General features: G+C 48.8%; 3 protein-coding genes across 5 annotated transcripts in view; 2 read left to right on the top strand and 1 right to left on the bottom strand.

The window, feature by feature from the left end:
• Positions 1-20,710: 20,710 nt before the first annotated feature.
• On the top strand, positions 20,711-46,443 carry KEL (Kell metallo-endopeptidase (Kell blood group)). 3 transcript variants are annotated; one of them, XM_023541983.2, is made up of 19 exons: positions 20,711-21,890; positions 22,766-22,827; positions 23,076-23,217; positions 23,499-23,675; positions 25,482-25,606; positions 25,891-26,037; positions 29,968-30,030; positions 30,125-30,301; positions 30,536-30,684; positions 30,945-31,074; positions 40,329-40,439; positions 41,440-41,538; positions 41,775-41,852; positions 42,256-42,356; positions 42,522-42,632; positions 42,728-42,795; positions 43,201-43,370; positions 43,666-43,761; positions 44,825-46,443. In XM_023541983.2, the coding sequence occupies exons 1-19, from the start codon at positions 21,716-21,718 to the stop codon at positions 44,984-44,986; spliced, it is 2,343 nt and encodes a 780-aa protein (XP_023397751.2). In that variant the 5' UTR covers positions 20,711-21,715; the 3' UTR covers positions 44,987-46,443. The 3 variants fall into 3 exon arrangements, with proteins under 3 accessions (XP_023397751.2, XP_064145682.1, XP_023397753.2); XM_064289612.1 differs by lacking the exon at positions 25,891-26,037; XM_023541985.2 differs by lacking the exons at positions 20,711-21,890; positions 22,766-22,827 and having other exon boundaries at positions 23,104-23,258.
• Positions 45,544-46,636, bottom strand: LLCFC1 (LLLL and CFNLAS motif containing 1). Its single transcript, XM_064290354.1, is given in 2 exon segments — positions 45,544-45,976; positions 46,197-46,636. Coding segments are annotated over 2 exon segments (561 nt in total). The 5' UTR covers positions 46,338-46,636; the 3' UTR covers positions 45,544-45,556.
• A 4,264-nt stretch (positions 46,637-50,900) lies between these two features.
• TRPV5 (transient receptor potential cation channel subfamily V member 5) overlaps positions 50,901-70,375 on the top strand; it is a 27,095-nt gene continuing 7,620 nt past the window's right edge. The window contains exons 1-10 of the mRNA XM_064289613.1: positions 50,901-51,171; positions 52,340-52,437; positions 52,581-52,703; positions 53,029-53,166; positions 53,345-53,443; positions 53,524-53,702; positions 54,169-54,315; positions 55,762-55,974; positions 69,950-70,036; positions 70,148-70,224. Of these exons, the coding sequence (XP_064145683.1) occupies positions 51,044-51,171; positions 52,340-52,437; positions 52,581-52,703; positions 53,029-53,166; positions 53,345-53,443; positions 53,524-53,702; positions 54,169-54,315; positions 55,762-55,974; positions 69,950-70,036; positions 70,148-70,224 (1,289 nt within the window). The 5' untranslated portion in view covers positions 50,901-51,043. The remainder of the gene's footprint in view (positions 51,172-52,339; positions 52,438-52,580; positions 52,704-53,028; positions 53,167-53,344; positions 53,444-53,523; positions 53,703-54,168; positions 54,316-55,761; positions 55,975-69,949; positions 70,037-70,147; positions 70,225-70,375) is intronic.

Here is a 70,375-nt window from a genome sequence, read left to right on the forward strand (position 1 = left end):
GCAGACCCTTCCTCAGGACCCTCCATGCCTCCCTTTCTGATTCATGGAGCTCTGGGTTTTCTTCATGATTTCCATGATAGCCCATGCTATGGCCCCAATCTACACCCTCTCTACCCCGCAGCCCTCCTTCCCTGAACTCCTAGCCCAGCAGCCCCGTCGTGGTTCTGGCAGGTGCCCAAGCAACCAAGGCTGTCCTGGTCCATCCCTTTGCCTGTGGTGGGAACCGGGACAGAGCTGTGTGAGGACAACGAGAGGTCTGGCTCAGAACACACTCACTCCTCCTAACACTTAAGGAGCACAGTGAGTGGGTGATGGCAAAGGGTTTTCGTGCCTGCCCCCAGGAGGCTGCAGAGGTGGGGAGATGCAGGTACCTGCCCCTGTGCACCAGATGCAGAGCAAAAGACTGAGGCCCCATGGCCCCTGTCACTCTTGGAGGGTGAGACCCTGGAAGGTTGGCAGAGGCAAGTGCCAGCCTCTTTCCCCATCACAGAGCCTGCTCTCCAACCTGAGAGATGACCTGCTGGTTGTCACAGTGTAGTATTGGCAGGTTAGCGTCTCCTGGTGCGGGATCTTGTCACTGCGCTGCTCAGCCCCCACTAGGAGAGCCACCATGGAGCCAGTAAGTGTGCTGGGGTGTGGGAGTGCTGGGTATATGAGGCCCCCTGGGTGACAGGTCTGTATAATGACTATTTCAAAATCTGGGCACTTGGCTGGAACAGGATCGCTAACCCCGGTTTGAATCAAGCTCCATGTTGTTAATCTAACTCAGTTTAGGATCAACCTGAGTCTCCAAGTCTGCTTTTCTGAAAAGACAATTTAGCTTCCTGTAGAAGTTTAACTGCTTTTGACACAATAAGAGTGGGGGGTCAAGAATGTTTTTGAAGATCATTTCTGAAAGCCTGTGTTGAGAAATGGAAACCCTGGTGGCTCAGTAGTTAAGAGCTACAGCTGCTAACCAAAAGTTTGGCAGTTGGAATCCACCAGGCACTCCTTGGAAACCTTATGGGGCAGTTCTACTCTCTCCTATAGCGTCCCTACGAGTTAGAATAGACTCGATGGTTTTGTATTGAGAAATAGATTAACTTGTGATTGTCTTTTGACTCCTCTGTAACCCCGATTACCAAGTACAATAATCACCTCTTATAACAAGGGAAAGGTCCAAGACCTCAGTGGGTGCCTGAAACCATGAATATACATACATATATAGACACACACACTATGTTTTGTCCTATACATACATACCTATGATAAAGTTTAATTTATAAATTAAGCACAGTAAGAGATTAACAACAATAACTAATAAAACAATTATAACATTGTCGTTGTTCTGACTCATAGCGACCCTTTGTATAGCAGAACCAAACACTGCCCGGTCCTGTGCCATTCTCACAATCGTTGTTATGCTTGAGCCCATCGTTGCAGCCACTGTGTCAACTCATCTCACTGAGGGCCTTCCTCATTTTCGATGACCCTCTACTTTAACAAGCATGATGTCCTTCTCCAGGGACTGGTCCCTCCTAATAACGTGTCCAAAGCATATGAGTAGAAGTCTCACCATCCTTACTTTTAAGGAGCACTCTGGCTGTAATTCTTCCAAGATAGATTTGTTCATTCTTCTGAAAGTCCATGGTATATTGGATATTCTTCACCAACACCACAATTCAAAGCCATCGATTCTTCTTTAGTCTTCCTTATTCATTATCCAGCTTTCACATGCATATGAGGCTGGGGTCTGGCACACCTTAGTCCTTAAAGTGACATCTGTGCTTTTTAACACTTTGAAGAGATCTTTTGCAGCAGATTTGCCCAATGCAAAGCATCTTTTGATTTCTTGACTGCTGCTTCCATGAGCATTGATTGTGGATCCAAGCAAAATGGAAGCCTTGACAACTCAATATTTACTCTGCTTAACATGAAGTTGCTTACTGGTCCAGTTGTCAGGATTTTTGTTTTCTTTATGTTGAGATGTAATCCATACTGAAGGCTGTGGCCTTTGATCTTCATCAGTAAGTGCTTCAAGTCCTCTTCACTTTCAGCAAGCAAGGTTATGTCTTCTGCGTATAACAGGTCATTAATGAGTCCTTGTAACATACACTATAATAAAAGTTATGTGATTGACAGAGTGGGACAGCATGAGATTTCATCATGATATGTACTGATTTAACATTTTTGGACCACAGTTAACCGTGGGTAACTGAAACCTCACAAAGTGAAAACTTAGGTAAGTGGAGAGCTACTGTATGTCAAAATAGAAGCTGCTGATGTTAAGAAAAATTGTGGCTAAACAATCGCCTTGTGACTGGAGTCATGTGCCCATCTTGAGACCATAGTCACTCGTCCCTTCCTCATTGTACGTTCCCCTTTCTATTTGCCCCTTCCCCACTGTACAGCATAAAGGTCATGCCTCTTGCCCAATGAGTTGGAACACTGTGATCTATCAGCCTGTGTTGCCCTGCTCCAGTGGTTTACCACCTCTATCAGTAACCTCTCTGCTTTCACTCTTAACGGAGCCAGGTTCTTTGCTTCCTTGACATGTCTTTGCCCTAGAATTTGGTGGTCCAAGAGCTCTGTCCCACAGAAGAAAGGAAGGAGAGAAGGGTCTCCCAGAAATAAAGATTCCATGAGCAGAGTCTGAGAGCAGACCCTCCCCACCCCCCTGACAGCTGAGATAAAACAAGGGGGCAGCCGTTTCCCCAGTGTGATAAGGACTTCACCCGGATGCAAGAGTGTGTGTGTGTGCCTGGGGAGAGACACATCCCTTCTCCAAGATGGCAAGGAGGCTGCTGCAGGTGGGAGTCCACCTCCTGGGGAAGAACCAGGAAGATTCCAGGAGAAAGAGCTTGATGGAGCCAGAGGGACAGCAGGGAGACAGGCAGACAGCTCACTGACAGACAGCAGGCAGACAGACAACAGACACACAGCAAGGGCCCTGCAGAAAGTTATTCCCTTTGGGGTCAGGTACCTAAAGTGAGGGGTGGAGATACTGTCAGTGGGATGGACGTGTGGGAGATTGGGGACAGGGGTCTTGGGTGGGGGCTGTGGTTGATGTTGGTGTAGAGGCTATGGGTGACGTTGAAGTATGGGCTGTAGGTGACATTGGGGTAGGGGCTGTGGGTGGGCTGGAGACTGTGGGTGATGTTGGCATAGGGGCTATGGGTGATGTTGGGGTGTGGGATGTAGGTGATGTTGGGGTGGGGGCTGTGGGTGATGTTGGGGTGGAGGCTGTGGATGCTGTTGGTATAGGGGCTGTGGGTGATGTTAGGAAGGGGGTTGTGGGTGAAGTGGGGGCGCAGGCTGTGCCCCCTCTGGAACTGAAGAATGTGAGTTTTGGGTGAAGAAGAAAGGAGGGAGGTGATGAGAGGGTGTAATGGTGCAGGCTGGGGGAAGTTCATTTTAAAGTCTGCCTGGGATCACTGCACAGGGGAAAATAGATGGGGGGTGGGGTCAGGAAGAGATGTCAAAATGGCCTGATACTGCCCCCTTTAATGTGCCCTCTCCTGAGCAGATTTCTCTCCCCGCTCCCTCACCTCAGTTCTGGAGATGAAGACGACCCATGGGGTTGAGTCTGGCCTTGGGATGGGGTCATCCCAGGAGGTGAGTAACCCCCCACACATGCTGGGGCTGGAGTAGAGCCATGCTGTCACCTCTATCTCTGCCAGCCCACAACCCCCACCCTCTAACTGCCTGCTGGCCCTCACTCATCCCTGTCTCCTTGTCCCCCAGGGGCCCAGAGGGTGGGCTCACAGGGACAAGAAGCAGCATCTCTGTACAGAGACCTTCAAGCTCCTTTACTCATGCTTTCCCCCTCTGTCCCCGCATTGTGTCCCCTCTTCTCTCCACAGAGGTCTCTTGAGGAGGGGCCACCCACAGCAAGGAGCCGCCCACGGACCCTGGCCTGGAGGGTGCTGATGACACTCCTACTTCTTGGCCCGCTGCTTGGCTCTTCTGTGCTTTTGGTCTATGTCTTCCAGAGCTGTGGCCCTTGTAAGCATGGTCCCTAGACCTTCCATCAATCATGCACTCAGGTCCGTGGAGGCATTAGCCCCTACCATTCCTTGATCCTCCCATTTCTTGAAGATGCTGCAAGGCCTCTTGAATCCCAACTCCTTATGCTCCAAATCCTACCTGGCCACATGGCCACCATCAGGCACTTCCTGGCATGGCCCCCACACCCTCAGCCCCTCACCTGGCTCCTGGGTGTGCCCGCACCTCTTTCTCTCTTCTACCTCACCTGTGCACTTCCTCTCCACAGACTCCTGCGAGACCCCTGCATGTCTGGACCTCCTGACTCAGTACCTAGCCTCAGGAAACACCAGCATGGCCCCCTGCTCTGACTTCTTCAGCTTTGCCTGTGGGAAGGCCAAAAGGACCAGCAATTCTTCTCAGGCTCTTGCAGAGGAGAACAAGGGCCGACTCCGGAGAATTCTGGGTGAGGACATCAGGGAGAAAGAGGTGACTCTGAGCCTAGAACTGTCAGGACTGCCCCAACCTGTGTAGTGTGGACAGCTGACTCCCACCCTACTCCTCAGAGAAGCAAAACAACTGCCTGGTTTGCTTCTCTGATTGCTTTGTTCCCTTTACCTCAGGGGCCTCCCCTCATCCATCTCTTTTTTCTTCACCTTTTCTTTACCAAATCCCAGTCTCTTACCTCTTCCATTCTCTCCAAGTTCTCCCTTTTACCCCCTGAGACAATATCCCAGCTCTACCTTCTCTGTCTCTCCACCAAGCTTTCGACTGCTATCTTATGCCTGCTGTCTTCCCCCACCTGCACTCCTCAACACCTCTTGCACTTTCTTTTCTCCATCATGCTCATTTTCTGGCCTTCAGATTCTCCTTGGCTTCTGAGGTTCCCTTGTCAACCTCATCCTCTTCCTCCCACCACCCCACAGCTCATCACTCTTGCAATTACCTCCTACCTTCCCACTTGGAATGAGGCATGCAAGCTGATCTGGAAGAGATGAGGTGGATGCTGGTGGGATGGAAGAAGTGGGGTGAAAGGTGATGGCGGGATTGGTTGTTTGGTTGGAGGTGCTGATGGATAAAGGAAAAAATATAGGCACAAAGAATATGCTGGAAAAAGAGGAGAATCAAGTTACAAACCTTGGCAGTAAAGCAGATTCATATAGATGGCAGCTCTAGAGGAGAGGAGAGGGCAGGGGAGGGGAGGAGAGGAGAGGAGTAAGCAGAGATCAAGGGAGTATGTAAAAGGCAAATCAAACTTACAAGAATTTTTAAATGAAGCCCTTGCATTAAAGAACCAACAACATCAGGTAACAACCTTAATCTAGGACACAGGACAGCATCAGCCAGATACCAACCTCGGTGATGAAGTCTTAAGGATAAAACAAAGCTAAAAGATTTGCAACAGTGAACCGGAGATGTCAATCTGTAAATGACAACAATGTCGAAAAATAAAAGACGGAATACAGTGTGGAGGTATAGAAATTTCAAACAGAGAGAAAGTCAAGGTGATATTAATAAAAGACTGGTTTAAATTTAGGAAGGTAGGGATACATTTCAAGGTAACCACAGATAAAGTTAGCAAACCTAATTAGCAAAATAAAGAAGAAAAACATAAAGTCTCAATAGGCACAAAATCTACAAAAACGGAGGAAATGAAGAGAAAATCCACAAACAAAAGGAACTCAGCACAGGAGAGTAAGAGGAACAAAGAAAGTGTCAGCATCACAAAGAAAAAAAAAAAAAAGCACTACAAAATGACAACAATAAACTCATTGATAATCACACTGAAAGTGAATGGCTTAAAGGTACCCATAAAGAGACAGAGAGTGAAAGAACGGGCAAAAAACAGAATCCGTTAATATGTTGTCTACAAGAGCCGCACCACATTAAAAACATAAATATTTTAAAAATCAAAGGAAAAAAAATATGTAGAGCAAACACAACCAAAAAAGAGCAGAAGTGGCAGTAGTAATCTCAGATAAAATACACTTTAAGACAAAATCCATCATAAAAGACAAGGAAGGACATTAGATAATGATTAAAGGGACAATCCACCCTGAGGACATAATCATAATAAATATCTACACACCCAATGACAGGGCATCAAATTATATAAAACAAGCTCTAGCAGCACTGAAATGAGAAATTCTCAGTTCCTCAATAACGGTAGGAGACTTCAACACACCCCTCTCAGTCAAGGACAGAACATCTGGAAAGAAACTCAACAAAGACACAGAAGATCTAAAGGACACGTCAACCAGCTTGACCTCATAGACATATACAGAACGCTCCACCCAAAAGCAGCAAAGTACACATTCTTTTCCAATGCACAAGGGACATTCTGCAGAGTAGATCACATCTTAGGCCACAAAACAACCCTAAACATAACACAAAACATTGAAATAATACAAAGCATCTTCTCTGATGACAACTTCATAAAAGTAGAAATTAATAAAAAGAAGAGCAAGAAAAAAAAACTGCATAACACCTTGCTTAAAAACCACTGGGTAATAATCAGAGATGGATTTAAAAAATTCCTGGAATCAAATGAAAATGAAAACACATCATGCCAAAATCTATGGAAGAAATGAAAGGCACTGCTCAAAAGTCAATTTATAGTAATAGAAGCACACATCAAAAAAGAAGAAAGAGACAAAATCAAAAGGCTAGCTTTACAACTCAAACAAATAGAGAACAGCTACAAGAAGAAAGGAAATAATAAAGATCAGAGCAAAAATTTACAACAGAGATGAATCTGGAGGGCATCATCCTGAGCGAAATAAGTTAATCACAAAAGGACCAGTACTGTAAAAGTCCATGAAAAGGTTAACACCACCCAAAATCAGTACAAGGCATTCTCAAATGCACATGGAACATTCTGCAAGAGAAACCGAATGTCAGGCCACAAAACAAGCCTCAATAAATTTAAAAAGATTAAAATCATATAAAGTATCTTCTCAGACCCAAATGACTAAAACTAGAAGTCAGCAACTGAAGAAAAAGTAAAGTATTCACAAATATGTGGAAATTAAGCAGCACACTATTAAACAACCAATGAATCAAAGAAGACAGCACACATACACACACACAAACTTATGGAATGGATTAAAAACAATGTTCAGAGGGATATTTATAGAAGTAAATGCCTACATTCAAGAAATCGAACGATGCATTGCATTGGGCAAGTCGCTGGAAAAGACCTCTTTAAAGTGCTAAAAAGCAAATACAATGTCACTTTAATGACTAAGGTGTGCCTGACCCGAGGCATGGTTTTTTCAATCACCTCATATGCATGTGAAAGCTGGACAATGAATAAGGAAGACCAAAGAAGAATTGATGCCTTTGAATTATGGTGTTGGAGAAGAATATCGAGTATACCATAGACTGCCAAAAAAAGGAACAAATCTGTCTTGGAAGAAGTACAGCCAGAATGCTCATTAAAAGCAAGAATTGCAGAACTTGGTCTCACATGCTTTGGACATGTTATCAGGAGGGATCAGTACCTGGAGGAAGACATCATGCCTGGTAGAGGGTCAACAAAAAAAAGGAAGACCCTCAATGAGATGGACTGACACAGTGACTGCAACAGTGGGCTCAAGTATAACAACGATCATGAGGGCTGCGCAGGATCGGGCTGTGTTTCATTCTGCTGCACACAGGGTTGCTATGAGTCAGAACTGTCTCAAAGGAACCTAACAACAACAAAATGCCTGTGTTAAAAAAGAAAATATGTCTCAAAACAATCATCTGTCTTTATACCCATAGGAACTAAAAACAGAAGAGCAGGTTAAATCCAAAGCTAACAGAAGGAAGGAAATTTAAAGATTGAAGTGGAGATAAGCAAAACAGAGAATAGGAAAAAATAGAATAAATGAAACCAATTTTGTTGGAAAGATCAACAAAATTGACAAACCTTTTATAAGACCGACAGAAAAACAAAAAGAGAGAACATGGAAATAGAACTAAAACCAGAAGCGAAAGAGGGAACAATTCTACTAACATTACAGAAATAAAAAGTATTATAAGAAAATACCATTAAAGATTATATGCCAACAAATTAGATTATAAAAAGAGGAAATGGACAAATTCCTAGAAACGCAAATTTTCCAAAGTGATTTAAGAAGAAAAGGAAATCTGAACAGACTTACAAGTAGAGATTAAATCAATAATAATTTTTTTAATCCCAAAAGAAAAATCTAGAACCATATAGCTTCACTGGTGAATTCAACCAAAAACTGAAGAAGAATAAGCACAAATCCTTCTCAAACTTATTCAGAAAATAGAAGATGCAGTAATATTTCCTAATTCATTCTATGAGGACAGCATTTCCCTGATATCAAAGCCAGACAAACACCACATGAAAAGAAAACTACAGACCAAGCATCCCTTAAAAATATAGATGCAAACATTCACAACAAGATATTAGAAGGCTGAATCTAACAGTATATTAAAAGCACTATATGCCACAACCAAGTAGAATTCATCTCAATAACACAAGGTTGTCCAACATACAATCAATGTAATACACCGTACTAATAAAATGAAGGAATTTAAAAAAAAAAATGATCATCTCAATTGTTGGCAGAAAAAATATATGACAAAATTCAATGCCCTTCAAGAGAAAAACACTCAGAAAACTAGGAATAGAAGGGATTTTCCTCAACATGATAAAGACCATTTATGAAAAACACACAACTAACATCATATTCAATGACGACAGGTAAAAACTTTCCCCCTAAGGTCAGAAACAAGACAAGGATGCCCACTTTCACCACTGCTATTCAACATTGTACTTGAAGCTCTAGCCAGAGCAAGCAGACAAGAAAAAGAAGCAAAAGACATCCAGTTTGGAAAAAAGAAAGAACACTATTTCTATTCACAGAATGCATTATCCTACAAATAGAAAAATCCATCCAAATCCACCAAATAAATAAATAAAGCCACTATAGCTAATAAGTGAATTCAGCAAAACTGCAAGATAGAAGATCAGCACATAAAAATCAGTAATACTTCTATATACCATCAATGAACAATCCAAAAACAAAATTAAGAAAGCACTTCCATTTCTAATAGCATCTAAAAAGATAAAATAACTAGGAATAAATTTAAACAAGGAGGTGAATGACTTGCATGCTGAATTGCTGAAAGAAATTAAAGATCTCAAAAAAAAAAAAAAGGGAAAGATACCCCATGTTTATGGTTGGAAAACTCAATATTGTTAAAATGTCTATACTACCTAAAACTATCAACAGATTCAATGCTATCCCTATCAAAATTCCAACAGTATTTTTGCAGAAATGGAAAGACCAATTCTTGAGTTCATATGGAATTGCAAGGGGCCACAAAGAGCAAAAACAATGTTGAAAAAACAAAGAGAGACTCACATTTCCCCATTTCAAAAATTACTACAAAGCTACAGTAATCAAAACTGTGGTGCTGATATAAGGAAAAACACAATACACCAGTGGAACAGAACTGGGAGTCTAGAATTTAATTTGTACGTCTCACAACAGCAAGCTGATTTTCCACAACGGTGTTAAGACCACTTAATGGGACAAAAATAGTCTCTTCCACAAACAGTGCTGAAACAACTCATTATTCACATGCAAAAGAATGAAGTTGGACCTCTACCTCATACCATAAAAAAAATATACAAATATTAATTCAAATTGGATCAATAATTTAAATATAAGAACTAAAACCATAAAACAGACAAAAACATGGGGAAAGCTTCAAGATGTAGAATGTGGCAGTGCAGTCTTAGGTATGACAACAAAACATGAAAAGCAACTGCAAGGAACCAAAAGAGACCTACATAAATAGAAAAACTAATCATGTTCATGGATAGGTAAACAACGCTGTGAAAATGTCAATTCTACTCAAAGCAATCTACAAACACTATGCAATCCTGATCCAAATACCCAAAGCATTCTTTAAAGAAATGGAAAAACTAATCATTAACTTTATATGGAAAGGGAAGGGCCCCAGATAATTCAAGCACTACTGAAGAAGAAGAATAAAGTAGGACTTGCACTACCTGACCTCGGAACTTACTATATAGCTACAGTAGTCAAAACAGCCTGGTACCAGTCCAATGACAGATACATTGACTAATGGAACAGAACGGAGAAACCATCCACCTACAGGCACCTGATCTTCAACAAAGACACAAACTCCATCAAATGGGGAAAAGATAGCCTTTTTGACGAATGGTGTTGGCAAAACTGGATGTATATCTGCAAAAAAAAAAAAAGAAAAAGAAACAGAACTTATACCTCACACCATACACAAAAACTAATTCAAAATGAATCGAAGGTCTAAATATAAAACCAAGAACTATAAAGATCACAGAAGATAAAATAGGGCCAAAGCTAGAGGCCCTGATACACAGCATTAACAGGATGCAAACCACAACCAACAACACACAAATATCAGAAGATAAGCTAGATAACTGAGATACTCTAAAAATTAAAGACTTATGCTCATCAAAAGACTTCACTGAAAGAACACAAAGAGAACCTACAGATTGGGAAAAAAAAAAATTGTGGGTATAACAAATCCAACAAAGGTCTAATCTCTAAAATCAACAGGAAAATTCAGCACCTCTACGACAAAAAAAACAAATGATCCAATTAAAAAATGGGCAAAGGACGTGAACAGACACTTCACCAAAGAAGACATTCAAATGGCTAACAGACAAACAAGGAAATGCTCGCCATCACTAGCCATTAGACAACCTAAATCAAAACCACAATGAGACACCATCTCACCCCAACATTACTGGCAGGAATAAAAAAATTAAAAAAAAACAGAAAATAACAAATATTGGAGAGGTTGCAAGGAGATTAGAACTCTTATGCACTGCTGGTGGGAATGCAAACTGGTACAACAATTTTGAAAAACAATATGACCCTTGCTAGAAATAGAAATACCATATGATCCAACAATCCTACTCCTGGACTATATCCTAGAGAAACAAGAGCCCTCACATGAATAGACGCTTGCACACCTATGTTCATTGCAGCACTGTTTACATAGCAAAAAGATGGAAACAAACGACGTACCCATCAACAAATGAAAGGATAAACAAACCATGGTACGTACACACAGTGGAATGCTACGCAACAATAAAGGGCAATGATGAATCTGTGAAGCATCTCACAACATGAATGAATCTGGAGGGCATTATGCTAAGTGAAATAAGTCAATCACAAAAGGAGAAATATTGCATGAGACCACTACTATAAAAACTCGTGAAAAGGTTGACACATGAAAAGAAACAATCTGTGATGGTTACAAGGGAGAGAAGAGATGGGGAGAGAATAACACTAACTAGGCAATAGATAAGTGGTAACATTCATGAAGGCTAAGACAGTACACAATACTGGCGAAGCCAGCACAACTACTTCAAGGCAAGGTCCTGGAAGCTCCACAGACACATCCAAGCTCCCTGAAGGACCAAATTACTGGGAAGAGAGCTGTGGGAAACATGGTATCTGGGAATATCTAGCTCAATTGGCATTTCATCTTTTATAAAGAAAATGTTCTACATTCTGCTTTGGTGAGTAACGTCTGGAGTCTTAAAAGCTTGTGAACAGTCAGTCATCCGAGATATTCCACAGATCTCACCCCATCTGGAGCAAGGGAGAATGAAGAAAACCAAAGACACAAGGGAAAGATTAGTCAAAAGGACTAATGGACTACAACTACCACAGCCTTAACCAGACTGAGTCCAGCACAACTAGATGGTGCCCAGCTACCTCCACTGACTGCCCTGATAGAGATCACAATAAAGGATCCTGGAAAGAGCTGGAGAAAAACGTAGAAAAAAATTCCAACTCATAAAAAAAAAAAAAAAGAGAGACCAAACTTACTGATCTGACAGAGAATGGAGGAACCCCGAGAGCATAGCCCTCAGACACCCTTCTAGGTCAGTAATGAAGTAAATCCTGAGGCTCACCCTTCAGCCAAAGATTAGAAAGGCCCATAAAACAAAACGAGGCTTAATGAGCATACTAGTCCAGGGGCAAGGACGAGAAGACAGGAAGGGACAGGAAAGCTGGTGCTAGGGAAACTGAGGTCAAGAAGGCGAGGGTGTTGACATGTCGGGAGGTTGGCAAACAATGCCACAAAACAGTATGTGTATTAGTTGTGTAAAGAGAAGCTAGTTTGCTCTGTAAACCTTCATCTAAGGTAAGATTAGAAAAAAAAAAGAAGAAGAAGACAGACTTACAAGTCTGAGAGTCTGAAGAAACCTTGAGAGTATGGCCCCTGGATACCCTTTTAACTCAGTACTAAAGTCTCTTCTGAGGTTCACCCTTCAGCCAGATATTAGACAGGCCCATGAAACAATAATATGTATAGCTTAACAATGTACGTGAGACTAGGTGGGCACAGCAGCCCAGGGGCAAGGGTGAAAAGGCAGGAGGGGACAGGAAGCCTGGAAGAATGGAAATGGGGTACCCAAAGTCAAGAAGGGGAGTGTTTACACATCGTGGGGTTGGCAACCAACGTCATAATAGGTGTATTAATTGTTTAATGAGAAAGTAATTTGCTCTGTAAACCTTCATCTAAAGCACAATTTAAAAAAAAAAGTCTTCGTTTCTCCTACTGCCTGAGTAGTATTCCATTGTATGTATGTATCACATTTTGTTTATCCATTCATCTGCTGATGGGCCTTTGGGTTGTTTCCACCTGCTTATGTACAACCAAAAACCTCATGAAATTTTGTTCCTCGGTTTGGAGGTTTAGGGTCATGGTTTCATGGGAATCCCAGTTAACTGGCCTAATAACGTGTTTAGTGCTCCTGTTCTACCTCTTAGTTCATCGTGTAGTGCCTGGGGTCTTAAAAGCTTACAAGCAGCTGTCCAAGGCAAGACAATTGGTCTCTATTTGTCTGGAGCAACAGAGGAAGAAAGTCAGGAATAGAAGGAGGATATGAAATATGTGGCCAATTGCCTCCATGAACAGCTGCCTCCTTTGCCATGAGACCAGAAGAAGCATATGGTACCCGGCTACCATTACTGAACACTTTAATCAAAGATTCTATAGAAGAACCTTGATCAAGAACAATACGTGTATTAGAATCTTGATTTCTTATGGAATCCAGAATTTTTGGAGCCATGGAGCCTGGATGAACCCTTGAAACTATTGTCCTGAGATAATTTTTAAACCTTAAACCAAAAATATCCCCTGAAGTCCTCTTAAAACCTAACAATAACCTAGCTAAACTAGTAAAGAATGTCTGCCTTGAGCATTATGCTCTCTTAAGAACTATCTATATGGGATCAAATTGACAATAGCAACTCAAAAGATTAGATAGGAACCTTAGGGTGCAGTGAGTTTATGTTAATGGGGGAGGAACACCTCCGAAAAGGAGGATGAGAGTCGTTGCACAACTGGAGAATGTAATCAACGTCACTGAGTTGTACGTGTAGATATGGTTGACTTTGCTGTATGTTTTGCTGTGTATGCTCTCAGCGAAAACGAGATAAAATTTTCAGATAAGTTGAGTTTAGGCAGCAGAAGTTCTGACTAGGAAGTTGTGGTTGTTGTGTGTCGTTGCGTCAATTCCAACTCATAGCGATCCGATGTGACAGAGTAGAACTGCCCTATACGGTTTCCCAGGCTGTAATATTTATGGGAGAAGATCACCAGGCATTTTCTTCTGTGGAGCCATGGGTAGGTTTGAACCACTGACCACTTGGTTAGCAGGCGAGCATTTAACCATCACGCCACCAGGGCTTCTCTGATTAGGAAGAAACTTTCAAAAACAGATGTTTCATGACTGAGAAGGTCCCTGGCTGGCACAAATGGATTATGCTAGAAGTTGGTGCTTCAAACCACAACGAAGGTGCCTCAGAAGAAAGGCCTAGAGATCCGTGTCTGTCACGATTACAGCCTAGAAAATCCCATGGAGCAGTTCTACTGTGTAGTCCACGGGGTTGTCATGAATCAGAATCGACTCCATGGCAACAGGTTTTTTGTTTGTTTGTTTTTAGTGGCTGAGAGGCTCAATGGCTAAGGCTCTTAACCCAGGCAGGAATTCCCAGCTCTGACACTTAATGACTTCATAAGCTCACTGTAGCTCCATCCATTTCAGTTTTCTCATCTATAAAATGGGGGAAATTATAGCTCTTATCTCCCTACATCCATAGAATTATCACGAAGACTGAATGGGAAGAGATATACATAAGCAAAGCAGTCACGGAAATCCCTGGCATATAGGAAGTGCTCAGTAAAAAGGAGATATGATTATGATTGTTGTCATTCTGATATTATTATGATTGTTGTCATTCTGATATTATTATGGTGTCAAACCACAGATCGTGGATTGAGGACATACTGGGGAGAACAGAGTGGCCAGGAGGTGAGCCTGCAGGGTAAAATGGCATCTGTTCAGCAGGAGCCCCCAACTGTTCACAGCTGAGGGGTGATTTCAATGCCACAGAGGAGTGGCCTGACCAGGGTGGCTATGGTGATGGGACTTCCTGGGAGTGGGGAATGGGAGATGAGAGGGCTCCGAGGTTATTTTGTTTTGGGGGTCAGTGGGGAATGGAGGGCTCACTCCATCACTCTGTGGCTGGCTCAGCTCCCCGGCAGGGCCAGGCACACAGCCCAGCTGCTATGGCTGGTCACAGGGCCAGTGTCACAGGGCACCCTGCCTCATCTTGCTCTTATCTGAATTGTCCCTATTACTGTGTTCCTAGAAGGACATCACCCAGGGTGAATGGCTGATGGAAGAGAGGTGGGAGAGGTATTTGTGAAGGCAGAGTGTTGATGGGGAGAGTGCTGGGCTTTTGGAGACAGGGCCAGGCAGGGAAGGGACAGCCTATATATGTATATCCTAACAGATCCCGAGTCTCTAACGCCGAGAATCATCCTTTGGTCTCCACCTGTAGCTGAAACACCACTGCTCCTATCATCTTCACCATCACCCTGGGTCATCCAGATGGAATGCCTGCGGCTCACTTCCCACCCCATTCTTTGTCCTCCCTTTATTACCATGACTTCATTTCCTTCCATGGAATGCTTCTTTCCTCGTATTTCCCTCCCCTCTGCCATGGCCCTGTGGCGGACCTCACTTCACACATCTGCACCCGAGCTTGCAGCTCTGACTCCAGCCTTCACCCAATCAGTGCAGAGCACAGCACAGCATCAGCAAGACATTCTCTTCATCATGCAGACCCTTCCTCAGGACCCTCCATGCCTCCCTTTCTGATTCATGGAGCTCTGGGTTCTCTTCATGATTTCCATGATAGCCCATGCTGTGGCCCCAATCTACACCCTCTCCACCCTGCAGCCCTCCTTCCCTGAACTCCTAGCCCAGCAGCCTCATTGTGGTGCTGGCAGGTGCCCAAGCGACCAAGGCTGTCCTGGTCCATCCCTTTGCCTGTGGTGGGAACCGGGACAGAGCTGTGTGAGGACAACGAGAGGTCTGGGTCAGAACATACTCCTACTTACACTTAAGGAGCACGGTGGGTGGGTGAAGGCAAAGGGGCTCCATGCCTGTCCCCAGGAGGCTGCAGAGGTGGGGAGATGCAGGCATGCACCCCAGTGCACCAGATGCAGAGCAAAAGGGGGAGGCCCCATGGTCGCCATCACTCTTGGGGGGTGAGACACTGTGGTGTCGGCAGAGGCAAGTTTCGGCCTCGTTCCCCAACATAGAGCCGGCTTTCCTGCCTGAGAGGTGACCTGCTGCCTGTCACAGTGTAGCATTAGCAGGCTAGTGTCTCCTGGAGTGGGGCCTTGTCCCTGCGCTGCTAAGCCTCCACTTACCACAGAGCCGGTAAGTGTGCTGGGAGCGGGAGTGGTGGGCGTATGAGGCCCCCTGGGTGACAGGTCTGTAAAAGGACTACTTCAAAATCTGGGCACTTGGCTGGAACAGGATAGCTAACCCCGGTTTGAATCAAGCTCCATGTTGTTAACCTAACTCTGTTTGGGATCAACCTGAGTCTCCACGTCTGCTTTTCTGAAAAGACAACTTAGCTTCCTGTAGAAGTTTAACTGCTTTTGACACAATAAGGGTGGGGGGGTCAAGAATGTTTTTGAAGATTATTTCAGAAAGCCTATGTTGAGAAATGGAAACCCTGGTGGCTCAGTAGTTAAGAGCTACAGCTGCTAACCAAAAGGTTGGCAGTTGGAATCCACCAGGCACTCCTTGGAAACTTTATGGGGCAGTTCTACGCTGTCCCATAGGGTTGCTGTGAGTTGGAATCGACTTGACCGCTATGGATTATTTGGTTTTGTGTTGAGAAGTAGATTAACTTGTGGTTGTCTTTTGACTCCTCTGTAACCCCCAGGCCCATGTACAATAGCCCCCCTTATCACGGGGGAAATGTTCCAAGACTTCTGTGGATGCCTGAAACCACGAATATACACTCACATAAACATGGATATAAATACACACACACTGTTTTGTCCTATACATACATATCTATGATAAAGTTTAATTTATAAATTAAGCACAGAAAGAGATTAACAGCAACGAATAATTGAATAAAACAATTTTAACACCGTTTTTGTTTCGACTCTTAGTGACCCTACGTACAGGAGATCAAAACGCTGCCCGGTCCTGCACCATTCTCACGATTGTTGTTATGCTTAAGCACACTGTTGCAGCCACTGTGTCAATTCATCTCACTGAGGGCCTTCCTCTTTTTCCGTGACCCTCTACTTTAACAAGCATGATGTCCTTCTCCAAGGACTGGTCCTCCTGATAGCGTGTCCTAAGCATATGAGTCGAAGTCTCACCATCCTTGCTTCTAAGGAGCATTCTGGCTGTAATTCTTCCAAGGGAGATTACTTCATTCTTCTTAAAGTCCATAGTATATTCAAAATTCTTCATCAACAGCGCAATACAATGGCATCAATTCTTCTTCTTCAGTCTTCCTTATTCATTGTCCAACTTTCACATGCATATGATGTGATTGAAAATACCACGGCTTGGGTCAGGCGCACCTTACACTGCAAGGTGACATCTTTGCTCTTCAACACTGTAAAGAGATCCTTTGCAGCAGATTTACCCAATGCAATGCGTCTTTTGATTTCTTGACTGCTGTTTCCATGGCTGTTGATTGTGGACCCAAGTGAAATGAAATCCTTGACAACTTCAATCTTTTCTCCGTTTATCAGGATGTTGCTCATTGGTCCAGTTGTGAGGATTATTATTTTCTTTATGTTGAGGTGCAATCCACACTGAAGGCTGTGGTCTTTGATCTTCGTTAGTAAGTGCTTCAAGTCCTCTTCACTTTCAGCAAGCAAGGTTGTGTCATCTGCATAACACAGGTTCTTAATGAGTCTTCCTCCAATCCTAATACCCCGTTCTTCTTCATATAGTCCAGCTTCTCGGGCTATTTGCTCAGCATACAGATTGAATAGATGTGGTGAAAGAATATAGCCCTGACACACACCTTTCCTGACTTTAAATCAGTCAGGATCCCCTTGTTCTCTCCTAACAACTGCTTCTTGATGTATGTAAAGTTTCCTCATGAGCACAATTAAGTGTTCTGGAATTCCCATTCTTTGCTATGTTATCCATAATTTGTTATGATCCACACAGTCGAATGCCTTTGCATAGTCAATAAAACACAGGTAAGCTTCCTTCTGGTATTCTCTGCTTTCAGCCAGGATCCATCTGACATCAACAATGATATCCCTGGTTCCACCTCTTCTTCTGGCAGATCCCTGTCCATATACTGCTGCAGTCATTTTTGAATGATCTTCAGCAAAATTTTGCTTGTGTGTGATATTAATGATATTTTTCTATAATTTCCACACTCGGTTGGATCACCTTTCTTGGGAATAGGCATAAATATGGATCCCTTCCAGTTAGTTGGCCAGGAAGCTGTCTTCCATATTTCTTGGCATAGACGAATGAGCACCTCCAGCACTGCATCTGTTTGTTGAAACATCTCAATTGATATTCCATCAATTCCTGGAGCCTTGTTTTTCGTCAATGCCTTCGGAGCAGTTTGGACTTCTTCCTTCAGTACCATAGGTTCCTGATCATATGCCATCTCTTGAAATGGTTGAATATCAACTAATTCTTTTTGGTATAATGACTCTGTGTATTTCTTCCATCTTCTTTTGATGCTTCCTGTGTTCTTTAGTATTTTCCCCATAGAATCCTTCACTATCGCAACTCAAGCCTTGAATTTTTACTTCAGTTCTTTCAGCTTGAGTAACACTGAGCATGTTCTTCCCTTTTGGTTTTCCATCTCCAGCTTTTTGCACACGTCATTATAATATTTTACTTTGTCTTCTCGAGACACCCTTTGAAATCTTCTGTTCAGTTCTTTTACTTCATCAATTCTTCCTTTTGCTTCAGCTGCTCGATGTTTGATAGCAAGTTTCAGAGTCTCCTCTGACATCCATCTTGGTCTTTTCTTTCTTTCCTGTCTTTTCAATGACCCCTTGCTTTCTTCATGTATGATGTCCTTGATGTCATTCCACAACTCGTCTGGTCTTCGGTCATTAGTGTTCAATGCGTCATATCTATTCTTGAGATGGCCTCTAAATTCAGGTGGGTTATATGCAAGGTTGTATTTTGGCTCTCATGGACTTGCTCTGATTTTCTTCAGTTTCAGCTTGAACTTGCATATGAGCCATTGATGGTCTGTTCCACAGTCGGTCCCTGGCCTTGTTCTGACTGATGATATTGAGCTTTTCCATCATCTCTTTCCACAGATGTAGTCAATTTGATTTCTGTGTGTTCCATCTGGTGAGGTCCATGTGTATAGCCACCGTTTATGTTAGTGAAAGAAGGTATTTGCAATGACAAAGTTGTTGTTCTTGAAAAATTCTATCATTCGATCTCCGGCATTGTTTCTATCACCAAGGCCTTATTTTCCAACTATTGATCCTTCTTTGTTTCCAACTTTCGCATCCCAATTGCCAGTAATTATCAACACATCTTGATTGCATGTTCGATCAATTTCAGACTGCAGCAGCTGAAAAAATCTTCTATTTCTTCATCTTTGGCCCTAGTGGTTGGTGCGTAAATTTGAATAATAGTCGTATTAACTGGCCTTCCTTGTAGGCATGTGGATGTTTTCCTATCACTGACAGCATTGTACTTCAGGATAGGTCTTGAAACATTCTTTTTGATGATGAATGAAACACCATTCCTCTTCAAGTTGTCATTCCCAGCATAGTAGACTATATGTTTGTCCAATTCAAAATGGCCAATACCAGTCCTTTTCAGCTCACTAATGCCTAGGATATCAATGTTTATGAGTTCCATTTCATTTTTGACAATGTCCAGTTTTCCTAGATTCATACTTCGTACATTCCAGGTTCTGATTATTAATGGATGTTTGTAGCTGTTTCTTCTCAGTTTGAATCATGCCACATCAGCAAATGAAGGTCCCGAAAGCTTTACTCCATCCATGTCATTAAGGTTGGCTTTTTTTTTTTTCCTCTACTTCGGGGAGGCAACTCTTCCCCAGTCATCTTTGAGTGCTTTCCAATCTGGGGACTCATCTTCCAGCACTGTATCAGACAATGTTCCACTGCTATTCATAAGGTTTTCGCTGGCTAATTCTTTTCAGAAGTAGACTGCCGGGTCCTTCTTCCTAGTCTGTCTTAGTCTGGAAGCTCAGCTGAAACCTGTCCTCCAGGGGTGATCCTGCTGGTATCTGAATACCGGTGGCACAGCTTCAAGCATCACAGCAACAGCAAGCCCCCACAGTATGGCAAACTGACAGACACATAGGGGGCATCTGCATATAGCAGGTTGTTAACGAGTCTTGTAACATGTACTATAATAAAAGCTATGTGAATGACAGAGTGGGACAGCATGAGGTTTCATCACATACTTGTTTAACATTTTTGGACCACGATTAACTGTGGGTAACTGAAACCTCAGAAAGTGAAAACTTGGATAAGTGCGGAGCTACTGTATGTCAAAATGAAAGCTGCTGATGTTAAGCAAAATTGTTGTTAAACAATCCCCTTGTAACTTACCATACAATCCAGCAATCCCACTTCTTGGAATATACCCTAGAGAAATAAGAGCCTTTACACGAACAGATATATGCACACCCATGTTCATTGCAGCATTGTTCATGATATCAAAAAGACAGAACCAACCAAGATGCCCATCAGTGGATGAGTGGATAAATAAATTATGGTATATTCACACAGTGGAATACTACACATTGATAAAGAACAACGATAAATCAGTGAAACATTTCATAACATGGAGGAATCTGGAAGGCATTATGCTAAGTGAAATTAGTTGCGAAAGGACAAATATTGTATGAGACCACTATTAAAAGAACTTGAGAAATAGTTTAAACAGAGAAGAAAATATGCTTTGATGGTTGCAAGAGTGGGGAGGGAGGGAGAAACGTTCTCACTAATTACATAGTAGATAAGAACTATTTTAGGTGGAGGGAAAAACAGCACACAATACAGGAGAGGTCAACACAACTGGACTAAACCAAAAGCAAAGGATTTTCCTAAATAAACGGAACACTTTGAAGGCCAGCGTGGCAGTGGCTGGGGTTTGGGAACCATCATTTCAGTGGACATCTAAGTCAATTGGCATAATAAAATCTGTTAAGAAAACATTCTGCATCCCACTTTGGAGAGTGGCATTTGGGGTCTTAAACACTAGCAAGCGCCACCTAAGATGCAACAATTGGTCCCAACCCCCCTGGATCAAAGAAGAATGAAGAACACCAAGGACACAAGGCAATTACAAGCCCAAGAGACAGAAAGGGTCACATGAACCAGAGTCTACATCATCCTGAAACCAGAAGAACTAGATGATGCTTGGCTACAACCGATGACTGCCGTGACAGGGAACACAACAGAGAACCCCTGAGGGAGCAGGAGAGTAGTGGGATGCAGACCCCAAATTTTTGTAAAAAGACCAGACTTAATTGTCTGACTGAGACTAGAAGGACCCTGGAGCTCATGGTCCCCAGACCTTCTGTTAGCCCAAGACAGGAAGCATTCCCAAAGCCAACTCTTTAGATAGGGATTGGACTGGACTATGGGATAGAAAATGATACCGGTGATGAATGAGCATCTTGGATCAAGTAGACACATGAGACTATGAAACTATGTGGGCAGCTCCTGTCTAGAGGGGAGATGCGAGAGCGGGGCAAGGGGTGGTCAGAAGCTGGCTGAATGGATTCCAAAAGAGAGAGTGGAAGGAAGGAGTGTGCTGTCTCATTACAGGGAGAGCAACTGGGAGTATATAGCAAGGTATATATAAGTTTTTGTATGAGAGACTGACTTGGTTTGTAACTTTCACTTACAGCACATTAAAAAAAAAAATCCCCTTGTGACTGGAGTCATGTGCTTCCAGAGTCATTCGTCTCTTCCTCATTGTACGTGCCCCTTTCTATTTGCCCCTTCCCCACTTTACCGTGTAAATGTCACACCTCTTGCCCAATGACTTGGAACACTGTGATCTTCTGTCAGCCTGTGTTGCCCTGCTCCAGTGGTTTACCACCTCCATCAGTAGGCTCTCTGCTTTTACTTTTAACAGAGTCAGGCTCTTTGCTTCCTCAACATATCTTTACCCTAGAATTGGGGGGTCCAATAGCTCTCTCCCACAGAGAGAAGTAAGGAGAGAAGAGTCTCCCAGAAACAAAGATTCTGTGAGCAGAGTGTGAGAGCAGGCCCTCCCCGACCCCGTGAGAGCCAAGATAAAGCAAGGGGGCAGCTGTGTCCCCAGTGTGATAAGGGCTCCACCCAGACTGTGTGTGTCTGGGGACAGACACGCCTCTTCTCCAAGATGGCAGGGAGGCTGCCGCAGGAGGGAGGCCACCTCCTGGGGCAGAACCAGAAAGATTCCAGGAGAAAGAGCTTGATGGAGCCAGAGGGACAGCAGAGAAACAGACAGACAGCTGACAGACAGACAGCAGGCAGACAGACAACAGACACACTGCAAGGCCCCTACAGAGAATCAGGTACCTAAGGTGGGGGGTGGGGGTACTGTGGGTAGGGTGGAAGGGCTGGGAGATTGGGGATGGGGCTGTGGGTGATGTTGGGGTTGGGGCTGTGGGTGATATTGGCATGGGGCTGTGGGTGATATTAGCGTAGGGGCTGTGGGTGATGTTGGGGTGGAGACTGTAGGTGATGTTGGCCTAGGGACTGTGGGTGATGTTGGGGTGAGGGCTGTGGGTGATGTTGGCAAAGTGGCTGTGGGTGATATTGGCATGGGGCCTGTGGGTGATGTTGGCATAGGTGCTATTTGCGATTTTGGGTGGGGGCTGTGGGTGATGTTGGCATAAGGGCTGTAGGTGATTTTGGGTGGGGGCTATGGGTGATGCTGGCGTACAGGCTGTGGGTGATGTTGGCATAGGGGCTATGGGCAATGTTGGCGCAGGGGCTGTGGGTGATGTTGGGATGGGGTTGTAGGTGATGTGAGCGTGGGGGCTGTGGATGGGGTAGAGGCTGTGGGTGAAGCTGGGTTGGGGCTGTGAGTGCTGTTGGGTTGGGGCTGTGGGTGCTGTTGGGTTGGGGCTGTGGGTGGGGTGGAGGCTGTGGGTGACGTTGGGGTAAGGGCTGTGTGTGACTTTGGGATGGGGCTGTGAGTGAGGGCACTCTACCCTCTCTGGAACTGAGGAATGTGAGTTTTGGAGGAAGGGGAAAAGAGTGAGGTGATGAGAGGGTATAATGGTTCAGGCTGGGGGAGGTTCATTCCAAAGCCTCTCTGGGATCACAGCATGGGGGAAAATAGATGTGGGGGTAGGGGGCAGGAAGAGGTGTCAAAATGGCCTAATACAGCCCCCTTTAATGTGCCCTTCCTGAGCCGGCTTCTCTCCCTCCTCCCCCATCTCAGCTCAGAAGGTGAAGACGGCCCATGGGGCTGAGGCTCGCCTTGGGATGGGGTCATCCCAGGAGGTGAGTAACCCCCCATACATGCTGGGGCTGGAGTAGAGCCATGCTGTCACCTCTATCTCTGCCAGCCCACAACCCCCACCCTCTAACTGCCTGCTGGCCCTCACTCATCCCTGTCTCCTTGTCCCCCAGGGGCCCAGAGGGTGGGCTCACGGGGACAAGAAGCAGCATCTCTGTACAGAGATCTTCAAGCTCCTTTACTCATGCTTTCCCCCTCTGTCCCCACATCATGTCCCCTCTTCTCTCCACAGAGGTCTCTTGAAGAGGGGCCACCCACAGCAAGGAGCCGCCCACGGACCCTGGCCTGGAGGGTGCTGATGACACTCCTACTTCTTGGCCCGCTGCTTGGCTCTTCTGTGCTTTTGGTCTATGTCTTCCAGAGCTGTGGCCCTTGTAAGCATGGTCCCTGGACCTTCCATCAGTCATGCACCCAGGTCCGTGGAGGCATTAGCCCCTACCATTCCTTGATCCTCCCATTTCTTGAAGATGCTGCAAGGCCTCTTGAATCCCAACTCCTTATGCTCCAAATCCTACCTGGCCACATGGCCACCATCAGACACTTCCTGGCATGGCTCCCTTTCCTTGCCCCCTCACCCGCAGCCCCTTACCTGGCTCCTGGGTGTGCCCGCACCTCTTTCTCTCTTCTACCTCACCTGTGCACTTCCTCTCCACAGACTCCTGTGATACCCCTGCATGTCTGGACCTCCTGACTCAGTACCTAGCCTCAGGAAACACCAGCATGGCCCCCTGCTCTGACTTCTTCAGCTTTGCCTGTGGGAAGGCCAAAAGGACCAGCAATTCTTCTCAGGCTCTTGCAGAGGAGAACAAGAGCCGACTCCGGAGAATTCTGGGTGAGGACATCAGGGAGAAAGAGGTGACTCCAAGCCTAGAACTGTCAGGACTGCCCCAACCTGTGTAGTGTGGACAGCTGACTCCCACCCCACTCCTCAGAGAAGCAAAACAACTGCCTGGTTTGCTTCTCTGATTGCTTTGTTCCCTTTACCTCAGGGGCCTCCCCTCATCCATCTCTTTTTTCTTCACCTTTTCTTTACCAAATCCCAGTCTCTTACCTCTTCCATTCTCTCCAAGTTCTCCTTTTACCCCCTGAGACAATATCCCAGCTCTACCTTCTCTGTCTCTCCCCCAAGCTTTCGACTGCTATCTTATGCCTGCTGTCTTCCCCCACCTGCACTCCTCAACACCTCTTGCACTTTCTTTTCTCCATCATGCTCATTTTCTGGCGTTCAGATTCTCCTTGGCTTCTGAGGTTCCCTTGTCAACCTCATCCTCTTCCTCCCACCACCTCATAGCTCATTTCTCTTGCAATTACCTCCTACCTCCCCACTAAAACTTGGACTGAGGCATGCAAGCTGACCTGGAAGAAATGGGGTGGATGCTGGTGGGATGGAAGAATTGGGGTGAGGAGTGGTAAGGTGGGGTTAGTTGTATGGTTGGAGCTGCTGGTAGGTAAGGGAAAATATATAGGCACAAAGAATATGCTGGAAAAAGAGAAGAATCAAGTTACAAACCTTGGCAGCAAAGCAGATTCATGTAGATTGCAGCTCTAGAGGAGAGGAGAGGAAAGTGGAGGAGAGGAGAGGGGAAGAGAGGAGGGGGAGGAGAGGAGAGGGGAGGGGAGGGGGGGAGGGGAGGGGAGGGGAGGGGAGGGGAATAGTAAGCAATGATGCTGAGGATGAGGGCATGTCAGGAAAACATCACAGATGGGTCATCCACATGGAAGTTGAAGTATGCAAGATGATGGTCAAAGACAGAACTGAGAGGAAAGATACAAGGAAGGAACCGAGGTAGTCCATCTAGGAGATTGAGAGTGAGTGCCAGGAAGTTGGTGGATGGTCACGAGGATTTGGGCATAAGGAAATATAAGCTAGGCATGAATTTCCTTTGTAAGGACACCTAGAGAAAGTGCCGACAGTGTCATCTGAAACTTGGGAGAAATAAATGTATCCTTCTGCCATCCTCCCTTTGCAAAGAGTAGGGAGTGGGATCTCCTTTGGTGGAGACCCATGCTTCCAGTTAAGGCACAGAGATAAAATGAAAAGTTATTCTTAGTACAAACTCCATGTCCATGAACAGAATGAAGAGATGGCAGGGGGCTAAAAGGGAAATGGTAGATATTAGGTAGCGGGTGGTTCAAACAGGTGTGTATTTGGTTATTGTGAGGTGTTTATTTGCTTGTTTGTTTTCTGGGATCAGTGGGTCAAGAGCATCCGGAATAGGGGAGTCCTCCTCATTTCTTCTCTTTTTAAAACCTTTCTGTATGAGTATTCCTCTCTCCAGTCTCTCAAAGTTCTTTGGTTTCCTCCTATTTTTTTTTTCTTCGTTCATCTCCCTCCTGTCTTCCATTTCTACCCTTTCTCCATATCCCAGTTATTCCTCTTTCTTTCTTCTTCTTCCGTGTCTTTTCTGCATTGTCTTCTTCTCTGTACTTCTTTTCCCTACTCTTATTTTTCCATCAAGTTGATCACTCCAAACGGGCAGCCCTCTCATCTTCCAATTCCCCTTATTTTACAATCCTCCCCCTTCTTTCCACTTTCTCAGGGATCTTCCCTTACTTTCCTATAAGTTCCCTGTCTCCCACTGTCCCTGTCTGCTCTATATTGGCCCCACTCTTTTAATCCCTCTTGCTTCCTCTCTAGAGGCCCCAAGTTCCTGGCCTCCAGGCTCTGGGGAGGAGAAAGCCTTCCAATTCTACAAGTCCTGCATGGACACGAATGCCATTGAAGCTGCAGGGGCTGGTCCCCTCAGGCAAGTTATTGAGGAGGTGAGGCCCGGGGCTCTAGACACAGCACAAAGGACAACTGCATGCCCAGGGCTACCACTTTTCTCTAGAGGGTGGGTCCCTTTCCTAGGGACCCCCAAGTTCTAGGAGGGAGATGGAGATGGCAGTGCCATCCACAGATGAAGACCTTGGCTGAGGAGAAAGAAAAAGTGGAGGTGGAGCCTGGAGGGGTCATCTCAGCAGAATTCAAGGAGCAGCAGCCACCAAAAACCATAGGGACAGGTCTCAGAGACCCCAGGGCTAAGCCCTGCCTCTCTTCTTCCCAGCTTGGAGGCTGGAGGATCTCAGGGAACTGGACTTCCCTTGACTTTAACAGAACGCTGGGGCTTCTGATGAGTCAGTACGGCCACTTCCCATTCTTCAGAGCCTACCTGCGGCCTCATCCCACACTTCTACACACACCAGTCATCCAGGTGAGGGACACTCTGGCAACAACCCAGCAGGACCTGGCCCTTCTGGAATTCCAGCTTCCCAACTACTAGAGGGAGGTTGCAGGTTGGGAGATAGGATGAATGTGCACTATAGAGAGGAGCCCTACCTTCAGGGAAAATTACCGGAGTTAGGGGCACCAGGTGGGGTGAGAGAAGAAGAAGCAGGGCCAGTCCCAGAAGATAGTCCCAGGAGATAGTTCTGGTCTTTGTAACTGCTTATCTGGATGACCCACAGGGCCTCTTAACTAGTCCCCCATCTCCAGTGTCTCCTCCTCTTATTTACTCTCTTCATTTTTGCCACAGGGAATTGTCTAAGCAAGAGCTAACTAGGCTATTGCTTAAATGCCTTTAATGGCTCTCTAGGTTATCAGGATTTAGGCCAGGCACCTTAGCCAAGCATTGCAAGTACTTTTGTATACTGACCCTAAACCCTTCTCCAGCCTTACCTCCTGCCCCACCACCCTCCCCTAGCTCCAAGAATATTCCATGCTCCTCTGCACATGCTGCTGTTTTTGACTGCAACACCACACCCCAATTTCCCCCCACACCCCTCGAAAACTCTTACATGTTTTTCAGATTTTGGCTTTGACTATTATCTCTCCCATGAAGCCTTCACAGGCACCCTGGCTATGAGTTAGGTGAACCCTTTCTGTCCTCCTGTTTCCCCATCCTCACAGCTCATGTTTTAAAGACCAGGAGCCCCTTAAGAACAGGACCATGTCTCACTTTTGTTCCTCAGGACCCAGCATAGCCCCAGTGGTGCACACCAGGTGTTTGTTGAATGGATGAATAAATAAAAATATTTATGGAGCCATCGGTATTTTGATAGGCAATATGTTTGGCCGCTACTTTAAAAAATTCCACCAAGTTCTAAGGAGAGGAATACACAGGAAAAACTGATAATCATTGCAAGCTATTATAAAATCCAGCGCTGAAGAAGGCACTCAGGAATTTGAGTGGCAGTGGTCTCTGGGGATTAGTCAAGATCTGAAATGGTCCAGGGAAGGGCTCAGAGGGAAGAGGGCAAAGGTGAGCTGAGGGCTGGAAGTCTCCTGACTCACATCACTGAAGGTGAGGCTTGAAGGCACTGGAAGGGCTACAGGAACCATGGCCTGAAGGGAGTCCAGAGGAGTGTGAGCATTCCATGGGGTTAGTGAGGAGACTGTACCGTTTAACAGTGGATCTGAGGAGCGTGGGGTAGAGTGAGAGGTAAAAGTAAGGCTGAGGACATGAGGTTGAGCCTGATTATTATTGGCCTAAGGAGCCAGGAAAGAACTCTGGTGGCACAGTGGTTGACCGCCTGGCTGCTAACTGAAAGGTCAGTGGTTTGAACCCAGCTGCTTTGAGGGAGAAAGATGTGCCAGTCTGCTTCTACAAAGATTTCCAGCCTTGGAAACCCTAAGGGGCAGTTCTACTCTGTCCTATAGGATCACTATGAGTTGGAATCCACTCGATGGCAAGGGTTTGGTTGGGTTTTTTGGTAAGAAGCCCTGATAGCACAATGGTCAAAGCACTTTGCTGCTAACTGAAAAGTCGGTAATTCAAAACCACCAGCCGCTCCTTGGGAAAAAGATGTGGCAGTCTGCTTCCATAAAGATTATCGTTGTTGGTTCTGTCAAGTCAATTCTGGCTCATAGCGACCCTATAGAATGGAGCAGAACTGCCCCACTGCACCTCCAGTTCTCTCTTCCATAAAGATTATAGCCTTGGAAACCCTATGGAGCAGTTCTACTCTGACTTATACCTATAGTGTAGCTCTAAGTCAAAATTGACTTAACCGCAACATTTCAGGGGTGGGGGTGGAGGAAGGAGCCAGGTGGAGGTGATAAGGTTTGACACAATAGAAAGAAGAGCAACCGAAGGTTTTCAGATGTGATGATGGCTGTGTGGTGCAGGGCATGAATAGAGTCTTGGAGGCCAGCCAGAGGTGTTAAAGAATCCAGATGAACATTTTTGTGGTTGGTTCTGAATGAAGGTGATTGTGGTACAAATGGAAATGAAGGCTCAGGCATGAGGAGCGGGGCAACTTTGTCCTAGTGGTGCTAGGTGATAGAGATTCTAGTAGGACTTGGTGACGGGTTGAGTATAAATAAAGGCAGTGGAGAAATCACAAAGTGACCCCACAGTTTTCATTTGGTGTGTGTAGGATGAGGTGGTTACCATCACCTTGAGACTGTATGGACCTAGAAGAAGCATATGTAGAGAGAATAGACGGCAGAGGGAACCCCCACGGGGAGGTCAGGGCAGAAGGGAATCAGAAAAAGTGGAAACAGTCAGAGACGTGGAATAAGACCAGCATGGATGGCCGCAGAGGACAAAGGAAGAGTTTCAGGATGGAGCAGTGATCATGGATTCTGAGGCTTCTGAGCTCGTACAGAACGGGGAATGAGAACACACCACTGGAAACGTTTTAGAGATAGTTTCAAAACGGTGATGGGAATGGACACAGATCATGTGGAGTGTATGAGGAAGGTAAGGAAGTTGATTCAAATGGACTCAGTGGACTCACACACACCAACGGTCATGAAGATGACCTGAGCAGTGTTTCGTTCTGCTATACGTAAGGTCACCACGAGTTGGAGCTGACTCTATGGCAACTAACAACAAGAGGGAAGTTGAGGCATGGGCATAGATACTCCTTTGTGTGTGTGTGTGCTTTAAGTGGAAGTTTGCAGTTCAAGTTAGTTTCTCATACAAAAATATATACACACGTTGTTATGTGACCCTAGTTGCTCTCCCTATAAGGTGACAGCACATTCCTCCTCTCCACCCCGGATTTCCCGTGTCCATTCAGCCAGCTCCTGCCCCTTTCTGCCTCCGGACTGGAGCTGCCCATTCTGTCTCATGTAGGCATAGGCATAGATACATTTTTTCAAAGCTTGGACATAAAAGGTTACAAAAAAGTTCAAGTGAAAGTATTTTTCAAGATGGGGGGAAGTACATAGCTCCAAGCTGGAGTGGGACATTGAAATTGGAGGAGGAAAATATAGACTAGAATCAAGAGAATGCAGGGCCGGAACTAGCTGGGACAAGTGTAAAACTTGAGAGGGTGCTAAAACACTCACGAATCAAGAAAAATCACATTTTCATGAATTTTTTTTAAAACTCAACATTAATGCAAAAATCCATAATAAGCAAAATTTCGTTGACTGTGGATTTTTTTAACTCATTTTTTTCAATATGGATCAAAAAATCTCTTGTACATTTTTTAAAAAATCCATGATACTTAAAAAATGGATCAAAAATCCATCTTGTAATTTAAAAAAATTTTACGACAAACACAAACTTGATGTTTTATTCATCATGGATTTTTCATTAATTTTTATTTAAAAAAATTTTTTTTTCCATTAAAATAGTAGTTATCTTGAATCCTGAGGTTTTTGCATCCTCTTAAGTTTGCACCTGAGCTGGGTGTCTCAGCACCTCACCCTAGTCTTGGCCCTTTAGGATACTGTTATGCTTCTCTCCTAGAGCACCCCCAAAACCCAAACCAAACCCGTTGCCATCAAGTCTATTCCAATTCATAGCGACCCTATAGGACAGAGCAGAACTGCCCTGTAGGGTTTCCAAGGAGCGTCTGGTGGATTTGAACTGTTGACCTTTTGGTTAGCTAGCCATCTCCAAGTCAGGGCCCTCTCCCTATGCCCTTGCCCCCAATCCCTCCCTTCCTTGCACTAGCTCCCTTTCTTCCCTGCTTTATCCCACCTCCCAAGCCGGCTCTATCCCACACCATCCCTCCCCCTCCACCATGTTCTGGACTGTTCTCCATGCCTTCACCCTATTCCTCTTCCCTTCATTCACTCCCTCCCTCTCTGCCCTGTTTTATCTAACCTCCCCAGGCCATCTCCATGTCCTACCCCTGCCCTTCCCCTCTGCCATGTTCCCCTTCTCTCCAGTCTCTCTTGTATCCAGATTGACCAGCCTGAGTTTGCTGTCCCCCTCAAGCAAGAGCAGGAACAGAAGGTATATGCCCAGGTAAGACGGGGTGGATGAGGGCGCCGACTATGGAAGCCGGGAGGCAGGCAGGGCCTTTGTTGCTGTGACTGAGGCTCCCCACCGCCACCCCCAGATTGTGAGGGAGTACCTGACCTACCTGAATCAGCTGGGAACCCTGCTGGGAGGGGACCCTGACAAGGTACTAGAGCACGCCTCCTTGTCCATCTCCATCACCTCAAGGCTGTCCCAGTTTCTGCGTCGGCCCCAGGAGGAGCGGCAGGCACAGACAGCCACTATCGCCCAGCTGCAGGTACCTTGGACAAGGGGCTGGAGGGTGGGCATTAGGGTCTGTTCCAACCCTTCCTCACCCCCTATCCTCTTTCTTCTCCTGATCTCAATCTTCTCCAGCCCTACTTTCTCTGGCCCTACCCCTTCTTGTAGCCATCACCTCCCACTCCCTCTCAAACCCTGAGGGAAGCTCCTTTTCCTCCCCATCCCCTTTCCCTGCTCTCCTCAGCTTCTTTGTCCCTGCCCCCCCCCCAAGGAAATGGCTCCTGCCATCGACTGGTTGTCCTGCTTGCAAGCAATATTCATGCCGATGCCACTCAGCCCATCTCAGCAGCTCGTGATCCATGACCTGGAGTATTTGAGAGAAATGTCACAACTGGTGGGAGGGCTGCAGCTGAGACACAGGTGTGCCTCTTGGGGTTGGGGGTGGAGGGGAAGGGACAAGAGGCTGAGGGACTGCAGGTATGCCAGATGGACGGGCGAAGGAGTCACTCCTCCATCGCTCACAGTCCACCCTATGCCCAGGAAAGCTCTTCCGGCTTATGGGTGTGTCAGGGCGGTGATCCTCATAGCCCCCAAGGAGGCCTGCTCACCTGGGGTGTCAGGGGGACCCATACTGAGCTCTTCATACCAGAGGTTCATGGGGGGGACTCACCCTTCCACAGGGAATTCCTGCAGAGCCACATGATCCTGGGGCTGGTGAACTCCCTCTCTCCTGCCCTGGACAGCAAGTTCCAGAAGGCCCGCCAGGTGCTGGGCCAGAAGCTGCGGGAGCTGACGGGGCGCCCGCCCGTGGTGAGGAGGGGGCCTCTCCCCAGGCGGGGGCTGCGGGGTGTCTGCCATCTGAGGGTGAAAGTTGGCATCTTACAGGGGACGTGAGGTGCATGCCTCTCGATGTCTGAGCTTCTACGGAAGCAGAAAGTGTCAGGGGTGCAGGAGTTAAGGTGTGATCCCTAGGCCTGCATTTATCTCCTGGCCACTCCTCTGGCCTTTGGCTGAATATTGTTGTTGCAATGGCACTGGCTTTGCCTCATGGCAACCTCAGGTACAACAGAACAAATTGTTGCCTGGTCCTGTGCCATCTTCACTGTCGCTGATATGCTTGAGTCCATTATTGCAGTCACTATGTATTTTGAGTTCTTCCAGACTAGGGGACTCATCTTCCAGCACTATATCAGAGGATGTTCTGTTGTGATCCATAATATTCTCATTGGCTGATTTTTGGAGGTAGATCTCCGGGCCTTTCTTCCTAGTCTGTCTTAGTCTAGAAGCTCCACTGAAACTTGTTTAGCATCTGTCTCAGTTACCTAGTGCTGTTATAACAGAAATACCACAAGTGGGTGGCTTCAATTAACAGAAATTTATTTTCTCACAGTCTGGGAAGCTGTTTGAATTTAGGGCCCCAGCTCTAGGGAAAGACTTTCTGTCTTTGTGGGCTCTGGGGGCAAGTCCTTGTCTCTTTTCAGCTTCTGTTCCTTGGTTCCTTGGAGATCTCATGCGGTGTGGTATCTGTCTTTCCCCATCTCTGTTTGCTTGTTTGCTTGCTTAATCTGCTTTTCTATATCTCAAAAGAGATTGATGTAAGACACACCCTACACTAATACTGTCTCATTAATGTAACAAAGAAAACCCTATTCCCAAATGGGATTATAACCATACACAGGTGTAGTAAGATTTATAACACATATTTTGGGAGGACACGATTCAATCTATAACAGCATCATAGCAACAAGCAAGCCTCCCCTGACGGACGGATGATGGCTCTGCATGAGGTACATAGGCCAGGGATTGAACCTGGGTCTCCCACTCCACAGGCAAGAATTCTACAGATTACTAAAATCACCATTCTTCTGATTAGGGTCTATGATTGTCCTCTGGCTTAAATGATGAGTCTAGGTCTGCCCGTAAACCATCGGGTGGCCTTGGGGAAGCCATCCCACCTCTCTGGAACAAATGCCCAGAAGCACTATGAGGTTTTTAATCCCCGTTTTGCAGATGCAGAATTAGGCTCAGAAAGGCCAAGTAACTTTCCCAAGACCACCACAGCTCGTAAGGGAAGGAGCTGGGACTCCAAGGCAGGTCTTCTGGCTCATGAGGCCATGCTTTAACCACACGCTGGATAAGGCTGAGAGAGAAGAGGGCAGAATAGTCCAGGGGTAGGTCAGCAAACTCTCTCTAGAAAAGGCAAGGTGGTAAATACTGCTTTGTGGTCCATAGAGTCTCTATTGGTCACTACTGGCCTCTGTCCTTATGGTGTAAAAGCAGCCAGACACTATTCAAAGAATGGATGTAGCCGAGCTCTGATAAACTCTGGGTTAGACAGCAGATACCCTTGGAACTCCCAGAAGGAAGAGATCAGGCAGGGCTCGAATGAGCAATGCAAGAGCTGGAACTGCATAGGTGTCTAGAGAGGAGACGGGGTTTCCTGGCAAAGGAAGGACAGGGAATGGAGCAGGCTGGCTCAGCCTCGGCGTGATCTGAGGGCCCTTTGGGGGCTCTAGCTGAGAAGAGAGGGTAGGATTCGTGGAAGGCTGCTGGAGATACCCGTGAGTGAATCGGCAAGGAAGCCGCTGTGAGGAGCAGCCTGAGTAGATAGGACATGGCAGGAAGGAACTCAGAGAGGGCGGAGGGCCCATCAGGGCCTGGAGGTTACTGTCGGATCTTGCTCTTCTCTGCATGAAACGGGAAGCTTGAGGAGGATTTGTCTGCTATATATTTCAAAAGCAGCACTCTGGGAACGGATCACAGGGAGGGGTAGAGTCAGGGAGAATGTTTAGATTAACGCAGTACCCTGAGTTAGAGATGGCCGCAGCTCTGCCAGCCGTGGTGCACTGGAGGGGTGCAAAGTAATGCCATTCAGGTCGTATTTTGCTGCCTGGTGGGTTGTGCCATTGGATAAAAAGTACAAGGACACCATGGAGGCTCTGGCCTTGATTGGACTGGAATTGTCGGTTCTATCCAATGGTCGTCAACTACAGATCTCTGACCATCTTCTTCTGAATAAATTTTAATTGTTAGCATCCTTACTGAACAGGACTTTGAGCTCTCATGATCTGGCCATCTTTTATTGACTAATTTTGAATGTATTGGTGTTATCATTAGGTGCTGTCATGTCGGTTCTGACTCAGAGTGACCAAACGAAACACTGCCCAGTCTTACAAGTTGATTTTGACTCAGCAACCCATGTGACAGAATAGAACTTCCCTATAGGGTTTTCTAGGCTATAATCTTCACAGGAGCAGATCACCAGGTCTTTGTCCTGTGGAGCCACTGGTGAGTTCAAACTGCCAGCCTTTCAGTTAGCAGCCAAGTACTTAACCGTTGCATCACCGGGGCGACAATAGAAAAACCAATTCGATTTTAACCTTTGGTTCCATCATCCATTATATTAACTCTCCTTTCCAGCTTTGGTTCATTTGCAGTTTTACTTACGGTATCTACATCAAGATGACTGCTAAAGTCCTAACGTGGGAAAGCCTTTGGGTCAGGTTATTGAAGACCTAGCTATACAGTCATCCTTTCATTTATGCAGCAAATATTAATTGAACACCTACTATGTTCTAGAAACTCCTCGAGGCATTTGGGATAAACCAATGAACAAAACAAACAAAAATTCCTGCCCTCAGACACATATAAGCTAAGGGCAAAGTAAAACAACAGACTAAATATGTTGGGTGGTAAGGGGGGTTAGGAAAACAACAAAACAGGAAAGGCAGATGCGGAAATGCTACAATTTACAATAGGGCAGCTGTAGCGGAAGGTCATATTAACTTGGAGTCATTAATCATTGACTTTTGGTTAAGTTTCAGCCAGTCCTGTGTCCACATTAACCGCATGATCATCGAACATCTATGTCTTCATCAAATTCACAAAGATTTATTTACGGTTTTATGCAATGCCTTGTTGAACAAAGGAGACTATCAGCAGAGTGGGCATCCTTGAGGATTTACAGAGGACTGCCAGTCTCTCCTCCCCTGATCCTCCAGGCAAACCTGTGAGGAAGGGACAACAGGCCTTATCCTTACATCTGCTGGGCGTTGGATTAGTGATCCAAACTTAGCAGATGCTGAGTTCTCTGGGCTGAGGTCATGGTGTGGTGGCCCGTGAGGACAAGTCTGGCCTACAAAGGGGTGTTGATGGTATTTAGAGTCCTTTTCAAACTTTGAATTCATTGTTGTTGTTGTTGTTAAACGCCATCGAGTTGACCCTGACTCACGAGGACCTTATATACAACAGAAGGAAACATTGACTGTTCCTTTTTATTTCCATGATCATTCCCAACACACAAAAAGCAGGCTATGGCATGTGAAGAATTAAGATTTCTGGCTTAAAATTTTTAAATATGTATTTTATTTTTTATATTATATATATTACATTTTATATTGTGCATATATATTTTGTTGTTGTGTTCAGTTGAGTCTATTCTGACCCTATGGTCAGAATAAAACTGCAGCAGAGGGTTTCCAAGGCTATAATCTTTATGGGAGCAGATTGCTGGTGCTGGGTTTGAACTGTCAACCTTTTGGTTAGCAGCCAAGCGCTTAAGCATTGCACCACCACAGCTCCTTGTGCATATATATGTGTGTTTACATATATATTTATAGCTACAGATTGAACTGTGTCCTCCAAAAATGTGTGTCATCTTGGCTAGTCCGTGATTCCCAGTAATGTGTGATTGTTCACCATTTTGTCACCTGATGTGATTTTCCTATGTGTTATAAATTCTACCTTTATAATGTTAATGAGGTGGGATTAGAAGAAGTTATGTTAATGAGAACAGAACTCAGTCTACAAGATTAGTTTGTGTCTTAAGTCAATTTCTATTGAGAAATAAAAGAGAGAAGCAAGCAGAGAGATGGGGACCTCATACCACCAAGAAAGTAGGGCCAGGAGAACAGCATGTCCTTTGGACCCAGAGTCCCTGTGCTGAGAAGCTCCTAGTCCAGGGGAAGATTGATGAGAAGGACTTTCCTTCAGAGCCAATAGAGAGAGAAAGCCTTTCCATGGAGCTGACGCCCTGAATTCAGACTTCTAGCCTACTAGAATGTGAGAGAATAAACTTCTGTTTGTTGAAGCCACCCACTTGTGGTATTTCTGTTACAGAAGCATTAGATAACTAAGACAGAATTTGATACCGAGAGCGGGGTGCTGCTCTAACAGATACCTAACATGTGGAAGCAGTTTTGAAACTGTGAACCAATAGAAGACTCAGAAGGAAATGAGGAGAGCTGTTACACTGGAGAGGGTGCAGACAGCAAGAAGTGGCAGCAGAGGAGAAACAGCAGCAGCAGAACCAGGAGACCAGCATAAGACAGCACTGGAGCCAACCCACAGAGTGAGAGAGTGAGTGTGTTTGCACAGAAGGCTTCCTGGTAGAGTGGGTGCCTCTGGGCACTTATCAGTGGTGTGAGGCTTGCAGACCTATGGAGCAAGAGAGCTAAATGCCTTCTGGCTGAAGTTTACTGGCAGAATGGATTGCCTCCAGGCACTTATTGGTGGAGCTAAAGGGCTTTGGAACACTTGCCCCAGCAGGGCAGATGCTGGTGGTGAGGGCGTAGGAGGGCAGATGCCGGTAGCGAAGCCTGAGGGGCCTTGAGGGAAAGGAACCAGGAAGTATAAGCTGAAGAGACAAGGAACACAGGAAGCAGAGCTGCTCAGTCTCAAAGGATATGACCACGATCTCTGAGATCTCAAGGGTGGAGTCATGGCCTCTGGTGTTTCTAAGGGTGGAGTCGCCACTCAGATGGACTAGGAGAATGGGGCAGAATTGCTGTTCCAGTGAGCCTGGAAGGCAGAGCTGAAGCCCAGGGCTGAGGGGCCTCTACACAGAATCCAGAAAGAGTGGTCCATACCTAGAGTCTGGAGGGCAGAGTCATTGTGTAAATGGTCTCAGGGAACAGAGGATTATTTTCAAATTTTGAGGGCTAATGTAAGGTGTTCTTCTGATTTGCTTGGTGCCTGTTATCCCTTCTTTCCCTTCAATTTCTCGCATTTGCAATGGAAATGTCTAGCTTGTGCATGCTTGTTGCACCATTGTACTTTGGAGGCAGATAACTTGTATTCTAGATTTCACATATGAAGAGGAATTTTCAGATTTTTGACCTGGAGTTGAATTTAGAGTTTCACTATTGTATGAAGGAGTGAATGTGTTTTACACGTGGCAAAGACATGAATTTTGGGGGGCCAAAGGGGGGAATGTTATGGATTGAATTGTGTTCCCCCAAAACATGTGCCAAATTTGCTAGTCTGTGATTCCCAGTAATGGGTGATTGTCCACCATTTTGTCACCTGATGTGATTTTCCCGTGTGTTGTAAATCCTACCTCTATGATGTTATTGAGGTAGGAGTAGCAGCAGTTATGTTAATGAGGCAGGACTCAATCTACAAGATTAGGTTGTGTCTTAAGTCAATCTCTTTTGAGATATAAAAGAGAGAGGCAAGCAGAAAGACATGGGGACATCATACAACCAAGAAAGTAACGCCAGGAGGAGAATGTGTCCTTTGGACCGGGGGTCTCTGCTCTGAGAAGCTCCTAATCCAGGGGAAGCTTGATGATAAGGACCTTCCTCTAGAGGTAACAGAAAAAAAGCCTTTCTCTGGAGTTGATGCCCTGAATCCAGGCTTGTACCCTATTAGACTGTGACAGAATAAATTTGTCTGTGTTGAAGACATTCACTGGTGGTATTTTTGTCACAGCAGCACTAGATGACCACAACAAATATATATATGTTTGTTTGTTTGTTTTTCCCCTAACATGAAATTCAGCAGTGCTGCGGCAGCATTCTACAGTGGCAGCAACTGGCTGAGGTGAGGGGTACAGCTGGTTCCCATGGGGGCACACTTTGCAGTTGGCTGTATCACCCCTCTACCCCATGCCACACCATTCTTGTGTGGCTTCCCATTTGAGTTTGTGACTCCTTGTCTATAGTATGACCCTGAGTAGTGTAAATACCTTGTGCTCAACTACTAACCTCACATACCTGTGAAAGCTGGACAATGAATAAGGAAGGCTGATGAATTGACACCTTTGAATTATGGTATTGGCGAAGAATATTGAATACACCACGGACTACCAGAAGAACAAACAAATCTGTCCTGAACGAAGTACAGCCAGAATGCTCCCTAGAAGCAAGGATGGCGAAACTTCATCTCATATGCTTTGGACATGTTATCAGGAGGGACCAGTCCCTGGAGAAGGACATTATGCTTGGTAGAGGGTCAGTGAAAGAGAGAAAGACCGTAAATGAAATGGATTGACATAGTGGATGTAACAATGGGTTCAAACATAGCAACAATTGTGAGAATGGTGCAAGACCAGGCAGTGTTTAGTTATGTTCTACATAGGGTCACTATGAGTCCTAACTAACTTAACAGCACTTAACAACAACAACTAACCTAAAGCTTGGCAGTTCCAACTCACATAGCAGTGCTGCAGAAGAGAGACCTGGTGATCTGCTTCCATAAAAATTACAGCCAAGAAAACCCTATGGAACAGTTCTACTCTGTAACAAATGGGGATAACATGAGTCAGCCATAAGTCAACTTAGAGGCAATGGGTTTGGGTTTTATTTATTTATTTATTTATTGTCCTATGGTACGCCTCTTTGCCAGGTAGTCGATTAAAACTCATACTGCCCCTACAGAACAGAGTAGAACCACCCCATAGGGTTTCCAAGGCTGTAATCTTTACAAAAGCAAACTGCCATGTCTTTCTCCCACAGACTGGCCGGTAGGTTTAAACCCCTGACCTTTCGGTTAGCAGTTGAGCCCTTGACCTGTCCCTGGAGTAGTTTATAAATTCTGGAAGTCTTTTTCCAGGGCATGGACATGCAACTCTGCACTAGTCTGACTAAGAGAGCAGGCCCAGAGGCTGTGCAGGGGTGCTGGGTGGCCAAGGTGGGTCTCCACTCACCAGTACCGGGGACAGCCTGCTGTGGGCTGGCTCTGAGGACAGGTGGGGAGCAGGCAAAGGCTGGTGAAGAAATGGACCTGCGCTGGTGAGAGAGACCAAGAAGCAGCTCCAGACCCAGGAAGTGTGGAGGGCAGGGCTGACCACGTGACCAGGCTCGAGATCCCCCCGATTGGGGCAGCTCCTCCACGGAAGTAGCTGATGTCCCCCAGCCTGATGAGAAGTGGGGTGGAGGAAGCTGAAGGTGTGACAGCAGGGACCCTACGTGACCTGTCATTGAGTCAGGCCCAGACGTCCTTTTGAGCTTGCTTCTGATATTTCTGAGCCAGAGTTCCAACTGATACCATAGACGTCCAAGTGTCCTCTCTCAGGAAAGGAGAGTGATGGCCACACGGTGAGGGGACAGACCATAAATGTAGCAGCCCAGCTGGAACAACCTCCGTGTGCAGGCTCCCCAGCAGGTGGCCCCTGAGCTTCTTCCTCAAAGACAGCAACACATCACACAGTACAGTACTTCCTGTTTGCTGCCATTGAGTCAATTCTAACTCATAGTGACCCCATGTGACCGCGTAGAACTGCCCCATAAGGTTTCTTAGCTGTAATCTTTACGGAAGCAGGTTGTCATGTCTTCGCTCCCACAGAGCCACCAGGCAGGTTTGAACCGTCAACATTTGGGTTAGCAACTGATTGCAAACCCCTTGCACCACCTGGGTTCCTTAGTACAATACTCTGGACTTTCTATTTCCCCCTTGGGGGAGCCCCCATAGGCCTCCCATCCACCCCCAGGACCAGCACAGTGCTGTTGAGGCTGTAGCAGTGCCCAGGGGCAGATAACCCCTTAAGCAAGGCAAGCACGGGCTTACCTGTGCTTACTTGCTAATCTATAGTGAACTACTTCATACGGGTTTCTAAGACGTGGTGAAAAACATGTGATAGGATTCACTACAGATCACAGATCTGGTAACCCGACCCTGTCAGGAACTGTAAATTTGAAAAAAGGCTTTGATTCTGTAGGAAAGTGCTGTGGGGTTGGGAGAGAGACAGGTGCAAGCCATACCAAAAAGCAGAATCTTTGATGTGGCAAAAAAAAAAAAAAAAGTGGAATTGTTCACTATAAATGATCTGGTAAGCAAGGAAAATGCATGTTTACCTTGCCTATTGGACAATTGCCCCTGCAGTGCCTCACTTTCTCCGGTGAGCAGATCCTTGGGCAGTGAATAAGTTACAGGAATGGGTCTTGTGACTTCTCCCACCTAACCCAAGTTAGCTGGTTTTCGTAGGTCCCAGCTCAGCTTTCTCTTAGCTGGTCCTTCTCTGTCTCCAGGCCCTTGAATGGTTTCTCAGTGGCCCCAGGGTCCTCCCTGGTGTACCCTCCAGTCAGCCCATCACCAAAACCTGCCCTGGAATCTCTCTAGTGTTTTGTTCTAATTCTTTACATCCTGGTTAAATCATCCCAGCTGCCACTGTCCTCTGGAGCCCCTGTCTCAGGCTCCCCTCACCCTCTTTTCTTCCCGGATTTCACTGGATGGCCCCTCTCTCTCTGAACTTACACACTTAACTTTTCCTTTCCTCTTCTCTGAGCAAACAACATGGCATCTAAAACCCAACTATACTCTGAGAATTATCTTCCTTACAAGGCAAGATCTTACAACATGACCCCCAACAACCATTTGCGGGATTGGCTTCTCCAATTTCCATGTTGGGCGAAGCAGCACAGAAGGGTGGAGTCATGGCCACGATTCAGCATGGAGGTGGGGCGAGGGGACAGGGTGGGTGTCAGGCCTGCTCAGGAAAGGGCTTTGGCTTAAGTCTTCTCCTTCTGAGGACCCTTGGTCCCCCAGAGCAATGCCCAAGGGGCCATGCTTTCAAGACCATTAGGGAGTAGTTCTACCCTCTAACATTTGGGGTTGCCATAAGTCAGAATCAACAGCAAATAACAACAACAAGGGAATGCAGGGCAGTTTGCCGTCTTGGAGGAGGACAAGGCCCCGGTTTGCTGGATTGCAAAAGGCCCATGAGCCCCCAAAGGGTAACAGAATACAGTGGGCCAGACAAGGAGCATGCCCTCGGGGTGCAGGCCAGGGGAGGTGGGCAAGGACCACAAGCAGAGACTGACAAGAGCCACCCCCTGTCTCCACAGCCGCCGCACCCCCGGTGGATGGAGTGTGTGGAGGAAACTGGATCCTTCTTCGAGCCCACACTGACAGCCTTGTTTGTCCAGGAGGCCTTCGACCTACACACCCGAAAAGCTGTATGTGGGCCCCTCCCAGCCACCCCATATCCCCTGCCCACCCACCCCCTCCTGCTCTGTCACCTGTGCCCTGGTCTGCACAGCTGGTGGGGGCCAGCAGAGACACCCAGTGAGGCAGGGCCAGACCCAGCTGTGTGAGAGGGTAGAGCCATGCTGTGGCCCTAGGCCAGCACACACAGACAGGTCAGCCATGGGTTCATGTCCACCCACACCCAGACTCGGACTAGTCACCACCTCCCACCCTGAGTCTTCCACCTAAAGAGACACCTGAGCTCCGTGATGGCTAAGGTGCCCCCCTCCCAGCCCTAAACTACTGCTTGTCTATGTTTTTCACAACTTGTGAAATGATGTGAGAACGAGAAGAGGTGAACTTAAGACATGGGAATAAATAACTACCACTCTGTGAGTGCCTACCTCATCCAGGTCCCCTGTAAGCCCTTCATATCATCCCACCCTAGCCCCGCTGGGTGCACGCTGCGATCGTGATCATCAAGTTGACTTTACAGAGGAGAAACTGTGGCGCAGAGAGCTTAAGTCACCTGTGCAGGCCACACAGCTCCCAAAGAGCTGTCAGGATGTGCACTGGCAAAGCCCAGCCTCTCTTCCTACAGCATACTCTTTCCCTGCACCAAGAGCAGACAGGTGCAGGGTGGGCAGCAGGAGACAGTAGCCACATGGAGAGGGGTGAGACTGGGGGACTTCAGCAGGTTGAGGCGCTGAGGAGGTAGGCCCAGGAAGAGGGGTGATGAAGGGCAGGGATTAAGAGGAGGGTGGAGGACCAGGCCAGAGACAGAGGGGTGGTGGCCCTCTCCCTCCTCTGCTTCCTGGGTGCCTGAGGGCAAGAACAGTGTCCCCCTCCCCGTTGGCTGAGACCTCCCCATGGAAAGGGCAACCAGCCCCACCTCCCTTTCTGTGTGCGGCCCCTCCCTCACCCAGTAAATGCCCCCCATCCTTTCTGAGGCCTTGGAGGTGGATCCAATCCCCTCCCCTTCACCCCCAGGCCATGGAACTGTTTTTGAACATCAAGGATGCCCTCATCAACCGCCTTGGAAGACTTTCCTGGATGAAGGAGAAGGCTAGAAAGGAGGCCCAGGACCAGGTAGGCTGAAAGGAAAGACGTGAGGGAGCTCAGGTGTGGAGGGTCAGGTCAGAACAGGGCCTAGTGGGCTCTGAGAGGCAGGAGGCTGGGTGGCAGGTGGGCAGAGCACAAGGGCACACAGGGAGGAACTAGTGCTCCGTGCAGGCATGCAAGGACAGTGGGGGGGGGGCGCGGGGATGAGGAGGGTCCTTCTATAGTCAGGGCAGCTCGCTTCTGCCACCGGTGTGTCTTTCCAGGTGACCCGGCTGCAGGTGAAGATGGGGGCTCCAGAGTGGGCCCTAGAGCCGGAGCTGGCCACACAGGGGTACCCCGAGGTAGGTCATCCATCACCCCCTGACTTGCCTGAGTTCTATAGGTTTCCAGAGGATCCTAACCAACCCCTCTTTCTCCCGGACGTCCTGGGGCCAAGGGGTGTGTGCGTGTCTGTGTGTGCGCGCGCACACATGCATGTGTGTGCACATCCACATGTGCCCACGTGCATCCTAGGACACACCGTTCATGCTGATCTGTGTGCTGACCCGTGGGGACCCATCTGCGCGTGCACATGTGCCTCCTGGCACGTGCCGGCAGGCGGAGCTGCTCGAGGCCTGTCTGCGCAGTTGCGCGCCGTGTTGCTGTGAGGTCTCCATTCATTTGTGGATTCCCGGGTGTCAGGGCCCACCAGTGTGCCTTCAGCGGTCCCCTGGGGGGCTTACACTGTCCTCGTGTGTGCCCCAGGTGCAGCTGGGCCCCAGCTTCATGCAGTCTTTCCTGAGTTGCGTCCGAGCCCTCCGAGCAAGGACAGTCCAGAGTTTCCAGCAGTCCTCCCCTAACCACAGGTGCGAGGGCCTGAAGTCCTGAAACCTGGGTCCAGAGATGCTTCCAGGGCCAGTACGGACAGGCGGGGGTCGCGGGCAGCGGGGGCTCGGCACCGCGACAGGCGTCATGGGGGCTGCAAAGGGGGGGGTGTCAGGGTAGTGCTCACGGCGGCGCTGTCCCCACAGCTGGCACGTGGCCCCCTGGGGCGTCAACGCTTACTACTCCAAGTCGGACCACGTAGTGGTCTTCCCCGCTGGGCTGCTGCAGCCCCCATTCTTCCATCCTGGCTACCCCAGGTACGGCTTTCTGGGAGGGGACAAGGCCCGGGCCTATGGTGGGGGACCTGGGTCGGCAATGGGGTTCTCTGGTGAGAGCAGCTTTACCCCCACAGGGCGGTGAACTTCGGTGCGGCCGGCACCATCATGGCCCGCGAGCTGCTGCACATCTTCTACCAGCTTTGTGGGTACCGGCTGGGGGGGGGGATCGGGTCGGGCGGGGGGTGGGGCCGGGCCAGGAAGGCTGGAGGAGGAGAGGGAGGGCCAGGGGAGCAGCCTTGGAAGGGCAGCAGTGCTCCTGGGCACCCCGCCCCACGCCTGCCCCACCCCTCACCATTTCCCTCCCCTGCCCATCCCTGCCCCCGCCCGCACACACCCCTGCCGCCCCACTCCTCATGATTCCATCCCTCCCCGCCCATCCCCGCCCCACCCCTGCTCTGCCCCCCCATATCCAGGCCCCACCCCTCACCATTTCCCCCCACCCCTGCCCCAGCCCACCCACACCAGTGTCCCACCCCTCATTACTTCCCTCACCTCTCCCACCTTGCCCTGCCTCTCACCATCTTGCTCTGGGCCCCATCTCCAACAGTGCTCCCTGGGGGCTGCCCAGCCTGTGACTCCCAGGCTTTGCAGGGGGCGCTGCTGTGCCTGGAGCGCCACTACGCTGCCCTCTCCCTGCCGGGGGAGACCTTCTTCAACCACTCCCACAGGATCCTAGAGAATGCCGCTGACATGGGGGCACTGACCATCGCACTGCAGGTGACTCGCCCACGGGCCAGCATCTTTTCACCAGCAGACTGAAGGCCTGTCCCCAGGGTCCCTTCTATTGTCCTTCATGCATGGCTGCATAGCTTCCTGCCCCTCACAGCCCCTTTGCACAAAGGCGAGGTGGGGGTCCCCCTGCTGCTCCTAAGCCCTCTCCCTTTCTGCCTGCTGGCAGGTCCATTCTTTGGCTCAGACAAATGCTAAACTTGGGAAGAGGCCGGGTGGTTACTGGTGAAACGGACAGTCATGGGCCTGAGGGCTGAGGGCTGCTTTCCCACCCCACACGCAGGCTTACAACAAGAGGCTGCTTCTGCAGCGAGGGGAAACCACCCTGCCCAGCCTTGGCCTCAGCCCCCAGCAGCTCTTCTTCCGAAGCTATGCCCAGGTAGGCAGTACCTAGTCCACTCCCATTCCAGAAGGTCGAAGGATAGCTCCTGCCTGAAACATCCCCCCAAGAGCCCCCTGCCCTCCACCACATGCCACCCTCTCACATGTGCCCCCCTTGAACCATCCTTTCAGATTATAAGAGAGTTCTACCAAGTTCAGCCCCCCCAAAAAGAAAAAAGTACAAGAAAACCCCAAACTCTACTCCCAATTTCCTCCCTGAGATGAACCCACCTTTCTCTTCTCCTGCCCCAGGGACACAGACCCCTTAACAAGGTGTCTCCGGCAGGCTGTCTGCACACCACATGCCTCCTCCAAGGCCTCGCCCCCCCTGGGGCCCCAACGGGACCAAACCAAACCGCTTACTGTAGAATCGACTCTGACTCACGGCGATGCCAAGTGTGTCAGTGTAGAGCTGTGCTCCACAGTGTTTTCAATGGCAAGTTTTTCAGAAGTAGATCACCAGGCAAGAAGTCTTGGTGGCACAGTGGTTAAGCACTCAGCTGCTAACCAGAAGGCTGGTGGTGTGAACCTACCAGCTGCTCCTCGGAAGAAAGATGTGGCAGTCTGCTTCCGTAAAGATTCTCAGCCTTGGAAACCCTATGGGGCAGTTCTGCTCTGTCCTGTAGGGTCACTATGGGTCGGAATCAACTTGATGGCTGTGGGTTTGGTTTGGTGTAGATCACCAGGCCTTCCTTCTGAAGTGCCTTTTGGTTAGCAGCTTAAGGCATTAACCTTTTGCACACCCAGGCCTAACCTGACTTACGTCCTTAAATACTTTGGGGCTCCCTCAACTGTCACTACCCCCAGTTCCTCAGTACACTAGAAGCCCCCATGCAGAGTTCTTCCCATGGCACCCCTCTCTCACTCATAAGTGGTGTATTGCACACCTGGGCCCTCCCCCAGGCCCACCTGCTCCGCCGAGTGGCCTACAAATGCCAAATCCCCTTCCTCAGCTTGGGCCCTTGTCTGTTCCCAACCCTGCTTCATTGGATCACCTTGCCCCATGGACCTGCCCATACCCTGCGGTTCTCCCTACCTGTTCATCCTCTCTACCTTCTCAGGTGATGTGTGGGGAGCCCCGACTCCAGGACCCACAGGACCCGCACAGCCCTCCCCAGCTTCGAACCCATGGGCCGATCAGCAATACCCAGGCCTTCGCCAGGCATTACCACTGTCCACGAGAGACCCTTATGAACCCCTCGAGCCGCTGCCAGCTCTGGTAACCTGGCTGCCCCAGGCCCCTCAGTACAGATGTGTCAGCATCCCAAACTCCGTCCATGGGGGGCAGGGGGACAGGGCCACCTCCCCTTGATTATCCACTCCAGAAATTAAAGGTGGCCCTGGTTCTGCCTGCCTCTCAGTGGTGCCTTCCTGCTCTCCTACACCCAGAAGCCAGCAAAGGTGAGAGAGAAATGCAAGCAGGATTACCTACACATGAGGGAAGGAAGAAGCAATGATTGGTGAACTGGAGGTTCTGATGGTCAGAAAGTGGGTCCCAGGATTGGACACTTAAGGGACTAGAGACAAAAGAGCTCTGGCTAAGTCTCAGCACGCTGCCCCTGATTGTTGTCAGGGTTTTATTGGGATCGCTTTGATAGTTGCAGCCTTGTCCCAAATTTGCTCTCCTGAGCAAAACCGTGTGGGGGAGGGGCGAGAGTCCGGGGTCTCTGGCCCTGGGAGATGAAGCTTAGAGCCTGGGGGGGCTGGGAGGCGACAGGGCAGGGTGGTGGCAGCCAGAACAACGGTCCCAGGCCCTCGATGCTGCCTCAGAGATGAACGAGGTCAGTACGCGATCATGAAGCGAAGGTAGACATCCAAGTCCTCATCCAGGAACCAGGCCACGACCTCAGCCTCCATGTCCCTCATAAAAAAACCAGGATGCTGGCCAGGTTCAGGCAGAAGGCCAGGTCAAAGAGGTGGTCGCGCACGGCCGCCGTCTCTGCCACCTCGTCCTCCTGCTGGGCCATGTCCAGCAGCTGCCACATCTCCCCCACTGAGGAGGCCATGAAGCGCTCTTCAAACTGCTCTTCATCCTGGTCTGGGCGGTAGAGGGGAGGCCTGACACAGGGTCCCGCCTGCCCCAGCCTAGCCCTGGCCTGGACAGGATGGGCTGGAGAATGTGGGGAGATTGGGCTTTCACCCGAGAAGCGCTTCTGACCTGTGTTCAAGCATAGTCTGGACTCCACCCTCCTCCTCCAGGTGGGGTGAGGGCCCTCCTCAGACAAAGGCACCTGCGCTCACACGCTCACCTGTGCACACAAGCACGCACCCATGAAAGCAGCACTCAATCTCAGCTAGACCAGACCCACAGGCCTACAACAGAGGACCCTGGCTATCTCCCATCGCCCAAGCTGAGCTCAGATAGTAACCCCGGGCCTCATCCCACACAGCTCTTCCCACTTACTTGCTGTCTCCTCTGCCTCCTCCCCCCTACCCACCTGTGGAAGGCATGCTGTCTTTCTGGCTGTTCTCGGTAGGGTCCTTCTGTGGCCTCACCCCCTTTACCCGAAGCAGCAGCATCAGGATGGTGGCCAGGAGTGTGGCCCTGCAGAGCTGGGGGCCCAGGGACGTCATGGGTCTGCCCGCCCCCTGCCTCTGACCTCCCCCAACTCCCCGGTGCCTGGCAGCCTCCCCCACCCCAGCCCGGCCCTGCCCTTACCCTTGACCAGTGCCGTCTTCCCTTCCATCCCATGGGACCTCTGACTGCATTGGCTCTGTGACATCACAGTGCTGGTTCTGACCTCCCTGCGGCTCCAGAAAAGTTCCATTACCCACCACAGGGGAGGGCCGCCAGCAGGGGACAAAGGAGGCTTCTGGAATGACAAGAGTGGGTCATCTGAGGAGAGAAACAAAAACATTACTGAACATTTCGGCCGAAGATTCTATAGAGGAATGCTGATCAAAAGAAGAGAAAATGTAGAACAGAATTTCAAATTCTCTGTGGAATCCAGGCTTTCTGGATCCATTAAGACTGGATAAGCCCCTGAAACTGTTGCCCTGAGATAATCTTTAAACCTTAAACCTTCAACCAAAACTATCCCCTGAAGTCTTCTTTGAACCAAAAGATAAACCTATCTTAATTAGTAAAGTAGATCCACTTTGAGCATTGTGCTTTTTAAAAGAATTATCTTTGTGCAATCAAGTTGACAACAGCAACTCTAAAGGTTCCATTTGAAAAGCTTGGGGGCAGTGAATTTAAGATAATGGTGGTGGAGAAATGAGGAAAAGGGCAGTAAGGATGGCAGACAACTTGAAGAATGTAGCCAATGTCACCACCTCGTACAGGTAGAGAGTGTTGAAATGGTGTCTCTCTGGCTGTGTATACATTCACACACACACACACACACACACACACGAGTGAAGTGCTGACAAATGCATCCACACCCATGACATCAGTAGCTCCATAGAGCAACTGGGACTCCAGAGTCACAACACTATCATACCCATTATCCCAATGGGGAAACTGAGGGCCACAAATAAATGACTCTCCCAGTCAAGGCTACACAGAGAGGCACAGAGCAGGAGCCTGACAGACTCCTTGGAAACTACTTGGTGTGGCCTTTCCCTCAGGGAAGCGGAAATGAGAGTCCTCCATGAGAAGTCCTGGGCTTTACTTGAAACTGGCCCCAGTCCAGAGAGGGGGTAGTGGTGGTGGTGTGTTAGGAGGGATGTGGGGAAAGGGAACCTACCTGCTCCGTGTGTGTGTGTGTGTGTGTGTGTGTGTGAAAGAGAGAGAGTGGGTATGTGAGAGGGGTGGGGGAGAGACATGGGGTGGGAGAGAGGCAGAGAGAGGGGAGGACACAGCCGCCCAGATAGAGGGCAGTCCTGCGCCCAGGCAGACCCGTTCTCTGCACCCCTAGGGTCCCCCAGCCTCCCCCCGCCCCTTTTTCCCCTCCCCCAGTGGTCTTGGCTGAAACCACCTCTCCCCTCTTAGAACCACGGAGAGCCGCGGAGTTTCCCAGCCCCTGCTTGGGGGAAGGCGTTAGAGTCTGCACCGACGGGCCCGGGCAGCAGTGGGGCGGGGCGGGGCAGCGGATGGGTGGGACCCCAGTATGGAATCTGGAGGCACTGCCGAAGCCCAGGCTGTCCTGCCAAGAGCCTTCCGGCCGGGCTTGTGGCTGTGGTGGCTGAGCCAGGGGCCATCCCCTTCCTGGACAGACATGGGCCGAGGGCTGGGAGAGAGTCACGCAGGCTGGCCCCGGAAAACCAGAACCAGACACGGGCTGCAGGCAGGAGCCCGGGGACATGGGGACCCCTCATCCCCTGGACTGTGGAGGGGTCGAGACCGGGGGCACGCACGCACGCACGCACACGCCGGCACACATGTACGCACACCAGCACCGGTACACACGTCCTGGCCACCTCAGCCAGACGACAGGCTACGGGACAGAGTGCGGGGCCACGCGAGGAGGGAGGCGATATCCAAGCACTCATGGCCCACTCACGCTGTCCTTGCACCCAGGGGGAGGACATGGGTGAAGACCCCAGCCTCCTCTGCGGTTGGGGCGGGTCCAAGGGTCCAGGCACAACGAAACCACCCCCCACCGGCTCCACAGGGGGTCCGAAAGGGTCTGGGGTGTGAGCTACCCCCACTGCTTCCATGACCTCGCCACCCACCTTCCCTTCTCCCGTGTGGGAAGAAAGAAATCTTCGCAGGAAGCTAGGACCCCCTTGTAACTTTTTTTATTACCAAAGTGTAAAGAGTGTGAAAACCACAGAGCCTCCCGCAATGATCCGGGTTAGAATTTACAGCGCAGCCTTCCTACTGTCTCCCTACCCTGGGGGTGGGGGGAAGTGTGTTCTCCCCAAATCACAATCCAAGTTTTAAGGCCTCTCCACCTCCGAACCCGTCAGAACAGGAGGGCCAGCTGCTTTGGGGAGGGGGCTCTAGGATCTGACGGGAGCGCGAGGAGCTCCAAGGCGGGTGGGCTCCAAGGCGCGTGGGCGGCGATAGGCTCACATAGGCTGCAGGCGTGGGAAGGGGACCCAGCTCCTGAGGGAGGGAAGTGGTGGGGGTCTTTGTCTGCAAAAAGCCCAGGGAAGCCTGAAAAGAATGCAGGGGGACCAGAGGAAGCAGCGCGTTGAAGGGCACCCCTGAGGAGGGGGTGGAGGAGAGGACTGCAGGGGAGAGGGGAGGGGATCAGCGGAAACAGGGTCTAGGTGCAGGGCACCCTGGGAGGGGGGGCAGAGGAAGCAGGGCCTAGGTGCAGGGCACCCCAGAAGGGAGGAAAGGGGACCAGAGGAAAAAGGATGTTGAAGGGCACCCCTGAGGGGAGGGGGGAGGGAATGACTGCAGAGGGAGGCAGGGAGAGGAGTTTGCTGCGGAGTTAGGACGCAGCTTTCAGATGTCTGGTCTACAAGCTGGGACAGGTGGAGCACTCCCCGCCCCCACCCCGCCCGTGGAGAGGAAGGAAGGAGAGAAGGGCAGTGGGAGGGGGAAGGTCCAGTGCCGGCCCCCACTGGCTCTCCTCCCGGCCTGACAGTGCCCTTGGTGGCCTTCCCAGTGCTCCTGCTCTGTGCGGCTCTGACCGGCAGCTTTGCCCCAGCCCCTCCACAAGTATTGCCTTTATGGGTGGGCGTTTCCTTGGCAGGTGCCTTTCCTGCTCAGGCTTATCAGAGCATCTACAGCCCCCGCCCCCTTATCACTCCCTCCATCTCCTTAGACTGGGAGTCCCAGGGCTGAGAGGCCATTACCACCGGCCTGCCCCACCCCCAGCCAGGCAGAAAAATGCCCCACGCGGTGACCCCCTCCCCCACACTCCCTGGGCTGGAGAAAGAGTCCTTGTCTCAGGCATCCTCTCCCTCCCTGTATTTATTTTCCTTTGACTTTGTGTCCTTCTCTACAGGTCACAGTGTCCATCCATCATAGGCTCTGGGGCCACATCTCTTTCTTACAGCAAAATGAGAGGGTGTCCCCTACTCCTGAAGCCACCCCAAGGAGGAGCGTCACCATATGCTCCACTCAAGCCTCGTATCTTCATCATCAGAAGGTTCCCAAGAAGGGCGCGTGGAGATGAGATTCCAGACTCAAAACCGGATTCCGCTGTGGCACTAACAGCGTGTGTCTGGACAACCACGTGCCCTCTGAGCTCCGGTCTTCTTGTTGGGAAAGTAGAGAGGATGCTGATTCTCCTCCCAGGTACCTCGTAGGTCTGTCGATGACTGTAATCAAACATTTCTACACCTCTTTGCAGAAGGCCAGGAAGACAAACACGCGCTATCTAACAATAAAACAATATGACACAGCCTTATCTTCCCTCATTCCTCCAGCTGGCTCACTCCTGGAAAGAATCCCAAACTTGGAATCGAGCTTTCTTCGCCTCCATCTCTGCTCAGCTCCTGCCATTCGACCTCTGCGGAAACCCTGGGTCCTCCTTGTCAGGTCTCCTCTGACCTGTTTCTCCAGGTGTGGGCTCCAGGAAGCTGCAAGGGGAGAGGAATTGCTGTTTGGGCTCTCACAGAAAGGGGCTGCCAGGGACCTGCCTTTGAGGTGGGGCAGAGGTGACCACCAAACCAAACAAACCCACCGGGCACTCCTTGGAAACCCTATGGGGCAGTTCTGCTCTGTCCAACAGCGTTGCTATGAGTTGGAATCCACTCAATGACAAGTTTTTTGTTTTTGTTTTTTTTTTTGGTTTAGAAGTGACCACAGGTGGACAGGAGGCCCAGAGAAGCAGCCTCAGGGGTCTATGAAAGGACCATCAACCATTATATGGCAGTGTAATTATTACCCCGACTTTATAGATTAGAAAACTGAGATGTAGAAAGTTCAGATAACAGGCAGTAAGGGGTTAGAGCCAGGACCCAAACCAGGACTTCCCAACCCTGAAGCCAGAAGTCCTGGCTTCCCCTGACCCTGCCTCCCATTGGTGGGGCTCCTGGTTTGTGGGACCGCCTTTCATCTGTCTTTGTCCCTCCTGAATTCCTCTGCCCGGGCCCTTTGCCTGGAGCATGTCCCCTCCCCTTTCTCCCTCTCCTCTCTCAGGCCCTGCACTGCCCCAGGCTCAGCTCCAGAGAGGGCTCCTCCCCCTGCAGGTAAAGCTCCTCTAGTGGCCAGCTACTAGTGCCCTTGCTGCACTCACACAGGCTCACACACACACACACACTCATACCCCACAGCCACAGCAGTCACAGGGAGGCACCTTCACTGCACCCACACAGGCTCACTCACACACACAAGCCACAACCACAGCCATCATAGGGAGACACCCTCACTTCCAGCCCCAGGAAGTCCTGCCTTCTCTTGGGAGCCTGTGCCCTGCCAGGGCCTGGAAGGAGACATGGGGGTGCCCCCACCCAAGGCTAAGGGGCCCTGGGTCCAGCTCCAGAAACTTCTGACCTCCTGGCTCATCAGAGGAGGCGACTGGGATCAGCGTATGGAGGAGGCACACATGCAGCAACAGAAGAGGTGGGTGACTCTCACCTCCCCACAGCCCCCCGGCCAGGCCCCAGCCTGCCCCGAGGATGGTGAGGGGCAGAGGATGGCCAAGGCATCCGTCAGCCTCCTAGAAGGGTGCAGCTGGGAGAAACGGGGTACAGGGTGAAGGGGGTCCTGTGAGTCCCAGGTGCCTTGAGCTGAGAAGATGTGTCTATTGAATTGATGTGTGGAATTCTGTGGAATGTATGGAGCTGGCTGGGTGGGAGGGAGAGAGCAGAGCCAGGAGCCCAGTCCACCAGCTGTGGGTGGTGGTGCTGGGTTTGCTTCTGGGGAGTGCACCTGGGGGAGCGTTTCAGGGTAGCCCTGCAGGGACCCATCCTGCAGGCAGGCCTCCACCCAGGGTGTTTGGGGGACCCAGTCTCCCTTAAGAGAAGACTTTGCAGGTTGGGGTTCAGTAGGGGCTGGTTCAGGGGCATGGGGTCCACCCCCTTCCCCCAGGCCTGGGTCACTTCCTGAGATCACTCATGATCTGTGGACAAGGCTCCAAGTTTTCATTTTGCACCAGACCTCCAATGTACTAGAGCCACCCAGGGAGCAATCAGAGCCCTCCAGCTGGGAGGCTGCCTGCTTATTGCCACCCCCACCTCACGCCCTGCAGTGCAACCTTCCACCTTTGACCTCCTGGGCCTTGTGTAGTCCCCTCAGGACAAGCCCCATGGGCTCTGGTCTGCCCTGCTGCCCTGCCCCCTGCCCTAGGGGACAGGGCCCAGGCCGAGGGTCTAGGGGAGGGCAGGCTTGCAGAGGGCAGGTCCCAGCATCTCCCCAGACAGAAAGCAACCTGCTCAGTGGCCTTGGGAGACAGAAATGGGGGTGGGGCTGTCAGCTTCCCACTCTTTACAACCTGGCCGTCCCTATATCCTTCCCGCTGTCTTTCAGACCCTCAACCCCTGACCTGTGTTTGCCTGTGGAGCCAATTCTGTCTCCAGGGTCAGCTCTTGATTAGTTCAACCCAGGTAGGGGGAGGCAGCAAAGATTGCTGCAGAGGCATGATGAGAAAAAGACCTTACCTGCCCCTAGTCAGGAAAGCCCAAACTCCCTAAGTCACATACAGGCCTTGGGACCCCTGAGTCCACTGGTAAACAGAAAGGAACAGACCCGGCTTCATCCCTGCCCAGACTCCATGTCCGTTGTCCCCCAGAATTCGGGAGTCTCTACTGCTTCGGGCCGCCAAGGAAAATGACCTGTGTGCCCTAAAGGAGCTTCTGCTGGATGGAGCCTGTGACATCCGACAAAGAGGTGGGTCCATCTGGCAGAAAGCTGGGCAGAGCATCTGACCCTGCACCCAGGGCTCTGGGTGTTTTCACAAAGGGGTGTGAAGGCGTTCACCAGGCTTCTTCCTCACGGACCTCTGGGAGGTTTGACGTCCCTGTCCCCTCCAGGGGCCCTAGGGGAGACGGCGCTGCATGTGGCTGCCCTCTACGACAACCTGGACGCAGCCCTGCTGCTGTTGGAGGCGGCCCCGGAGCTGGCCCGGGAGCCCATGGTGTCGGAGCTTTATGAGGGTGAGGCTGGGCTGGGGGAGGGAAGGCTGGCTGTACACTAGAGGACTAGGCATTTGAAGTCGCCCCCGCATGGGTGTTTGGTGAACCCAAGTGGGAATCCGAGCCCCCTCTTCTTTCCTTCCCTCCGTCTCCCTCTTCCTGTCAGTCGAGACTCAGGTCAACAGGGCACCTGACCCCGTCATGCCTGGGGGAAAGGGGAAGAGACAAGCTTTCAGATCCCAGACTCCCTGCCCTCTGTCCCGGCCAGTATGGGGCATGGGCCAGGAGCAGACAGGGCAAGGACCCCACGGGGACCAGACAGCCCTCTGATGCTATCTCTGGCCAGGCCAGACTGCACTGCACATCGCTGTCGTGAACCAGAATGTGAACTTGGCACGAGCCCTGCTTGCTCACGGGGCCAGCGTCTCTGCGAGGGCCACAGGGGTGGCCTTCCACCGAAGCTCCCGCAACCTCATCTACTTTGGTGAGACTCGGGGCTGGGGGGTGGCAGGAGGAAGGGGTAAGGAAGGGGGTGGAGAAGGGTGCTAGGCAGATACATCGTCCCTTCTCTGCTTCTCTCTAGGAGGGTCCCCAAGCTGAGGTGTGGGGGAGGCCACTGGGAACTGCCCCTCACTCTCCAACTCATGGCCTCTGTCCCCCAGGGGAGCACCCACTGTCCTTTGCTGCCTGCGTGGGCAGCGAGGAGCTCGTGCGGTTGCTCATTGAGCACGGAGCGGACATCCGAGCCCAGGACGCCCTGGGTAAGAGGGGCTAGGCCCCGCAGGTGTAGGGGCCACACTGGGCCTGGGTGTGGCGGCCACGTGACACCATGTCCCCCCAGGAAACACTGTGCTGCACATCCTCACCCTCCAGCCCAACAAGACCTTTGCCTGCCAGATGTACAACCTACTGCTCTCCTTCGATGGCCGTGGGGGGGACCCCCTGCAGTCCTTGGACCTTGTGCCCAACCACCAGGGCCTCACTCCCTTCAAGCTGGCGGGAATGGAGGGCAACACCGTGGTAAGGACACCCACCCTGGGGCTACCTAGCACCCTCCCCCACATGCTGGTCCTCGGGGGCTCCAAGGGCTCATCCTCTCTGCCTCTTGGCCCCCCAGCCAGAGTAAGACCCTTTCTCATCTCCCACCACTCTGGTACCCTGCTGTCCGGCTATCCCCCATCTCTCCTGCTTTTGCTCCCCAAGGTCTTGGGGGCTTGTTGCATCTGGACCCCTCCCTGGGATTGTCTGTAATCCACCCACAGAGCCTCTGAACTCCATTAACCAAGCTCTGGAGGGGGCACGGGGTCAGGAGAGGGGTCTGGGGGTCAGTGTGCATGTGGTCCTTGTGCCCACCCACGGCTGTGGTCACGAGGAAGTGCAGCCGCCTGCTCCAGCAGTCCTGGCCCCCCAGAGCAGCCCGCCACACCTGGCGACCGTCCCTCAAGAAGGTGTCAGTCCCTCCTGACTCCTCTCTGCCCCACCCCAGATGTTCCAGCACCTGATGCAGCGGCGGAAGCACATCCAGTGGACCTACGGGCCACTGACTTCCACCCTGTACGACCTCACGGAGATCGACTCCTGGGGAGAGGAGCTGTCTTTTCTGGAGCTTGTGGTCTCCTCCAAGAAGCGTGAGGTGGGGTGTGCAGGAGGATCAGCCTCAGGGCAGGGTCTGGCCTTTGGAGAAGATCTTTCGCCTTTGGGAAACTAGCCTGGCAGCAGGCCCTGTTATGTCACCCTCTCCGGCTCCACTAACACACTGAACTTCAATCCTTCCTGCCTTTCTTTCTCGTGCTCATATTTCAAATGAGCAAGCTTCCACTTGGGAGTCGCTTCCATTCATTCATTCAGCATCGGGAGCACCTGCTGTGCCCCAGGTACTGAGCGAGGAACAGAGATATAACACAGCTCCTGTCAACTTCCCGCCATTCTCAGACCCTCAGTAATTACTATAGAGTGCAACCTCTACCATGATTGGGGTGGGTGCTATGTACCATGGCAGAAAAACTGAGGGAGGAAGTGCTTGAGCTGGGTCTTCAAGGGAGTCTCTGGGTGGTGTAGATGGTTAACACATTCAGCTGCTAATCAAAAGATTGGAGGTTTGAGTTCACCCAGAGGTGCCTCAGAAGAATGGTCTAGCAGTCTACTTCGGAAAAACCAGCTACTGAAAACCCTGTGGAGCGCAGTTCTACTCTGACACGCATGGGGTCTCCACGAGTAGGAGCTGCCTTGAAGGCATTTGGTATTCTATCCCTTAGCTCCACCAGGAGACCTAGACTCCTATCTTATGGTGAAAATAGAGTCTGTCTGGCTAGATAGAACACCTTCAACTTCCTGCCCCAACCTGCCAAGCATGTCTGCATCCCACTCCCCATGTCTCTTTCCCTCCAGGTTCCATGGAGAAGGAACCCTTTCTGCTGATGGCTTATCCCTCCTGCTGTCCTTGGTACCAGCTCTTCCTACTTTCTGAGACCCTTGTCCCATCTGTTGCCCTCTCTCATTTGTGTGTTTAACTCTCACTGCCTACTGTCATCAGAGTGCCATCCTACCTGACCTGGGGTATCCCCACATCCTACCGTCTGTCCCCTCTGTTGCTCTCCTTTGGGCCATAGGGCCTGCAAGGCAAATCTGCTGGAACCCTCCAATTGCTCTCCATTGCATTCAGACTCTCCACCTTGGTGTCAAAATGTAGGTTGATCTGATCCTTGTCTCCTTCGCACCTTCTGACTTCCATGCACCACTCCCAACAGATTCTCCCATATCCCCACCATGCCTCATCTGCAAATGGGTGGTGGCTTCTTTTACCTTCTGCCTTGGCAACTGCTGCTACTTTGTGGAACAATCTTTCCCAGCTTTCCCCTCACTCAACCAGCTGCTGCTCATCCTTCGAAGCCTCTCTGGTGCCTCACGTTGACATCTATAGTAGTTTATCTCAGTACTAGCCCAGGGCCCAGCATGTAGTGTAGCTGGCTAGTTGTCTGTAAAGGAAATGACTAACTGCCCTGCCCCTCTGGGTCCCATTGGGAAGCCCAACACTCCTCATCATGCTGATCACCCCAAGCTACTCTCTCTATCCACGCAGGCGCGCCAGATCCTAGATCAGACTCCTGTGAAGGAGCTGGTGAGCCTCAAGTGGAAGCGTTTTGGGAGGCCATATTTCTACGTGCTGGGCGCCATCTACCTCCTCTACATCATCTGCTTCACCATGTGTTGCATCTACCGCCCCCTCAAGTCCCGTGGAGGCAACCACACACATTCTCGGGATATCACCATCTTCCAACAGAAACCACTACAGGTGAACATTCTCGGAGGGGGATGATGGCGGATAGTAGCACAGGGTGATGGTGCTGAAGACCAGAGTGACTCTCCAGGAACAACACCACTCACTAGGCTCCAGGGTAGAAGTAAGACATGAGAAGTGGGGCCAGGGAGGGGGCTAAATGTGTAAAAGATCATTTGTCCAGGAAGCTATAGCTTTTTTCATGAACTTTGAAGGAGTGTTTGGTATTAGGAACCCAGGACATTTGTGAAATGCCTTACCAGTTACAAAGAGGACCAGCCCTATGTGGTAGGAAGTTCAAGGGAAACCCTGTTGTTCCAAGGGAGGAAAATCACGCCCCAAGACACCAGAGTCCATTCTTGGGCTGTTAGGGCAACACAAAAAGCCGGACTGGCCGGTGTTCTCTTCTGTGTACTGTTAATATGGGGCACTGGCAATGGTGTGTCAGCTGTCCCACCACCTGCGCCATATACCCCAGAAGGATGCTGGGATTGGATAGCAGCTTGAAGTCGATAATCTCTGCAGCCCCTTTGTGAGCCTGCCACCCTGTGATGTCCTCAGAGACCTGGGGTTGTGAGGACGGTTGAGATATGGAGTAGATTTAACAACCTGCTTCTGAAGGCAATGAATGTACTTCTGAGCATATGGACTCAACGAGCATCGCTACATCTGGGGACCGATTGCTCATCGGTGACCACACATTTTTGTCCTGGTAAGCCAAAACAGCTGAAAGGGGGTGCAGGCATGTGGGCAGAAAGCAAAAAACAGGGAGAAAAGATTCTGGAAGACAAGTCAGTGCTGGAAAGTGGAGATTTGTCTTTATGTAGAATGGGCTAGCGACAGGGAGAGCTTGCCTGAACCCTGGAAAGGGTAGTTTGGATCAGAAAAAGAAAATAAACTGTATGCTAAAAAAAAAAAAAAAAATGCTAGTCAAGGAGAAAAATCTCCACGTTGAGTAACACCAAAGACAGTGGTACGCACAGAGCAAGAACAGGCCAAGAGCGTTACTGGAACTTAGCTCGGTGGGGACATTCTTTCTCCTTTTCTGTTACTGCCTCTTTCTGTATATTCGGTTCGCATGTAGGACAAAGCAAGATTTGCTGCCTTGAGAGGAAGGCCGAGTGTAGGGGGCTGTCTCGTTAGGGGGCAGTCATGGAGAGGCCATGTTGTATGTGTCCATTTCAGCATGATGGTCGGCTCTGGTATGGAGACCACTTTGGGGAACAAGAACACGAAAGAGGCAAGAGGGAAGGGGTGACTAGAAATGGAGGAAATTTATGAACATGGAGGAGTGGGGTGCCGACTGTCGCATTCTTGTGGCCCTACTTCCTTAGGTGCCTTCTTCCCCACCTTCATTGCCTCCCAGTGTTTGCTTAAAGATTTCCCAGGTGTAGATGGTGGGAGTGTTTTGCCTGGGAGTTGGGTGATGCTGGCGATCGATTTTCTCCCATCTCCTTCATGTGTGTGTCTCTCTCTTTGGGAGAGGACTAACTGTGTATGAGCACGTTCCTTTGACCCACAGACACAGGTCATCCCAATTATCTTGAACAGATCCCACCCTGTTGCCTCAGGACTAGGAGAAGTACAGTTACAACTGAGTGCCCCTTCCTCCAGTTGCCACCTAAACCGTGGTGACACCATGTGTATCAGAGCAGAACTGTGCTCCACAGGTTTTCAATGGCTGTGACCTTTCAGAAGTAGATCGCAGACCTTTCTTCTGAAGCACTTCTTGACAGACTCGGACCTCCAACCTACCCCGAGGGCCTCCTAAGTGCCCCTACCTTCCTTCTTTTTTCTTCCCTACTCCTTCCTCCTTCTTCTTTAGCATCTTTATCCTTTTGCCTTTTGCTTAGGTAAAAGCCACTTTGGACTAGAGACTTTGGGCTTTTAAATATTCTTATTTTGAGGTTGGGGGTAGGAAGTTCAGAACGCTGCAGTAAGGGTCCTGGACAGTGGACAACACCAATGAAAGGTCCCTGTTCTTTGATGTCATCATTGGAGCCTTGATCCTGAGGTTATGGGACATCCATGTGCCTCTGACTCAGTAGCAAGTCAATTTGGGTTAGATTCAGGGGCTCCCAAACTGATCACCATGATTCGAAAGACTCTGCCTTGAAGACATATAGTGTTTGTTAATTAACAGGAAATTCTTCTTCTTCTATGTTTAATCACGAGAAAGTCACAGAAAAGTGAAAATGCACGAATACAGCCTCTTGACTTGATTCCTGCGATGGGTGACATCTGAGTTATCTTGTGGAGCTTTTCCTTGGATCAGTGGATACTTTCATATCCAATCATATAGTAAGCCTGGAAGCTCAGGCCTTTCAGTCACAGCAGGACCCCTCTGTGGATCTTCTGCCATCCAAAGGAACTGCTGGGCCCATGACCCCTAAGACTCCTTTCGGCTCTGAGGACAGCCCACGGGACTGTCCCAGGACAGTCAAAATGGAAGGAAACGATGTCCTTCTATTTACATGAGGTGGCACCTCACTGTAGCACTGGTTCTCTTAGGTTTCTAAGTGAGTAAAAAGTTCAAAGTCAGCAAGTCAGGCTGCTTGGGTTTTAGTCCTAGCTCTGAAATTAAATAGTTGCTTGGCCTTCAGCAAATCTCTTTGCCTTTTGACTTCTGCCACTTGCTGGAAAAAGAAAACAAAGCAAAAAGCCACCACATTCAAGTGAATTCGAACTCATGGCAACACCACGTGTTACAGGGTAGAACAGCCCCATGGGATTTTCTTGGCTCTAATCTTAATGGAAGCAGATTGCCAGGCTTTTCTTCTATGGTGCTACTGGGTGGGCTCAAACCACTAAGCTTTAGGTTAGTCACTAAGGTCTGTGGTGTTTAACCATGACTACACATTAGAAACCTGGAAAGCTGGTGCAAATACAGGTTTCCAGGTGGCGCAGTGGGAGCCTTGGTGGCGCAGTGGTAAGAGCTCGGCTGCTAACCAAAAGGTCGGTAATTCAAATCCACCAGCCCGTCCTTGGAAACCCTATGGGGCAGTTCTGCTCTGTCGTGTAGGGTCACTATGACTTGGAATTGACTTGATGGTAATGCTTTTTTTTTTTTTTGGTTAGGTGATGCTCAGAATGAGCTGAGGCCTGGCAGTGGTCTTTAAGAACCTCTGAGTGATTCTCACCTTCAGCCAGGGTTAGGAACAGGGCTTCTATCTCGAGCCTATTTGGCTGGGACATTCCAGTTTCAGGGAGATCACCCAGATCTTTTAGAGACTCCTTCAGCAGAGGGCACTGATCTCCCCTCATCAGATTTCCCTTTTGTCTCTTAAAGAAAATACCCTAGAGCTCTCCTTTGCCCTCTTTCCAGAAACCTTTCACTCATTCATGCACTGATTCATTCATTAAAGAAGCAATTACAGAGAGCGTACGCTATGCTATGTCCTGGTGGCGTAGTGGTTAAGAGCTACAGCTGCTAACCAAAGGGTCGGCAGTTCGAATCCACCATTTGCTCCTTGGAAACCTTATGGGGCAGTTCTACCCTATGCTATAGGGTTGCTATGGGTCAGAATCAACTGGACAGCAGTGGGTTTGGTTTTGGTTTTTGACTCTATGCTATGGGGTCACTCTGAGTTGGAATCGACTCCTGGGCAACAGGCTTACTCTATGCTAATAGCAATGATTGTGAGAATGGCTCAGGATGGGGCAGTATTTCCTGCTGTTGTACGCTGGGTTGCTGTGAGTCAGAACTGACTCGATGGCACCTAACAACAACTCTATGCTAAGAGTCCCTGGGTAGCACAAACCGTTAACATCCTCGGCTGCTAGCTGAAAGGTCAGAGGCTCTAGTTCACCCAGAGATGCCTCAGAAGAAAGACCTGGCAATCTACTTCCAAAATATCAGCCATTGAAAACCCCAAGGAGCAAAGTTCTACTCTGACTCTTGTGGGGTTGATGTCAGGGTCTACTCAACACCACTTTCCTGGTGCTGCGCTTTAAACGCTGCTCCAGGTGCGGGTAACCCACCAGACGTGGTCTGGACAAAACACTCAGTTCTCCACCTTTCTCAACTTTGCACTGGTTTACATTAATCAAATGGTCATGTAAATAGACGTTAAATTACAACCTATGAGTTTAACAGGGATCTGGTTGCTCTGGGAAGCCAGGGAAGGCATGTCTGAGGAAGGAGACTGAGTGAGGCCTGGGTGCAGGCTAAAAGGTGGACCCAACGTTCTAGGCATCAGAACACATCCTCAAAGGCCCTGAGGCAGGTCAGGGACTGAGAGGCCAGGGCAGATGGAGCAGGGAGCCGGGCTGGGGCTCCAGGTTAGGTTGCCTGGCAGGTCCTCCTCAGTCATGCAGGTCCTCCTTGTGGCCCCATTGAGGACTTTAGCCTTGATCTTGAAGGCAACAGGAAGCCGCCCAGGGGATACTAGAAGGGGAGTGACTGTCCAGGTGACAAGGGAGTCAGGCAGGAGCTTATGCAGCCCAGCAGGTAATGGTGGGTAACTCAGGGGCTCTGGTAGGGGTGAGGAGAAGGCAAAGTCATCATGATTTTGTGGTGGATTGGGTGCACAGGGTGAGGGAACGACTCATAGGACTGCACTTATTTTAAATCATGTGCCCTGTCACCTGTCCTTGTGGTAGACTTGCCTTTCCATCATTATTCCTCATAAGCACTAAACAACCCGAAACACCACACTATTTGAGGACTCAGTTGATCTCCATTGCTCCATGACTTTGCTCAGGGATCCTCACTAGCTCACTGTGGAACAAGCACAGAGACAGGAGAGGTGAGGGAAGCAGGTGGCTGGCAGGTAAGAAGATCTCAGGGTGCTGACTAGGGGAAGGCTCTGGGGTAAGATCCTGGTCTCAGCTTTCTTCCCGGTGTTCCTTGGAGATGTCCAGGTAGCATCTATCCTCCCTCTTTTGTGCTTACTTGCTTCTGTGCTTCATCTGCTCCTTGTATATCTCAAAAGTGATTGGTTAAAGGTACATCCTACACTGATATGGCCTTGCTAACATAACAAGAATTCCCTATTCCGAAATGGGATTACATCCAAATGTAAATTGTTGCTGTTGTTGGGTGACCTTGAATAGATTCCAACTCACGGTGACCCCATGTGACAGAGTAGAACTGTCCCGTAGGGTTTTCTAGGCCTGTAGCCCTGGTGGCGAAGTGGTTAAGAGCTCAGCTGCTAATCAAAAGGTTGGCAGTTTGAATCTACCAGCCCCTCCTTGGAAACCCTATGGGATAGTTCTACTCTGTCCTATAGGGTCGCTACGAGTTGGAATTGGCAATGTGTTTGTTTGTTTGTTTGTTTTTGAGTTAATCTTTACAGGAGCAGATTGCCAGGTCTTTCTCCTGAGGAGCGATTGGGTGTGTTCAAACTGCTGACCTTTCAGTTAGCCGCTGACTGCTTAATGGTTGTGCCACCAGGGCTCCTTGTCCACATGTGTAGGAGTTAGGATTCCAACACATATTTTGGGAGGACACAATTCAATCCATAATGAATGACAAGGTATTATATCATTTATTCCTCATAAATACCCTAATCAGCAAGTACAAGCATTACTATCATTTTGAAGATGGTGAGCCAGAGGTCAAGTGAGGTTACATCATTTGGCAAGAATGCCCAGTGAGCCAAAGGCAGGGCTGGGACTGGGGGCAGGCCTGCTGTACTTCAGAGTCTGGATTTCTCCCTCCAGAGTGGGGTCCTGGACCCCAGCCTTCTTCCGCCCTAGGGTCCACTGGGTGAGAATTTCCTGTCTAGGCGCTGAAAGCTGGCCAAGGCCTGCCTCACTGCCTTTATCTGGCCACGCCCAATCTTTCCCTGTCAGAGTGAGGAAATATTGGCATACTGGGTCAGGGGGTCAGACATGGAACCCCCACCTCTACGTCCAGCTACTGAGCTACAACTATTCCCTAGTCTTGATAGCAGACACTATTCTCCGATGTGCTTGACCAACTGGAGCGAAGGGCCAGTCTCACTCCTGTAGGGATAGGTAAGCTCTCTGGAGATAGTGGATGTTTACCAAGTCAGTCCTGAGAAAAGGGAGGGGCGGGGGCATGAAATGAATCCCTAAGAGGTAGCTGAAGGTGGAAACCAACAAACTTCCATCTCTTGGTGGCCCAGTGACTTTCAACTTGGGGTACATATCAGAAACCCTAAAGCGGCTTTTATGAGATGTCAGGTTGTCCTCCAAACCCATCGTATTAGAATGCCCAGGGCTGGGCTGGGCCCAGGGGTCTAGCACAGGCTTCCCAGGGGAATCTGACAGGTTAGGAACCTCCCCCAGGTTAGAAGGTCAGAGCCATTCTTGATGGAAAGCCAACAGGTTTCCCTCCTGGGAGCTTCAGCCTTTGCAAGCCTGGGATCCTGGGAAGGGAGGGCACAGGGCTGGCATTCACAAACTGACCCTGGGGCCCTCCCACTTCTGACTTTCCCCACAGTGGAACAGCTCAGCAGTGCCCCCAGGCCTTCCACCCCCACAGCTGGGATTCCCTTCAAGGCTAGAGTCAGCTGGCTGGTGAGTGAGTGCAATCTCATTAGGCCCATTCTCAATGAAGTATGAATGGCCGACCTGCTTAGAAGGATTTGGCTGTTGACAACTCCTGAAATTCCAAGCCCTGTGATGAAGTGAAGAATTCCAGGCATTGTTGGTAGATATTTCTAAGGGGGTGGGAGGAGTATTCTAAGTGCGTTATTAGCCAGGCCTGCTTAGGTGACCTTGAGCCCTTGTTGTTTGTTGCTGTCCAGTCAGCAACTCATAGCCCCCCCCACCCCATTTACAACAGAACAAAACCTTGCCTGGTCCCATGCTATCTTCATGATCGTTGGTGTGCTAGAGTCTATTGTTGCAACCGCTGTGTATTTTGAGTGTCTTCTTACCTAGGGGACTTGTCTTTCAGCACTGTATCAGACAGTATTCTATTTTTTTTTTTATAATTTTTATTGTGCTTTAAGTGAAAGTTTACAAATCAAGTCAGCCTCTCACACAAAAACTTATATATACCTTGCTACATACTCCCAATTACTCTCCCCCTAGTGAGACAGCCCACTCTCTCCTTCCACTCTGTCTTTTCATGGCCATTTCGCCAGCTTCTAACCCCCTCCACCCTCTCATCTCCCCTCTAGGCAGGAGATGCCAACCTAGTCTCAAGTGTGCACCTGATCCAAGAAGCTCACTCCTCACCAGCATCCCTCTCCAGCCCATTGTCCTGTCCAATCCATGTCTGAAGAGTTGGCTTCGGGAATGGTTCCTGTCCTAGGCCAACCGAAGGTCTGGGGGCCATGACCATCAGGGTCCTTCTAGTCTCAGTCAGACCATTAAGTCTGGTCTTTTTATGAGAATTTGGGGTCTGCATCCCACGGCTCTCCTGCTCCCTCAGGGGTTCTCTATTGTGTTCCCTGTCAGGGCAGTCATCGGTTGTAGCCAGGTACCATCTAGTTCTTCTGGTCTCAGGCTGATGTACTGTCTGGTTCATGTGGCCCTTTCTGTCTTTTGGGCTTGTAATTGCCTTGTGTCCTTGGTGTTCTTCATTCTCCTTTGATCCAGGTGGGTTGAGACCAACTGATGCATCTTAGATGGGTGCTTGCTAGCATTTAAGACCCCAGACACCACTCTTGAAAGTGGGATGCAGAATGTTTTCTTAATAGATTTTATTATGCCAATTGACTTAGGTGTACCCTGAAACCATGATCCCCAAACCCCAGCCCCTGCTACAGTGGCCTTCGAAGCATTCAGTTTATTCAGGAAACTTCTTTGTTTTTGGTTTAGTCCAGTTGTTCTGACCTCTCCTGTATTCTGTTGTCTTTCCCTTCACCTAAAGTAGTTCTCATCTACTATCTAATTAGTGAATACCTCTCTCCTACCCTTCCTGCCCCGCCCCTTGTAACCACAAAAGAATGTTTTCTTCTCAGTTTAAACTATTTCTCAAGTTCTTATAATAGTGGTCTTATACAATATTTGTCCTTTTGCAACTCACTAATTTCACTCAGCATAATGCCTTCCAGATTCCTCCATGTTATGAAATGTTTCACAGATTCATCATTGTTCTTTATTGATGCGTAGTATTCCATTGTGTGAATATACCATAATTTATTTATCCATTCATCCGTCGCTGGGCCCCTTGGTTGCTTCCATCTTTTTGCTGTTGTAAACAGTGCTGCAGTAAACATGGGTGTGCATATATCTGTTTGTGTAAAGGCTCTTATTTCTCTAGGATGTATTCTGAGGAGTGGGATTGCTGGATCATATGGTAGTTCTATTTCTAGCTTTTTAAGGAAGTGCCAAATCAATTTCCAAAATGGTTGTACCATTTGACATTCCCACCAGCAGGGTAGAAGTGTTCCAGTCTCTCCACAGCCTCTCCAACATTTATTCTTTTGTGTTTTTTGGATTAATGCCAGCCTTGTTGGAGTGAGATGAAATCTCATTGTAGTTTTGATCTGCATTTCTCTAATGGCTAATGATCATGAACATTTCCTCATGTATCTGTTAGCTACCTGAATGTCTTCTTTAGTAAAGTGTCTATTCATATCTTTTTGCACATTTTTTTAATAGGGTTATTTGTCTTTTTGCAGTTGGATTTTTGCAGTATCATGTAGATTTTAGAGATCAGACGCTGATCGGAAATGTCATAGCTAAAAACTTTTTCTCAGTCTGTAGGTAGTCTTTTTACTCTTTTGGTGAAGTCTTTGGATGAGCATTGGTGTTTGATTTTTAGGAGCTCCCAGTTATGGAGTTTTTCTTCTGCATTCTTAGTAATGTTTTGTATACTATTTATACCATGTATTAGGGCTCCTAACATTGTCCCTATTTTTTCTTCCATGATCTTTATCGTTTTAGATTTTATATTTAGGTCTTTGATCCATTTTGAGCTCGTTTTTGTGCATGGAGTGAGGTATGGGTCTTGTTTCATTTTTTTGCAAATGGATATCCAGTTATGCCAGCACCATTTGTTGAAAAGACTGTCTTTTCCCCATTTAACTGTTTTGGGGCCTTTGTCAAATATCAGCTGCTCATATGTGGATGAATTTATGTCTGGATTCTCAATTCTGTTCCATTGGTCTATGTATGTGTTGTACCAGTACCAGGCTGTTTTGACTACTGTGGCTGTATAATAGGTTCTAAAATCAGGTAAAGTAAGGCCTCCCATTTTGTTCTTCTTTTTCAGTAATGCCTTATTTATCCAGGGCCTCTTTCCCTTCCATATGAAGTTGGTAACTTGTTTCTCCATCTCATTAAAGAATGTCGTTGGGATTTGGATGACAGTATTCTATTCTGATTCATAGGATTTTCGCTGGCTAATTTTTGTAGAGGGTCAGTGAAAACAAGGAAAGCCCTCAGTGAGATGGACTGACACAGTGGACACAACAATGGACTCAAACATACCAACAATCATAAGGATGGCACAGGACTGGGCAACATTTTGTTCTATTCTACATAAGGCCACCGTGAATTGGAACCAACTTGATGGCAACTAACAACAACAAATTTCAGAAGTAGTTTACTAGGCCTTTCTTCCTAGTCTTCAGTCAGGCAGCTCTGCTGAATCCTGTTCACCATGTGTGACCCTGCTGGTGTTTGAAATACCAGTGGGTGGCCTAGCTTCCAGCATCACAGCAGCACGCAAGCCACCGCCGTACAACAAACTGACAGATGGGTGGTAGGACCTTGAGCTAGGAATTTGTAAATTCTAGAAAAGCCCTATTAATTGTTATCCTTTTCCTCATTTGCCCCGTATAGATGTTCCCATTTCTACTTTCTGATACCCCCTCCCTCCACCGTCTCTGTTCCATAACTCTCAGCAAGGTTCAGCTGGCACTGGCCTGCCTCCCCATCCTTCCCTCCCTCCTTCCATCCTGTCTTATTAATGGAGCCCTTACCACATTGTGCGGTGTGGGTAAATAGTAGGAGTAAGATGTCCCTGCCCCCGGGAGCCCCAAGATTGCCGGAGAGACCTGTAGAACCCAGACTATTTCATTGTGCTGGGGTGAGGGCTACACCATGTGCCTGCAGGAGAGCGCCTAGCCTGGGGGTGGAGAGGGTGCCTGGGAGGAGTGTCCACCTGAACTGAGATCTGAGCCATGAGCCAGGCAGCCGTGGTGGAGGAAGAGGCTCTAAGAAAGGACCCAGCTTAACCGAGACCCAAGTAGTGGCTTGTGGCAAGGCACACAGGAGAGGATGTGAGGCTGGGCCAGCCTGGGGTGTATGCATCACACTCAGTAGTCTGCATTTCATTTTTTTTTAATTCTTATGGCACCATTTGCTGTGATTGTTGTTGGTTGCCATCAAGTTGATTCTGACTCAAGGTGACTCCATATGTGCAGAGTAGAACTGCTCCACAGGGTTTTCAATGACTGTGAACTTTTGGTAGCAGATCGCCAGGCCTTTCTTCCTAGGTGTCTCTGGGTAGCTTCAAACCACCAACCTTTCAGCTAGTAATGGAGCTTTTAACCGTTTGTGGCACCCAGGGACTCCACGAGCATTTTTAATTAAAAGACACATGTGCAGGATTCAAAAACCAAATGACACGAACAGAATAAAGTGTAGCAATGTCCTGCCCTGTCTGTCCACCCCTGCCTTGTTTCCTGGAGGCAGCCCGTTTTGGCCTCCTTAGCTCTTCGTTCTTGGTGTACGAATTCCTAGGTGGTACAACCAGTTAACATCCTCGGCTGCTAATTAAAAGGTTGGAGGTTCAAATCCACCTAGAGGTTCCTCAGAAGAAAGGTTTGCAGATAGATCTACTTCTGAAAAAGTATTCATTGGAAACCCTGTGGAGCTACTCTGTTCCGACACACATGGGGCGTGATGCGTCAGAATCGAATACGCGGCAACTGCTCTTTGTTCATTGGTTGGTTGGTGTTGCCATCTTGCGGAAGGTGATACTTCTACCTCTAGTTACTAGTCAAACTGAGATGTTGTCTACTGAAGAGGAAGCTCTATGATAAAGACCTAGACTACCCCCTCCATTCCCATGTCCTTTTCATTCTTATTCTGTTGGCATTGTGGAGCTGTGAAAGGTGCTAAACTGAGAAGTGGGGTGATAACCTTTGTATTTTAGAATAACAGCCCAGACGCAGGGTAGGTTCAGGGTTGAGAGAGGAAAAATGGCCTCAGGGAAGTCTAGATAGTACCTGTTGTGGGTTTGTGTTAAGGAAGTGGTATCTTGAGTTGAAGGGAAGGGAGGATTCCAGAGAGCCTCAGGAGATTGAATCAACAGGCTCTTGCGAATAATTTGAGCCTCAGCTAGTTCACCTTGCCAAACAACCTTGATTCCCAAGTCTTTTCATCAGGGCCACAAATCCAGAAATCTGTGGACCAGCCTCTCAATACAGACAGAAAATCTTGAATATAATCCCTAGAGATTCAAGTTCTAAAAAATTCAAAGGAAAATTCCATCACCAATTTAGGTTTCAGCTTAATTCTAGGGATATAAGCATAGTTCATTAAGGAGGAAAACCTTATCCTTAGTGCAATAGACATCAATAGCCCATTTGCTAAATACCCACTTCCATTTTTAAACTTTGAAAAGAGTCTGTATTCTAAACCAAGAACTGACATTATGCATCACCAAGATTCCCCTTAACACCAAAAGAAAAACAAAATGGTTTAAAATTCCAATATTATTGTCATTTTTATTCCAACTTTCACACACGTATGTTACCTTTTGTTTTCCAGAGGGAGCAAGTAATGAAAAAAAAAAAGCAAACAAACAAAAACCCTGAAATAGGGTCCGTGTAAGGAGCCTTGGTAGCTCAATGGTTAAGTAATCGGCTGGTAACCAAAAGGTCAGCAGTTTGAACCCAGTAGCAGCTCTGCAGGAGAAAGACCTGGCAATCTGCTACCATAAAGATTACAGCCTAGGAAACCCTATGGAGCAGTTCTGCTCTGTCACATGGAGTCGCTATGAGTCAGAGCTGACAGCACCCAACAATAGGGTCTGTGTGCTGGTCTTGGAGAGCCACCAGGAAGGGGCTCTGAGGAGAGCACATTGGTCTTTACAGGCTGGCACAGGGGAGAGGACCCCAGGGATAGTGGGGGGGGAGTGGGCAGGCAGCTCCTCTAGAGTAGTTGGGGTTGAGCTGAAACAAAGGCTTGGGGCTTCTGGGCACCTGTGACACTTGCTGGTGACCTGGGCCAAGGAAACTCCTACTCGTAAAGGAATCTGCTGGATAAACAAAGAGCTGGTGCCGGCAAGTCCCAGCAGGAGGGCTTGGTGAGCATACTGTCCCCATCGTTGTCCATTAATTGGGATTCCACTTTCCTACCTGGTCAGTGCCCCAGGCTCTTGTTGGAATCTCCTGAGAAGTATCTGCTGCCTTTCTCCCACTAGCCACTAGAGGTGCTCTGATCCCCACAGCACTCTCGGCCATGTGGTAGATAGACAGTTCATTCTTTTGATTGAGCCTAGAAAAAGTTGATGGCATTTTCCCGAAAATACTCAACCAACATACTGAGTTTTAAAAAGAATTAGCAAATGTTGTACAGACAAATATATAGCATAGATGCAGTTATTTTATTCTATGCTTGATGTTATTTTGTTTTTATAGTTAATGTGTTTATAATTTATAGTTTATCCTACTCCTTGCTAAGGAGCCCTGTTGGCACAGTGGTTAAGCCCTCGGCTGTTAACCGAAAGATGGGTGGTTCAAACCCACCCAGCGGCTCCGTGGGAGAAAGACCCAATGATCTGCTTCAGTAAAGATTACAACCAATAAAACCCTATAGGACAGTTCTACTCTGCCATGTGGGGTAGCTAGGAGTCAGAATGGACTTGATGGTACCCAACAAGGACAACAGCACTCCTTACTACCTGACTCTAACAAGGAGTTGGAACAAGACAAAACAAAACAGCAACAAAAAGAACTCAGTTTTCTTAGAAGCAAGGCAAAAGAGATATTTTCCATTATGTGATAAAACAAAACTTACCAGTTTCTCAAGACAGATAAGCATCAGAGAAGTTTACAGACTGTTGATTCTTTACGTAAACCAAAAGCCAAACCCATCGCCGTTGAGTCGATTCCGACTCATAGCAACCCTATAGGACACAGTAGCACTGCCCCATAGGATTTCCAAGGAATGCTGATGGATTCAAACTGCTGACCTTTCGGTTAGCAGTGTGTCTCTTAACCAGTGTGCCACCAGGGAAGTCTAGTCATGGATTGTAGGGTTCTGCAGACACATCAAGGCCAGCTCCTATCTTGGTCTTTCCTGAAACATTCTTACTGCCCCTTGGTAAGTCTGGTCCTACCCGAACCTAAAGCCGCTACGACCTCTTTCTGTTGGCTCAGCCTTCTTGCCTTGATACGCTGAAGTGTGTTCTCAGCTCCTCAGTACACACATCAGGAGCTACTGCTCATAGCGTGGCTGCACACCTAAAAGGTGATTCACCAGGTGGTAGCTTGTCATCACCATGAAGAACCTACACCGAGCCTTTGATGCATGGACTTGTGTTCTGGTTACAGGGTTTGCCACAGTGACAAATACAATAGGGTGGTGGGTGGTGGTGACGAGTGGGGCTTTTCTTCATCTTGGGCAGACCTTGGGAGCTTTAGACCCTGTCTTCGTTTCCCAGGGCTGCCTAACAAAATGCCACAAACTGGTTGGCTTTTAAGAGTAGAAATTTATTGTCTCACATATCTGGAGCCCAGAAGTTTGAATTCAGGCCATGTTGATTCCTTCTGATTGCTTTGAGAGATCTGTTTCATGCCTGTCCCCCAGCTTCTGTGACAGCTGGCGATCACTCCAATCTCTGCTTCCACCTTCATGTGGCCATCTTCCCTCTCTTTCTCTTCTCCTCTTTTATAAATTCACTCTTATGATTGGATCAGGACCCATCCTACTCCAGCATGATCTCACGTTAATGGATAACATCTTCAATGACCCTTTTTTCCAAACAAGGCCACGTTCACTGGTACAGAGGTTAGGACTTCGACATATCTTTTGGGAGACAGTTGAACCCATAACAGAATACTTCCCTTAGAAGTTTTGGCTCTCCACATCTTATTCTGACTTTCTCCCTCAGGAGGCCTATATAACCTACCAGGATAACGTCCGACTGGTGGGGGAGCTGGTGACCATCTTCGGGGCTGTGATCATCCTGCTCTTAGAGGTAAGGTGTGGGCGGGGTCCAGGTAAGGCCATCTGCCCAACACCCATCCTAAGCTCCAGTCTTTAGGGAGCTTAAAGCCAGTGTCTTTGTGTCTCTCTGGCCTTTCCTCAGATCCCGGACATCTTCAGGGTCGGGGCCACTCGCTATTTTGGGCAGACCATCCTCGGGGGGCCATTTCATGTCATCATGTGAGTGTCCCCACCTCCTAGCCCTGCCTTCCTTCCTGAGTCCTTCCAGGTCTCCAGTTCATTCTCTGGAATCTAGTCCTCAGCTGACCCTCACCTGGGGGATATGGCTGTAGTGGGCATGGATGTGGGGCTGGACGTGTGTTTTCGGTAT

Source organism: Loxodonta africana, chromosome 8, assembly GCF_030014295.1.
Source record: "Loxodonta africana isolate mLoxAfr1 chromosome 8, mLoxAfr1.hap2, whole genome shotgun sequence".
NCBI classification, from domain to species: Eukaryota; Metazoa; Chordata; class Mammalia; order Proboscidea; family Elephantidae; genus Loxodonta; species Loxodonta africana.

Excerpts from the sequence above, each read along its gene's own strand:
- KEL (XM_023541983.2), top strand. The coding sequence starts at position 21,716 with ATGGCAGGGAGGCTGCCGCAGGAGGGAGGCCACCTCCTGGGGCAGAAC. Across the intron at positions 30,031-30,124 it reads AACAGAAGGTATATGCCCAG|ATTGTGAGGGAGTACCTGAC; the intron begins GTAAGACGGGGT and ends CGCCACCCCCAG. Across the intron at positions 31,075-40,328 it reads TGACGGGGCGCCCGCCCGTG|CCGCCGCACCCCCGGTGGAT; the intron begins GTGAGGAGGGGG and ends CTGTCTCCACAG.